Raw genomic sequence first — 72,089 nt, 5'->3', positions numbered from 1 at the left:
GGTTATGAATCAAGGAGTCCATCTCTTCTTCCATGGCTTGCTCCCACTTCTTCTTGGTTTCTATATGCATTACTTATTCATATCTTTCCGGTTCACCAGAGTCAGTCAATAATACATAATATAATGAGGGAGAGTATCATTCAAGGGGTCTACTTATCCTGGTAGATCTTCTAACACCACTTTCAGGTGCTTGAGGTGCCTGTTGCTGTTGGTTGTGGCTACTGATCATTATGATTTTCAAGCACCTTTACTTTTTCTATGATCTCATCAAGAACCACATATTCTTTGTTGTCCTTTTCTTGTTTTGTTTTCTGCATATGATCCTTATACAAGGCCTTTTCTTTGAATATGACATCTCTGCTCCTAATAATTTTGTGATTTTCATAATCATATAAACGATAACCAAAATTATTAACACCATATCCAATAAAGGTACATTTCTTTGATTTTACCTCAAGATTTGTTCTATTTTCTTTATTAATGTGGAAAAAGGCTTCACAACCAAAAGTCTTTAAAAACAAGTAGTTTACCTTTTTACCTGTCCATGCCTCCTCTGGAATACCACCATCCAAGGAACTTGAAGACTCTCTGTTTATTAGATAAATAACAATAACTACAACATCTTCCCAAAATTGAAGGGCAATCATGCATATAATCTCATGCACCTTGCATGCTCCATAATTGTCATATTCATCATTTCTGACATATCATTTTCCTGTGGCGTTCCTAGAAATGTCTTCTCTTTGCGAATTCCATGTTCTGAATAGCAGTTATCAATCTCTTTGCTGCATTATTCATCTCCATTGTCTAATATGAGACACTTCAACTTCTTTCCTTCTCATTCTCAACCAAATCTTTCCATTTCTTGAAAGTATCAAATACATTAGATTTATTCTGAATATAATAAATACAATTTTTCTAGTTGCATCATCAATAAAACTAACATAATAGTGAGAGCTACCAAGAGATGATACCTGAGTTGGTCCCCATACATCTATATGCACAAGCTCTAATTTTTCTCTCTTCTTTTCCTTCCCAACTCTGATAAATATGACTCTCTTCTGTTTTCCGTAAACACAATTCTCATAAAAATCCAAATCAACATGCTTCAAACATGGTAACAAATTTCTCGAGTGAAGAATATGCATCCCTTTCTCACTCATGTGCTCAAGCCTATGATGTCACAATGTCATAACTTCTCCTGTGGAGGTTAAAGCATTAACAAAATTAGAAATACCATTGCATAAATACAATGTACCAACATTTTCTCCCTTTTCTATTACCAGGGCTCCTTTAGTGACCTTCTAGGTTTTGCTTGTGAATGTAGCTACACAACCTTCACCACCTAACTGCCATATTGAAATTAGATTTTTCTTCAAATATGGAACATGCCTTACCTCCTTCAATAGCCATTGGTTTCCATTCATTTTCTTTATAAAAACCTTACCCATTCTAATCATTTTACAGGGTTTATCATCATCCAAATGAACTTGTCCAAAATCTCCTTGAATGTAGTCATGAAAATGTTTCCTATCAGGTGTGGCATGGAATGAAGCCCCTGAATCTACCACCTAGGCATCAATAATATTCTCTATTGAAACAGTCAAATCACCTTGCAACACATCACTTGTCACATTCGCTTCATGATTATTCTCTTGTTGGTCATCTCTTTTTTTTCCTTTCCAAGATTTGCAATCTTTCTTCAGGTGTCCTTTCTTCCCGCATTTCCAGCACACTATCCATGATCTAGATTTGGATATGTGTTTTCTTGACTTATTGCAATTTCCCGGGCTCTTTCCTCTTTCCTTTTTTCTTCCCCTAGTCTCTGTAGTCAAAGCATTACCTGATGTCTCACTTGAGCTTTTTCGTTGCATTTCCTTGCTAAGGATAACACCAATAACATATCAAACTTTAAAGTACTAGATCTAGAGACAGAGTTACTAATAGAAACAAGAAAGCCCTAAGTTCATCATCAAAATTTACCCCTACAAAACTTAATTGGCTGGCAACCGTGTTAAATTCATTTAAATGATCAACAACATATCCACCTTCTAACATATTCATATTAAATATATGATTCATAAGAAATACCTTATTTTAGGTCGAGGGTTTTTCATATAGTTTTTCCAATGCCGTCATTAAACCTTTTGTTGTCATTTCCTTTGAAATGTTGAATGCCATCAACATTGCCAAACATAACCATATTGTTCCTAGTGCCTTTCGAACAAGAATATCCCATTCTGCATCTGTCATACTTATCGGCTTCTTTGTTTTTCTACTCTATGGTAGGTACATATATTTTTTGATAAAATAAGCTTCCATCTTCATCTTCCACAATTAGTAGTTTTGGCCATTAAATTTCTCAACCCTAAACCTACCATATTCCGCCATTGCTCCTACTCGAACCAGGAACCCTTCTCTCTTGCAAGTTTATTAGCCAAGTAAACCTTCGGCTCTGATACCAGTTGTTAGAAATTAATTAATGGAGCAATGAAATACACAAAATATTGTGGAAACACAAATACAAAAACTTATAAAACAAGAGAAACATAGATACATGTGGTTCACCCAATTTGGGCTACATCCATGGAGAAACAACTAGACCTTCCTTTTATATTATCCAGCAAAATGAAGAGATACAACCTACAAAAGATAGGTTGTAATTTTTTTTTTTCTCACACAACTTCCTCTCTCTCTCAAAATAATCATATGCAACTGCAATAAAATTCCCTCATATAAACCAAGGGTTTCCTTCTAAGGAAGAAAACCTAAATTAACATAACTTCTACTATCAGATCATTCACCTAATGAACGACGTAGATAGACTACAAAATTACAAATTTAACAAGGAAAAATTTCATCTATTTTTAGCTTCAGGGCGATTGCCCCCAAACCCGGGTGGTCATAAAAGTGACCGTCACCCCCTGGACCCCACTGACGATGATTAAACATGTGACATTTCCGCTATGTTAGGAACATGGATCCAACAAGAATGAAACAAAAACCTCTGAACAATCAGGAAGACAATCAGGAACCACACCCAACAATTGGCACAAACTTTGTCCCAAGCAGGTAGTGTCTCCACATATTTAGTGCATGCACTATTTATACAAGCTCCAATTCACGAGTGACATAGTTCTTTTCATGCTTATTTAGTTTCCCCGATTCACAACAAAGTATATTTCCTTCTTACATAAGGATTTTGTCTAGTCTTTCCTTACAGGTATTTATGTAGACTAGGAAGTCCTTGTTTAGGTATGCTATCCTGAAAATAGGTTCACATCCGAGCAATTTCTTGAGTTGTTTGAAACTAGCTGCACACCCTGAGTTCCATTGAATTTTGACTTGTTTCTTCTGCAAGGTTGTGATTGCATGCCCAATCTTTGAAAAATCTAGAATGAATTGCCAGTGATATACATCAATTCCATAACCAATCTTTCCCTTGAAATTACATGCCTCAAGTATTGAACTTTTGGTTGGAAGAAATCACTCACATTTGTTGAGATTGGCATACAAGTTGTGCTCTCTCAACAATTGCAACACTACTTTTAAATTCTCTTCACGTTGTTCTCTGGTTTTCGAGTAAACTAGGATTTCATCCACAAAAACCAATACAAACATACCTTACTACAGGTTGAGGACATTGTTCATCAAACATATAAATGTGGTTGGGGCATTGTGAGCCAAAATGACATGACTACGAATTTTTATCGTCCATCCCTTGTCTTGAACGTTATCTAGTGGATGTATTCATCCTTAATTCAAACTTGATGGTAACCAGATATCAAATCCATAAAAGAAAACATTGCAACCCCTCTCAATTGATCAAATAGGTCATTGATTCTAGGTAGTGGGTACTTGTTTTTAATTTTGGCTTTATTCAGTTTCCGATAATCAATGCACAAATTCATCATGCCATCCTTCTACTTCACAAATAATGTTGGATCTCCCCAAGGCGACACACTAGATCTAATATATCGCTTATCTATCATTTATTTCATCTAAAATTTTTATTCTACCAATTCTAGCGTGCTTATTCAATACGAATATTTTGAATTTGGAAATACATTGGTAATCAACTTAATAAAGAGGTCATTCTCCCTTCTGGGTAGAAATTCCAATATTTATTATGGAAACACATCACCGAATCACCCTAAAATAGGGTGATATTTTATTTTGGGTTTGCTATTGTTTGTCACGCTAGTCACTTAGACCACATACAAGGCACATCCCCTTTGATTTCATTTTTTTACTTGTAGTGTTGAGATCTTCCTGAAAGAGAGTTGATTCCTCATACCGTAGAGTATTCTTTCTTTGCCTTCAACGTTGTGGAATTCCAAAGACCTACTATATACATCCACCTTATTTTCGTGGGATGCAAGCCAATCCATTCATATCAACATGTCATATGAACCTACAAATAACAAATGGAGGGTTGATGTTGTGGGAATGTTGCTTAGCACTAGGTGGCATGACTCCACTCAATTGGACACTTTCCTTTTAACTCTCATGGCTAGTTGGACCAACGATGAATATACATGGGGCTTGTTTTATGAGTTGCACATATATGCAACTTTTGGATTGATATAACTATAATTTGAACCTAGATTGATTAAAACTTAAGTAGGCTAGTTTTCGATCATACTTTACATTTCAATTATTGAGGCTTAATGGTTTTATTTCTTGTATGCCCCAATAAATTCGAGGCACACTCTAAGCCACATCATTCATTGTTGTTTCCTCTTGGAGATTGTACAACCTCTTGTTGTTTTTTTGTTGGTGAGGGAAATTCTTCCAAATGTGGTTCTCTAGACATGCCCAACATTGCAATGGCCTTCTCTTGGGATCTTCTCTCACTGATTTAACATTTTGGTATCTATTGGAAGTAGTGGAGTTTGGTTGGAAATCACCTTTGGTAGGAGTGGTGAACATGTCAATTTTCCATCCTTTCTTGTGTGTTTGAGTATTTTAGTGTTTTCCCTTTAAAACTAATTTTTTCCTTTTTCTTTTAGTCTAATAGGAATTCAACCCTATGCTTGGATTGATCATAACAATACTTAGCCTATTGGATGGTATCCTCCAATGTACTTGTCTCATCAAACTCAATATTGTCTTGGTAGGTCTATAATAACCCATTGAGGTATCTATATATATTCACCTTATCATCCTTGATATATGGAACATACCTCAATAACTCCAAAAATCTATTAGCATAAGCACCCAAAGTGAGCTACCCTAGCTTACGTTTATGGAACTCTTCAATTTTTTTCCATAGCACCTCTTAGAATGGTACTTCTCATAGAAATATTTTTCAAATTTTCTCCATGATAGTTCCTTTTCTCTAATTCCCTTGAAATTTCTCAATTCCCAACCATATATTAGCCTTCCCTTTCATACTAAAAGTGACTACTCTATCCTTCATGTTTTCAGAGTAGTCATGGACACTAAAATATTTCTTTAATCCCAACAACCAAGCTTCTACCTCTTTAGCCTTATTAATTTCTCCATTAAAGGTAGATGGCTTTTCCTTCTTGAACTCTTTTGGCATTGACCTCTTCCCACTTCTCCCTTGATAGTGGTGCCTTGTAGTTGCAACACTATACAACTGATCATGACTGTATGAATCTCTTTTTTGAGTGCCAAGTGGATTTTCTCCCCTCACCATGTCTTCATTTCCTTGTCTATGCCTTTTTCTTGAAATTTTGTCTTCTACTATATTAGTTTCCAATCTTTTCTTCCAGATATCTGATGGGATTTGTTTAGATTTTTGCTTGCGTAGATAGTAGGAAAAAAATCAGGTTGCTTTTGCCTTTGCATATTTGATAAGCTCCGCAAAATCATTGCATTCTCTACTGCATCCCTTTCTTATGCTTTGATAATCCTTTCATTATCTTCCTTGCAAATCCTTAATTTAGCTCTCAAGATCCTAAGGATATCCATCCAATCAGGGCAATTTTTATCTAACCTATTTTCAACAGAATCTTCTTTCAGATCATGATGGGTCCTATCCATGATGTATTGTACCATTCTATTACTCATTTAGTTATTTATTTTTTGAATGTCTCCCCTTATGTATTTTTACACACACATGACTATTAACTAAGTCAAACATAAATAAATATACTCACTCATCACCTTGGCATATTTTCACTAAGAATGTTGATCTGAATTTGGTTTCCAAATCAAATCCCATGCCAGTGTGCAAGTTAGAAAACAAAATAGCATATTAAAAGTCTATCAGGAAAACAATCACATTAGTTGTAAGTATAAAATCATTATATATAATAATTAAATTGTCATATTAAAATTTATACCTTGCGCGTGAGCCTCTTTGCTCTAATACCACTATGTAACGACCTCCCTCTTGCCCCATTAATCTTATGTTGGGATATGGGAGGTGTTACCTGTTTGTTTTGACCCAACCTCTAAGGTTTGTTATGAAGCTGGGGTCACACAACCTCATTTTCTCAATGTTTGCAAAAATTACAATTAATACCACCATGTTTTTCAGCTCGTTAAGAGCTTTTCGATAGTATAAATTATATCTCAATCCAAATCACAGGTTGCAAGTCATTCTTGTTAGAAGATTTCCAATAATAAGGGTTCACGTCATTCCATGGATCTCCACGTGGCACCCATGTGGCCCTTTCCTGGTCCATGTGGCACTGTTGTGGATGCTACTTATCCACTTGTCACCTTCACTCTTGTACATTGCGCATGGTTAAGAAACTACCTTGGCTAAAACAATTAGTAGCGTGGAATCCCCAGTTCAACAGTGGTTTCAAATTTGGGGAAGGGGTCACCCTTAGTTAATATAACCTATCGATCAAAGATGGGTGGTTTGGCACTAATCCCAACTTTGTCCCATGCTTGTTAAATTTTAACCAACAAGGGACCCCCTCAATCAATCTCTAGTCCCACTCTTAAATTAGTTCCTTTGAAGCAATGCCCCCTTAGCCAACACTCTCTGATCTCCTGCATCTGCTTCTTTTCTTCTGCATGGGGAATGATCTCGTAGACTTGACTTGATTGTGGGCCTCTTGTCATGCCACATTTATGCTGCAACTCTTCTTCCTCCACAACATATAGTGTTGTTGTGCACTCCCCTTGAAACCATGTTGGATGCATCTTACTTTCTCTTGGTGACTCATTTAAAATAAACAGATTGATCATAGTAATCAACATGGGGACTTGGTCATACCTCCAACAATCAGATGCAATTTTGATTATTATTTTCTGATTGCTTGCATCTGACTTGTTCGACCTATCTTGAGGCCATTCTCTTTTTTTAATGAAGAGAAACAAAGTATCTACTCCCCCTGCATAGTATGTCCTATTTCTTCTTCCAGACCTTGAATGGTCGAGTCTTGATAGAGCCATTAACTTCTAGATTCCATGTTTGGGCTTTCTCTTAGCTACACTTGGCTATAGAGGACTCCTCTTTTCATTCATTTCTCTTAACCAAATCCTCTTGTTTCCTTTTTGCTTTGTTGGCAAGAGAATGGTAATTGGGTTGCTTCTTTCATTCATCACTTGAGGCTTGCACTAATTGTAGATGACACCTAGAAATGATTTTACCACATGAGTATGAGAATAATCCCTTTGGAAATTTCTTCAGAGAAGAGTAAGCTACTTGATGATTTCTTATTCCAATGTTCAACATTCCACCTTTGCACAGATCGCTGAAGACATACTCATAATCCTATGCTCTTCAATTTCTTTTTGTCTTCAAATTCTGAGCTGCTACATTTGCATACATTATCTGAGAAGCGAGCTTTGTTTTGTTATATATGCAATGTGCTGGCTCTTGCATAAAGTTTACAAAATTGTAACATTTGATATGTCTCAAGAATGGAGCAAAAGGATTTCCACATTTGAATACATTCTTGTCAATATCTCTATCACTGCCAACATGCCTTCCCTTGGCCACTTTGTACATTCTTGGGTTGTTCTACCCAACACATCTTGTTCTCTTGCATGCCATCTACAGTCTATGACTTTATGTCCAAAATTACTGCAAGAAAGACAATAACCATGAAAAGGATTCTGAGGATTGAAGATATCTTTTCTTTAACAGATTTTTCCTTGAGGGGGAAAGTACCTCTGTTGGTTCTTCATGTGCCTTCCATGGCAGTTTGCATTGCTTCCTTGTAATCTTTCTTGCCATTTCTTAGCTCTTTTTTTCTACTCTCCTCATTGTTGTTGCTTCCCATTTTGCTATTGCATTTTCTTCTCTAACTGCCACTGCTTTCGTTTATGATGTTGTTTTCCAACAAATTCTTTTCCTTTATTGTTGTTGGGACCAAAACCAACCTTGATGAGAGGAGATATCTACTTAACAAGCATCTCGTCCAAGGCCTCTCTTCTATGCTCAAGCTTCTAATATTAAGATATCTCTTTGCTTACCCTTCATAGGTCGTGTCTCAGTGAGACAATTTCGACTTGTAGTCTCTTACAAAGGGCTTCTCTATCATGTTGTTGACTGGTCAACATCCCATTAAGTATACTAACCTCTTCTTGTTGAGCAATAAGATCAACTATTGTTTTGCTCAAATTCTCATTCTAAACCTCATACTCATGCAACTTCTCCTTCGGCTTAAGATTTTCTTATGATAACTCCTAGATCTCTCTTAGAGCAAATATTAGTTTTTTTGTTCTAAAATAGATCCTTCTCCTCGCTATTAGAGGTGCTAGTAGAATCACCACAAAGTCCCAAGTTCCTCTCTATATCCATGGAGTCTTCCATAGGTCTGGGGAGTATTCTATCTTCATCACTACCAAGGATATGCATATTCTCTTCATGAGATGTACTATCTTCTTCTTCAAAGGATCCCTCATTTTCTATTTCTACTAAAGTAGGTATATCTACATCACTACTATATGCACATCTATTATTTTCTTCATACAATTATTATGAGCATCTAGAAGATAAGTGACGTATTTCTGTACATTTATCACGGAGCAACATCCTACCTTCTGAGCAACAAGGCCTCTCATCTGATTATTCATCATATTGTCAAGAGTTATGAGCAAGAACTTGCTCAATGGAAGAAATGCCATCAATATTTTAAGAATATTTCTTTTGAGATGGCTTCTTCTTCTTCTTCCTTTTATTCTTATCATCAACAAATACATGTTCTAGTTCACTACTCGAGCAACAAGGTTCTTCAGCCATCTCTTGAGCCACATTGCTATCTTCTCCATACAGACATTGTAATCTATCCAACGTTTCCTTGGTTTTCTCACAATGATGGACTTTATCAGCGTTTGGCTTTGACAACCCTTTCATGATGATCCTTTTTGCTTCTTCATTAAGCTCATTATTTTCTCCATTCACTATAGAGAAACATACATAAACAGCTAAAACCATTAAATAGGCTTCCATTCTAATCCTCTAGAGTTCATAATCTTATCCATTCAAGTATGGAACTCCCTTTGGCGATAGCCAAACTTGATTAGCCATAGTTTCCCTTTGATCTACCTTCGAGAGGTTGAGTTGTTCCTGAAGGAATCTTTCTCTGATACTAATTGTTGGAAATAATGTTAATACTGAGAGGGTGGGGGGGGGGGAGGGGAATCAGTATTAAGGTTAATTGAAACTTTTGTGCAAATTTATATTTAACATTCGAACCTGGAAATCATTCATGTGAGCAATCAAAACCCAATTATAATAACAACATAAGAATAAATCAATCACATCAACACACACCATGAGCAACATAGACATGAACATCGAGGTTTAACGTGGAAACCCTTATGAGAGAGAAAACCCTAAAGATTGTTTGTTATTTGATGTAAATAAGAGAACCTAATCCATTACAACAATTTGTTTGTGAGTCGCTATTGGCATTATGATACAAGTGTTGTCCTTGATGGCAACTCACTCACAGTTCAGTTTAGCTTTGATGAAAGGCAACCCACAGTGTAATAGATCCATTTAGATGTAACAAAGCATCGGTACAGAAGAATAGGAATATGGAACTAATGTCTACTAATCAGAATGAAGAAGTTGAAGGTAAAGGATGGTGAAAAGAAATTTAAGATGTATACACAAGTCCACTTAGTCAAAACAATGTATACATGCAGGTACACAGAAAAAAAAGCACTTATACGTATACACACACTTTCATAAGAGGAAAAGCACATACAGGTTGGAAAATCAAGGAATTTCAAGACTAGAGAATACCAGGGGTCAATACCATGGTATTAGCCCACAATATTGAGTGGAGTAACGAATATTTGATCCCGCCCAAGAATACCACGGGTCCTAGGTGGTTTTGGTCCGAGGTATTGAGAAAGGCCTAAAAATATATAAGGAGGAGAAGATCAGAAGGCCAAGGTGTGCAAGTGAAAAGGATTTCTAAGGAATACTTCTATCTGAAGTATATTTTATGTTGTAGGGGCTATGTTGATGATTTGATCTGAAATATTTTGTGCACCTTGAATTCAATGTTGGATCAGGATCACGAGACCTGAAATGACTTATCATTGAATGATCTGATATTGGTTGGGCGAGATATAATTGTGTACACCTGTTTTATTCTTTGAATGTCATGATATGGGTTTGTCTGAAGTCTGGAATAGCAGCGAAGTTATGAGTTAATATTTGTAGATATGTACGCTGGTTCACTTTGGTGAAGTTGCGTATACACACTGGTTCGGCTCTTCCAAGTAGCATATGCAAAAGAAAAGTATGTTGTTCAAAGATGATTGATCTATTTGATCAGTACTGTTGTTTTACTGTTGTCTGTTAATGAAGTCTTCTTAGATATGAATGTAAAACTGAATGCATAAGGAGTTTGATATCTGATTGATTGATTGTATAAGTGAGAAGGGTGATCTATGCTACTGCCTATGTAAGGCTCTATAAATTGATAATAGATGTTCAGTATATTGCTAGTTGGTACAGACTTGATTCAGAAGTTTTATGTTTTAGTAGTTTTGAAGGTATACACAGGTTTGATTAAAGGAAGTAGTGTATACACGTAGGTTGGGTTTAGTAAAGTAGCGTATACATTCTGATGCATGATTTTTGAGGTTGTAGCTGGTTCTGAATGATGATGCAGGTTTCTGGGTTCAACATAGTGTTCTGGTGACAATGATCTGATTGTTCAAATTAACTGATTATTGGTTGATGCAGTTTGAGTTTCAAAGTTTCTGATGGGTCCAGTATGAAAATTTGATGAAACAAGGCCTTCATGTGTATTGTTGTGTACCAGGAGCATCCAGTCTGAAAATTTATGAAACGTGGTCCTTGGAGAAAGAGAGAAGGTTGTAGCCTTCTTTAGGTCGGTGCCTACATACTAGTAAACACATTGGCTAGTACAAGAGCTAGGGGGTTGTAGCTTCCTTCCAGTAGAAGCTGGAAAACAAGAGAAGGTTGTAGCCTTTTGTAGGTGGGTGCCTACGTATTGGTATGAGTCTGCACCAGTACAAGATTGTAAACAAATTTTCTTATTACTAAAAGAAGACAAAGACGACAACAATAGGTGGTTTTCACCCACATTAGGTTTCCACCTTAAATCTTGGTGTTCATGTGTGTTTCTTATGTGTGATGATTTATTCTGTTTTTACTACACTGGTTAATAAGTTACTGATGCACTGGTTATAGATCAACACATGATAAATTAAGTAAATCAAAAGTTCTCCGGGTATACGTTGGTTTCACTAATCACAATAGTGTGTACAAGCTAGTTCACTTCACAGAAGTAGTGTATATAAATCTGTTTGAGAAATGAAAAATTATTGATATGATAATACTGATTTACCCCCCCTCTCGGTATTATTTCCAACAATTGGAATCAGAGCCGGTCCTTCAGAAGAAGCTTGATTGCTTGAAGGAAGATCTTTCAAGATGAATAATCACGAAGGCATGGGATCCATTAGATAACCAATCTTCAATGGGAGAAACTTAGTATATTGGAAAATAAGAACGAAAGCCTATCTACAATTTCTTAGAGCTGATGTTTGGGAAATTGTGGAAGGAGGATATCAATTTCCAGCAGCAATTCCTATAGAATCTGCAGGTAAGAAGTTATACGAAACCAATGCCAAAGCTATCAATACGTTATTGGGAAGTCTATTAGAATCAGAATTTGTCAAAGTCATGTAGCTCAAGACAACCAAAGAGATATGGGACAAAATAATTTAGAGCTATGAAGGAGACTCTCAGGTAAAACGTGTTAAGCTTCAAACTCTTAGAATTCAGTATGAAACTCTTAAGATGCATAGTGATGAGAGTGTTGCTAGTTACTTTTTACGTATAGATGAGATTGTTAATTGTATGAAGAATCTAGGTGAAGAGATAAAGGAATCTACTTTAGTTGAGAAAATTTTGAGATCTTTGTCTTCTAAATTTGAGTCAAAAGTGTCTACCATAGAAGAAAAACAGGATCTTCAAACTATTATTGTGACTCAACTCCATGGAATCCTAACTTCCTTTGAAATGAGAAAAGGAGGTCCATCAGATATGAGAGAAGCCACTTTTAAAGCATCAGCAAAGGGAAAAGAAAAGGAAGAGCACAATGAATCAAAACACATTTCAGAAGAAGAAGATGAGGTAAATTTTGTCAAGAAGCTTCAATGGGGTTCCGGAAGATTCATAGGTAAGCTACCTTTCAAATGATTTTCTTGTGGTAGAGTCAGCCATTATGCTGCCAAATGTCCTCATAAAGATAAATATGAAAAAGGAAAGGAATATGCAAAAGGAAATAGAAAACAGGTTGTGAATAGAAGGAGTTACTATACACATGAAGATAGTGATGGATTATCCAATAATGATGAAGATGAAACAGACCAAGATTATAGATTACTCATGGCTTATGACAATGATGATTTTTTGAATGCCTTAGAAGAGGAATAATTTCTTGAAGAAATTACTAAACTCAAAATCTATTTAGAAGAAAAGAATATGATCATCGATACATTGACACACCAACTCACTGAAAGAGAAAAACACAATGAAAATCTAGAATGTGAAATTGTGGGTCTAAGAAAAGAACTTGAGAAGACAAAATCTCTTAATCTTAGATTTGCTAAAGGATCTGAAACTTTAAATGAAATCATCAAAGTTCAGCGTTCTCCTCTGATAAAGACAAGTCTTGGATATACTGAAGAATCATCTCAATCACAGAAGCCGTCAGCCTCCACTAGAAGCTATCTTGATGCAACAAAGACCAGTGAATAGTATGTTAATCGTCAGCAAAGGCCTAAAATTACTCATCAGGTAAATCATACCCAATTTAATCCAAGGATGAATATCAGTAGAATCTTCAACCAACAGGTAAACAATGCCAAAATATTCTATGATCGCAGAAACTTCTTTAATGGGCAATGTTTTTCATGTCATAACTTTGGGCATAAGGCTGCTCAATGTGTTGCTTACAAAACCATCATGACTAGAGAAGCACGAAATCAAAAGAGTTTAAGAAGAATCAAGAAGAGTTCCTATAATAACTTTTCTCCTCTTGAAAATGAAGTAGAATGTTTGATTTGTAACAAATTTGGTCATGAAGAATCTGAATGTAGGAGAAAATTTCGGCCATCACTTCAAAAGGATAAAACAACATTAAATCCCAAGATATGGAGAAAGAAGGAATCTCAATCAGAAATATGTGGCATAACTTTGTATGCAGAATGACAGGAAAATCAATGGTACATCGACAACAGATGCTCCAAACACATGACAGGTGATAAAGAGAAACTTCATTCATATAATTCTTTAGAAAAAGAAAATAATGTCTCATTTGGAAATGACACTCTAGCTGTCGTTAAAGGTAAAGGTCTCGTATTCTTGAAATAAAAGGTTAAAGCTGGGAATGTCATGTATGTAGATGGTTTAAAGCATAACCTGTTGAGTGTTAGTCAAATGTGTGATCAAGGAAATGAAGTTGTGTTTCAATCAAATGGATGTGTGGTTCGTGATATTGATACATGAAAGACCGTGATCAAAGGAATAAGAAATCCAAACAACTTATACATACTCAAAGGAGGACATGCTATCTAAGCAAAACCGATGAAAACTGCATATGGCATAGAATATTGGGACATCTAAGCTTTTCTCAAATAAGAAAAGCATGCAAGCTCAAGGCAGTTCATGATCTTCTAGATATTAGCATCCCAGAAAATACCATATGCAAACCATGTCAAGTCGGTAAGCAAACCAGAGTTCACTTCAATGAAAAAGAAGGATCAACAAGTAAGCCTCTTGAACTCATCCATACTGATTTATGTGGACCAACAAGGAAAAAGTCACCTTGTGGAGAAGAATACTTTATTTTATTTATTGATGATTTTTCTAGGATGTGTTGGATAGGTCTACTAAAGCATAAATATGAAGCATTTGAAAAGTTTAAAGCCTTCAAAGCTTTAGTTGAAAATGAATCAGATCAAAAAATAAAATGTCTCAGATCTAATCGAGGCAGAGAATTCATATCAGATGAATTCTTTGACTTTTGTGAACAACATGGAATAAAGAGGCAATTATCCGTCACAAGAACTCCTCAGCAAAATGGTGCGGTGGAAAGAATGAACAAAACAGTTCAACAAATGGCTCGAGCAATGCTTGATGAATCTGGAACTCCTGCAACCTTCTGGGGTGAAGCTGCATTTGCTGTCATGACTATTCTCAACAAAGCAAATGTTCGGATAAATAACAATCAAAATCCATGTGAACTTTGGTATGGTAAACCTCCGACTGTAAAACACTTTAGATTATTTGGAAGCAAATGTTTCATGAAAAGGACTGATGAAAAACTTGGTAATTTCGAACCCAGAGCAGACGAAGGAATTCTTCTTGGTTATTCATCCAAAAGTAAAGGATAAAAATGTTATAATAAAAGACTTCAGAAAATTGTTGAAAGCATTGATGTTGTAATTGATGAAGCATGCAAAAATTCGGAACAAATGAAATCAACAGAGGAATATGACAGTGAGGAAGTTGGGGAATGCTTTCCCGCATCAAATCAAAATGATATAGAAGAATAAACCAATGAAGCACCAGAAGAAGATACAACAAACAAGGAAAAGACTCCATCCAGGTATGTTCAGAAGAATCATCCAGAATCTCAAATTCTAGGAGAAAAGGGGGCTGGTGTACAGACAAGAAGAATTCTTATAGGGACCTCAAGCTATCTAGCATTACTATTCTTCACTGAACCTCATAATGTAAATGAAGCCGGAAAAGATGAATGTTGGGTCAAGGCCATGGATGAAGAACTTGACCAAATTGAAAAGAATGATACTTAGGAGTTAGTTCCTAGACCTCATGATAAAAATGTTATAGGAACAAAATGGATATTTAAGAATAAGATGAATGAAAATGGAGAAGTTATTAGAAACAAGGCCATACTTGTTTGTAAAGGGTATGCTCAATAAGAAGGTATAGATTTTGAAGAAAATTTTGCATGTGTTTCCAAACTTGAAGCCACAAGGATGTTTCTTGCTCTTTCTAGTTTTTGAAAATTCAAAGTATATCAAATGGATGTAAAATCAGCCTTCCTTAATGGAGATTTAGAAGAAGAAGTTTATATTGAACAACCAGAAGGATTCATTCTTGGAAATGATGCAAAACTTGTATGCAAGCTTAAAAAGGTTCTTTATGGTCTGAAACAGGCTCTAAGGGCTTGGTATTACCGCCTTGACAAATATCTACAACAACAAGGTTTCACAAAAGGTTATGTAGATAACAATTTATACACAAAGGTTGAAAATGATAAACTGCTAATTATTGTTGTTTATGTTGATGATATCATCTTTGGTAGCAATGAAGAATCCATGAGTCAGAATTTTGCTTCAGTAATGTAGCAAGAATTTGAAATGTCCTTACTTGGTGAACTTACTTATTTTCTTGGTCTATAAGTACAACAAACAAAAGATGGTATCTTTGTTTCACAAACCAAATATCTCAAGCAGATCTTGAAGAAGTATGGAATGGAAGATTCTAAACCAGTATGTACTCCAATGGTAATAGGATGCAGTCTCATTTCTAACGATGAATCACCAGCAGCAAACCAACCAACTTACAGATCTATGATTGGAAGTTTGGTTTATCTAACAGGTACTAGATCTGATATCATACATGAAATAGGAATTGTTGGAAGGTTCCAAGCAAATCCAAAGGAATCACACCTCCAGGTAGTCAAAATATTTTCAAATATCTTCAAGGAACTCAAGACTTTGGACTATGGTATCCTAAATATACAGACCTTACTCTTCATGCATATACAAATGTAGATTGGGCAGGAAATGTTGATGATCTAAAGAGCACTAGTGGAGGTGCATTCTATATGGGTTCTCGGTTAATGTCATGGTTTAGCAAGAAACAAAGTTCGATTGCCTTATCTACAGCTGAAGCAGAATATGTGGCTGCTGCATCTTGTTGCACACAACTACTTTGGGTGATGCAAACATTGCAAGACATTCTGGTCACATGCACTCCACCCATCTCCATTCTATGTGATAATACAAGTGCCATCAATATTTCACAAAATCCTGTCATGCACTCCAAGACACAGCACATACCCATTAAGTACCATTTTCTATGAGAACAAGTGCTTGAACAAAAGGTTAAATTGGAGTATGTTACCTCTAAAGAACATGTTACTGATATATTCACTAAATCACTTCCTAGAGAAACATTTGAATATCTTAGACAAAATATGGGAGTAGTTGCTACATCATCCTGCTGTTAAATCCAGTTTTCAAAGGAATGTTATTATACGCGGTTTCATGAAGTATAGTCGCGTATACACATGGGTTTCTGTGGCTAAAGGAGCGTATATTTTTTTCTGACTGAAAAATAGTGGGTTAGACTTTGATATTGGTGCTCTATATGATATTGATGATTACAGTCTGACGATATTCTTTGTTCATTGATTTTTATCTGACTGACAAATATGCCTTGATGAATGACTTGTTATAATGCACAGCTAGCACAGGTTCAGGTGGAGCATTAGTCTTCACTCACATTCAACATTGTTGGCATCATGGTTGTTGAGTTCAGCTATGGCTTTAGATACTTATATCATTTGTTGCATAAGTCATGTAAAGATCTAGGGTGTGATATGACTTCTTCTGTCATGGTATATATTTCAATGAGTCCTATTGGACATATGATGTAATTTGTATCCCCACTTTGCATGGGATTGATGATGTAATAATTGCTGTATTTCTGTCATGTATAAACAATTGGTATATCCCCACTTGGTTCAGTGGATGAGTCAAATATGGTGTATCCCCACTTGGTTGGGTGATTGATGTATGTATGAGTCATTGGTCATACTCACTTAGTTGAGTTATAGAGTCATGTTATTCTTTTGAAACATATCTCTACAGACTCGACATGTACTCAAGGGGAGCATGGACAACATAATGTATATCAAAGGGGGAGAATAACTTGGTCCACCATTTGCCCTTGATGTCAAAGGGGGAGAGTATTTTGGTGTTTCCTATTATCTCTAATAGTTTCTAAAACTTGTAGTAAATTTTGGTGTTGCCTGTTATCTCTAACAGTTTCTACAGCTTGCGCTAATCAACAACAACATGGTTTCCATCAAGTCCAAAGGGGGAGTTCGTTGGCATTATGATACAAGTGTTGTCCTTGATGGCAACTCACTCATTGGTCAGATCAATTTTGATGAAAGGAAACCCACAGTGTAACAGATCCATTCAGATGTAATAGGGCATTGGTACAGAAGAACATGAAGATGGAACTAAAGTCTACTAATCAGAATGAAGAAGCTGAAGGTAAAGGATGGTGAAAATTAGTTTAAGATGTATATGCAGGTCCACTTAGTAAAAACAACGTATATAGGCAGGTCCACAAAACAAAAAGTATGTATATGTATACACGCACTCCCGCAAGAGGAAAAGTGCGTACAGGTTGGAAAATCAAGGAATTTCAAGAGTAGAGAATACCAAGGGTCAATACCATGGTATTAGCCCACAATATTGAGTGGAGTAATGACTATTTGATCCCACCAAGAATACCACAAGTCCTAAGTGGTTTTGGTATGAGATATTGAGAAAGGCCTAAAACTATATAGGGAGGAGAAGATCATAAGGCCAAGGTGTGCAAGTGAAAATGGTTTCTAAGGAATACTTCTATATGAAGTATATTTTATGTTGTAGGGGCTATGTTGGTGATTTGATCTAAAATATTTTGTGCACCTTGAATTCAATGTTGCATTAGGATCATGAGACCTAAAATGACTTATCATTGAATGATCTGATATTGGTTGGGTCAGATCTAATTGTGTACACCTGTTTTATTCTTTGAATGTCATGATCTGGGTTTGCCTGAAGTCCGGAATAGCAGCGAATTTATGAGTTAATATTTGTAGATCTGTACGCTGGTCCACTTTGGTGAAGTTGCATATACATGTCAGTTCGACTCTTCCAAGTAGCATATGCAAAAGAAAAGTATGTTGTTCAAAGATGACTGATCTATTTGATCAATACTGTTGTTTTACTGTTGTATGTAAATGAAGTCTTCTTAGATATGAATGTAAAACTGAATGCATAAGGAGTTTGATATATGATTGATTGATTGCATAAGTGAGAAGGGTGATCTCTACTACTGCCTGTGTAAAGCTCTGTAAATTGACAGTATATGTTCAGTATATTGCTGGTTGGTACAGACTTGATTAAGAAGTTTTATGTTTCAGTAGTTTTGAAGGTATACACAAGTTTGATTAAAGGAAGTAGCATATACACGCAGGTTGGGTTTAGTAAAGTAGCATATACATTCTGATGCATGATTTTTGAGGTTGCAGCTGGTTCTGAATGATGATGCAGGTTTCTGGGTTCAGCATAGTGTTTTGGTGACAGTGATCTGATTGTTGGTTGATGCAGTTTGAGTTTCAAAGTTTCTGATGGGTCCAGTATGAAAATTTGATGAAATGAGGCCTTCATGTGTATTGTTGTGTACCAGGAGCATCCAGTCTGAAAATTTATGAAACGTGGTCCCTGAAGGAAGAGAGAAGGTGGTAGCCTTTTGTAGGCCGACGCCTACGTACTAGTAAACACATTGGCTAGTACAAGAGCTAGGGGGTTGTAGCCAAGGATAATTTTAGGGGCGAATGTTCGCCCTTTGGCGAAATTAAGGGGTTTTAAATTTTTAGTGGGCGAATATTTTGTATCATAGTACATTTTTACAAATCACCTCAAATAGCCCACCTTGTTTTAAGGGAGAGGGTAAAAAAGGTAAATTTAGCCCTTGAAATTAGGACTTACAACCTTCCATTCGCCCATTTTCAAGAATAGGTTTTATTTAAGTGAATCCATTCGCCCATTTTCAAGAATAGGTTTTACTTAAGTGAATCCTATGGGCCAAATACCATATTTATAAAAGAGGTATGGTAAATTAATAAAAATATAAATAAATGAGAGGTATGGTAAATAAATAAAACATTTTTTATATTTACTCCATAAGTCACCTTATATACATGTAAGGGTGTAAACAAATAAAAATATAAGTAAAGTGGAGGTATGGTAAATAAATAAAACATCTTTTTATACTTACTCAAAAGGTATGGTAAATAAATAAAAATATAAATAAACTAGACGTATCGTAAATAAATAAAACCTCTTTTTATATTTAGTCCATAACCCTCGTTCTATTTATGAAGGCTCAAGAAATAGGTTTTATTTAAGTGAATCCTATGGGCCAAATACCATATTTGTAAAAGAGGTATGGTAAATTAATAAAAATATAAATAAACGAGAGGTATGGTAAACAAATAAAACATTTTTTTATATTTACTCCATAAGTCACCTTATATTTATGAACACTAAAAAAGTGGGTTATATTTAGGTGAAACCTATGGCCAAAATACTATGGGACAAATACCATGGACTAGATTGTTATTAATACCATGCAAAAAACCATTATTAACCCTAATATTAGAATTAATAAAAATAAAAATGGCACATGGTATTGACCCATGGTATTCACCAAAATGGCACATGGTATTGACCCATGGTATTCACGTGGAATGTAGCCTATTTAAATGGGGGAATTAAACCAACATGTAGCCTATGCTAAGATTCACTAGGACTTTACAAAGTTTTATTATTTACTGAAAGACTCGCCAAGATCTTACAAGATTTTATAATTGAGTAAAATATTCGCCATGCCTGGTGAGAGATTCGCCAAAAAATTATATATACATATTATATTATTGATAAAATCGCCTTCCATTTTTCCTATATACCATGGAGATTCGCCCATTTATTATATTTATAAATTTAGGGGGGGTTCTTAAAATTTTCCCTGGTTGTAGCTTCCTTCCAGTAGAAGCTGGAAAACAAGAGAAGGTTGTAGCCTTTTGAAGGTGGGTGCCTGCGTAATGGTATGAGTCTGCACCAGTACAAGATTGTAAACATATTTTCTTATTAAGGAATTTAGACTTCTGTGATCCATAACTTGTTTAGATAATCTTCGGCAAAATCACATAATAAATCGTTTGTCGACGCGTTTCGAACCAACCAGTGTGGTTCATCGTCAGGACAAGTTGAAGAACCAATCTGGATTAGCTTGATTAAATAGAGGTGCAGAGACTCCAACGGTTATAATGCCAACGACTAATTTTGACCAATCACCCTAGTCAAATTCAAAAATAAAAAGAATATATATATATATATATATATATATATATATATTCCTAGAAAAGGTAAGTTTCCAGAGAGGTCGCTCTTGCGATCAAGTCGTGCAATTCCACGATTCCTCTAGCCCAGAAACTTATTGAGGGTAACCCCATCACTCCTAGGATATATGGTCTTCCTAAAATCCATAAGGATGGGGTCCCCCTGAGACCCATTGTCAATACCATCGGTGGTCCGACTTACCTCCTGGCCAAATTCCTCGCCGCTAAGTTGAGACCCTTGGTTGGGCAGACTGAGTCTTTTGTCAAAGACTCGGCGTCTTTTATTGAGGATCTTAAGAGAATTAAACTTGAGCCCGAGGACATTTTGGTAAGTTTCGTCGTGGTCTCTCTTTTTACGTGCATTCCTATCAGTGAAGCCATGATGGTAATTAATAAGCTAACTGACCCCGATACGGCTAAGTTGGTTGAGCTTTGCCTTACCTCTACCTTTTTTAGCTTCGAAGGAGAATTTTATGAGCAGACGTGTGGAGTTGCTATGGGCTCCCCCTTGTCCCCGGTTGTCGCTAATCTCTTCATGGAGGATTTTGAGTCTAAGGCTTTGGCCTCCTCTCGTCTCTTACCAAAGCTTTGGAAAAGATTCGTCGATGATACTGGCGTTGTCTGGTCTCATGGTCCTGAGGAGCTTGATCGTTTCTTCTGTCACCTTAATAACCAATCCGTCGCCATTAAATTCACGATGGAAAAAGAAGAAAATGGTTGTCTTCCATTCTTGGATGTTCTCATCTCTAAGAAGGTGGATGGTTCCTTCTCTCATCAAGTGTTTAGAAAGAAGACGCATACTGAGCAATATTTGCATGCTTCTTCGCATCATTTCCCCGCTCAGAAGTTAGGGGTTCTTAGCACTCTTGCCACCCGTGCTGTGAGAATTTCGGATGAGGAGAGCCTGGAAACTGAGAAGGCTCACCTCCTAGATGTCTTTGAGAAGAATGGTTACAATAGGCGCCTCGGTCAAAAAGCCTTCCTCAAGGCCAAGAAGGAGCCTTCAACCCGAAGGGTTCCTAAAGATCATGTCTTTGGTGTGAACCTTCCTTACGTCCAAGGGACCACGGACAGGATTGCGAGGATCCTAAGGAAGTATGATGTGCCCACAACCTTTAGACCTCTCAATACTATCCGTGGTTCCCTCAGGTCTGTTAAAGACCCGATTGACCCAAAAAGCATGAAGGGTGTCTATGTTATTCCCTGTTCCTGTGGGACCCCTTATATTGGTGAGACTGGTCGTTCTATCAAACAGCGAATTAGCGAGCATTCAGCTGACTTAAGGCATGGGAGGACCAAGTCCTCGGCCTTGGCTGAGCATGCGGGGAAGACTATGCATCATGTTTGTATAGAGGAGGCTCGAGTCATTGCCAAAATTGCGCATTTTCACCATCGCAAATTTAGAGAGGCCCTGGAAATTGAGAAAAGGCCGGAGAATCTTAATAGGGATGATGGCTGGAAGATTAGCCGTTGCTGGGTCCCAGCCTTGTCTTCCTAGGTTCCTCATTCCCCTTTGGGGTAGGTCTTAGGTTTCTGTTTTTTCCCCCGCCTCTTATTCTTCTTTTGGCTGATTTATGAAGTGTTTAAGTCCTTTTTAAGTTATGAATTAGGTAGGCATTTTACTTTTAGATTTGATCCCATTATTAATTCTATTATATCCTTAGTATTGAGTTGACCTTTTGTCTAATAAAACCTTTTTATTTTGACATAATTAACCTTAATATATTTTTATTGGAATAAATAAATTAATACGGATTATCATTGAATATAAAATTTACCATTAAGGATTAGTTAGGATATACCAATAAATACCATTTTTAATAAACATTACCTTATAAGTAATTAAATAACGTCTTAGTTAAACTTGAAATATTAAATTATTATTAATTATTTAACCATAAGGATAATTAGTTATTCTATGTACCTAATGGAACTAATTCCTAGGAATAAGTAATAATTTAACAATTTGTTTGGATTATGGATTATTAAGTAGATATAGTTTATTATTAAACATTCATTACTTATTAATTTAAAGACCATTATATTAAAATAATAGATAAGAATAATATAATTTAAAGATCTAACTTACCAATGAACCTTTAATAATTATTACGCATTACCTAAATAATAATGATTTATCACCTTTTAGTTGTATTTAAACAATATTGGGATGATTACTAATATAAATATGTACTTTATACAAGATATAATGACCTTTATAACTAAAATATGAATTTTCTTAATATTTAGTATTAGATTTATTTATTTATAAACAAGTGAAATGCCTTTACTTACCTTTTCTAGGAATATATATATATATATATATATATATATTCTTTTTATTTTTGAATTTGACTAGGGTGATTGGTCAAAATTAGTCGTTGGCATTATAACCGTTGGAGTCTCTGCACCTCTATTTAATCAAGCTAATCCAGATTGGTTCTTCAACTTGTCCTGACGATGAACCACACTGGTTGGTTCGAAACGCGTCGACAAACGATTTATTATGTGATTTTGCCGAAGATTATCTAAACATATTTTCTTATTATTAAAAGAAGACAGAGATGACAACAGCAGGTGGTTTTCACCCACATTGGGTTTCCACCTTAAATCTTGGTGTTCATGTGTGTTGCTTATATGTGATGGTTTATTATGTTTTTACTGCATTGTTTAATAAGTTATTTATGCACTGGTTATATATCAACACATGATAAATTAACTAAATCACAAGTTCTCTGGGTATACGCTGGTTTCACTAATCATAGTAGTGTGTACATGCTAGTTCACTTCATAGAAGTAGCGTATATAAATCTGTTTGGGAAATGAAAAATTATTGATCTGATAATACTGATTCACACCCCCCCCCCCCTCTCGGTATTATTTCCAACAATCACCACTCACAGGAAACACCAACTCCCCTTGATTTTTTGCTATCTCCCACTAGCATGAAGGACCAACTCCCTCCTTTTGTAGACACTTGATTAGCTTACCAAAAGCACCAACTGAAGCACCAACCCCCAAGCTCTACTAAGACATCCATTAAGATGGAAGCACCAAAACCCTGTATGTAGGCTCCAACCCACACTCAATAAGGAAATAATGTTCACTGTAAATGGAAACCTCTTTGCCTTTTTGAAACTCTTTGTTCTCTTCTGCATTTTGGCCCTCTGTTCTTCTCAACAACCTCCACTCATACTCAAGAGCATGCACTCATACTCGGCCCTTGCAACACTCTGGTCTTTCTCACTCTGCTCATTCTAATGCAACATACAATCTGATCATTATTTGCCCTCTACACCAGAATCACACTCAACCTCTCTCAGAAGCTTAGGCACACTCTTGGCCTCTCTTTGTAGCACATGCACACTCAACTTTCTTTGAACAACGGACACTCGTAGAGCTCTCCACTCAACTCCCTAAACTATGTTGATGAGCCTCATCATTGGGTAAATATATGGACCTTAATACACCTCCAAGCTTATTAAAATAAACTATTCTCATAATTCCTTATATATTTTAATCATATTTTTCTTAATGAGATGAGCAAAAGTAAGATGTTATGTCTAGGTCTAATGTGCATTGATTGCAGGTTTTTGAGAATAAATCATGGCAATTTTGGCTAACTAAGGGAAAAAAACTCGAATGAGACAAGGAGGAGAGATAATAGGAGATAGGTCCTCCTCATTTAATCCTCACTCATTCAAATATTCCTCCATCAAATCACACTAGCTCGGAGTTGCAAGCAGCTGAGCCAGTGACAGTTAAAATCCAGCTCATCTTGAGTTTGAGAGCCTAGACTCCCTATATTTAAGGAATTTGTTGGAGACTTCATTTGTATAAATAAGAAGGCCTAGAGCCTCATTAGGATTTGGATTTTTTATGTAAGAGCACTAAGCATTTTCGAGTTCAAGACTTGTGGAAGACATTGTTATGTAATTTTTCTGATATGATAATGAGAATGAGCATTTCCTTGATCCAACACTAAGTTGACTCATAGGGATGAAGCTCTTGGGTTAGGGCCCAACCCTAGCAGCAAAGGCTCCTCTTCTTGTACTTGTATGCTTAGTTGATTTCATAGATTAATGGTTGAATTGGTTTTAGCATTATTTCATTGCAAGTAGTTGTGAATTTGGATTAGTTTGCTTCCATTTGTGCCTTACTTTAGAAGTAGCTTAGAAAGATAAAGGAATACCAAAAATATTTTAGTAGGTGGATTTGGCCTCACTCCTCCCTTCAGGGACCATGGTTTGAGCAAATAACTCTTTATGCAGCCCCAAAAAGACACAACTATGATTTCTCATGGAATTTAGGGTTTTCTGCTACTTAGGCCAACATCTTTTCAGTTTTCAAGAATAGGATTCAATTTTCATCTCTGATATCTTCAGCTTTGTATTAGATCTCATAGTGTTTCACATTATTTTGCAAGTATTTCCACGCATGAGCTAGGCAACTAGATAATAACATTCTGTTTTATTTAGTTAATTTAAAAATATTTCTTATTTGACATGATTCATGGATAAATGCTAGTGATTGATGCAGTGCAGGAGTTCCAATAGTGCAGGGAGATATCATGACCAGAAACCCCATCCTAACCTCATCCATCCATGATCATCACTTTTTCCACTAAGTCCCTCAAACAATTCATCCTTCCATAAGAACAACTTTCTAGGTTTGTTGAGCAAATCCAACCATCTTACAAACTCTGTTTTGAGCTCTGAAGAAGTCTTAGTCACTCCCTTACCTTATTTCTCCCACCATTCACCTTCCCTAAGCCCTACACCACCTTCCAAATCACTCTTATTTCTCTCGGCTAGATCCTGTAGGAATATAGGGGATCCTGTAGGAGCATTAGGACATCCTGTAAGAAGCATTAGGACATCTTGTAGGACGGCCTGTAGTGGCCTTTTTTGAGGCCGAATTGTGGAAAAAGAATCCAAGAAGACAAGAGAAGACCCCTACTTGCCTCTTAAGCCATCTAACCTTTCACCACCATCTCTAACCCACCTGCCACATCACCAAGAAGATTAGCATTCATATTTTCATAAAAAAAAGGGACAAAAAGGAAAAAAGAGTTATTGTGTTCATTTACATGCATAATAGTAGAATGTTTGGTGATTGCATGCCTAGGACAGTAAGATTATGCACATGTTAAATTAGGATTCTTTTGAAGCAAAACCTCTTAGCAAATAGTTAGATGAGTGATGTGTTTAAGCATTTGATTTCAGTCTTTCCTTACTACAGTAGACAATATTTCAGTTTTCCTAAGTAGTGCAAAATTCCCTTTCCTCATTGGTAATTAAGCTTCTTCTGAATCAATAGAAGGCTAGTTTAAGAAATCATTGTGGTATATCGCCAACTCAGCAGTGACAAAGAGTGGACCCATCACATCTACTTATGTATACATCACTATCACCTCCAAGTTTGTACGAACCCCGGGTTGATAAAGTAAAGTTGGTAGCCCCACGAGTTGCATCATTCTTACTGTGATACTGGTCCTCATCACTTTTTGGTACCGTTGCCGGGGAGGTGTCTAAGTAAGATGTGATTTCTGCTCTCTTTCTTCCATTTCTTATCTTTGAAATTCTGCTATTAGCTTCATTACTGCAAAAGTAATTGTAAGTGGTTGCTTTCTTTTCTATTATGCAAGTGAGATTTCATTGAACAGTTAGCTTCCATTCAGTTTGTTATTTCAATTCTGCAATTAGTCTCAAAGCTTGAAAAAAAACCACAAAACAAAACAAAACACTTCTTTCATGCCTTGTAGGAGCAGGGATAACTTAGGAAAATTTCTACCAAATACCCCCACCACTTCAAACAACAAACCTTCCCTCTTCTTCGGTGGCTGTGAATTGGAGGACCCCTTAGGCGAACAACCAGAGATTTTTGAAGAGTCTACAGGGGGAGAAGAAGGAGAACCCATTCCAATTTACCTAATGGATGAAAATAGAAATGACAAAGGAGATAGAGAAAGAATTGAGGGTGCTTTTCCCATCAGAGAAACTAATAGGGATACCAAGATGAAAAACATAATCCCCTCTGCTCTTCCTCATTTCCATGGCCTGACCTCAGAAGATCTAAATATTTTCTTGTTTGAGTTCGCTGTCACATGCAGAACTTATGATTACAACACTGATGAGCAGAAGTTGAAATTATTCCCATCCACTCTCAAGGATGCAGCTCTGCGCTGGTTCATGGGTTTACCTAGGGATAACATCACAACCTGGGCTCAGATGCAACAAGCCTTCAACAATAAGTATCGAGACTACTGTAGGTCCAAAGACACTAAAGAGGAAATTTTTAGGATGACCTTGGGGCATGATGAATCCCTTAAGGATTATGAAGAAAGATTCCCGCTTAGCTACAAAATGGCCCAGTGCACTCTTGATCCTGAGTCACTGAAGCTAGTCCTGCTCCGATGGGTAAGGGAAGATCTTCTGCATACACTAAACCTGCTAGTAGGAGGGGACATATACCAGCTACAGTATGAAGATATCAAGGCTATCTTTACGAACCATTCTAGGGCAGCTAGGAAAAAGGGTAGGGGTAGTCAACCAATGGGCAGCTCATCCTCTTCCAACGCATCCATAAAATTTGAAATTGGAAATACGCTAGAATATTTCAAGAGTGAAATGTTGCAAACCCTTGCCATACAAATGGACACTATTCACATCAAGAGAAAGTAGGAGGAAGCAGAGAGAGAATTAGCCATCTTCTGCCCTAGATGCACAAGGAGGCACCCTAGGAATGAATGTCCATTAAACCTAATCGAAATCTACTCGGTCTGTGAAGAAAACCACTCCACATGCAAGTTAACTTTTCTACTAGGACTAAAAGCTGTGTATACCGGAACTGAAGGGGTGACTGAACACCTCTGCTACATAAATCAAAGGAGATCCCATGGGCCTCGGCCATACCAGTAAGGCATTCAAGGGTCATCACATGCATATTACAACCCTAAGTAGAACACATCCATTCCCTCTTGGGCTCCCCCTACTCATCCCTCTTGGTCTACACCTTCTCCTTGGTCTTTTGCACCTCAGTACCATTCCCAGTCGACCAACCAGTCATTTCAACCATATACTCCACCATAGCCTTAGTGGAATGCACCACCCTAGGGGTGGAGGCCCCCATACAAAAATTCTCTAGCCTTATTCCTTCACTTCCTACTCAACCACAACTTTTACACCCTACTCCACCTAAACAACCTCAGATGCCTGCCCAGCCAAATCCAAACCTGAACAATAGACAGACACAACAAGTATACAATGGAGAGACATCTTATCCTGCTTATGCTGTGGAGATTCAGGAAATCAACCTAAGGTTTGGGAGAGTACTCCCGAACAACCAAACTCCATCTCCACCTAGGGAGAGGGAGGAGGAGAGAAAGGAAAGTATGCCTAGAGTGAATCCACCACCCTTTCCTGAAAGATTAACTCATCCAGTTCAGCCTACCCCAGAAGAGAATGAACTTCTGGGTGAATTGAAAAATCTATGTGTCAAAATTCCACTTCTCCAAGCTATCAAGGATGTACCTATTTACAACAAATTGATTAAAGAGAAGTCTTTCAAACATCTAGGGAGGCGAAAAATATACACCCCTACCATTAATCTCATTGGGTAGCTGTTCGACTTAATGCTGGGGCAGGTAATTTTCCCAAAGTATTTGGACCTTGGAAGACATGTAGTAGATGTGCACATCAATGGCACCATTGTCCCACACACTTTGATTGATCCTGGGGCTGCCATTAATGTAATTACTAAGGACACCATGCTCCAGCTCAATATCCAGGGTTCATTAAGAAAGACCACAACAGTCTTGCAATTTGCAGACCGTTCCAAAGTAGCCCCTAAGGGGATCGTTGAGGATGCGATGGTCTCCATTGACTCCTAGGAGTACCCTGTAGACTTCCTAGTTCTCCAGCCTAAGGCCAAGCTTAGTGGTTATCCTATCATACTTGGGAGGCCTTGGTTAGCCATTGCCGATGCTTACATCAGTTGCAGGGTTGGAAATATGACTATCAAAAATGGGCATCTGTCCAAGAAATTGGTATTTTACCCTCTTGCTCAACCATCTTTAGAACATGACTTATCTTTATGGCTAGAAGAGGAGGAAGAAGATGAAATCTACTCAGCCCAACTCTATACCCTAAAAACTGCCATGGGAGGAGGACAACTAGATGAAGACGATTTGATTGAACACATATTCCAAAGTCCAACTCCCAGCACCTTGTCCTTAGAGAAAGTAGTAAAGGAAACCAAGAGCAACCATCATATTGATTTATGCTTAGCTGATTCAAACCCTACCTGTGTCAAAACAATAGAATTTGGCCCTGAGAGAACTTTGAAAATCAACCCCTCTCTTTTTGTACACTAAGAAGAAAAGTTGTGCAACATGCTAAGGGAACATATGGATGCCTTTGCTTGGAGTTACAAAGAAATGAAGGGAGTGCACCCCTCGATGTGTACTCACCAAATTTATATTAAAGAAGGTTGCAAACCAGTCTGACAACCCCAAAGGAGAATTAATCTAGCTCTCAAGGATATAGTCAAAGAAGAACTACAAAATATGCTAGATGCAGGATTCATTTACCCTATCTCGGATAGTGAGTGGGTTTCTCCTTTGGTTTTGGTCCCAAATAAAAATGGGAAGTGGAGGATTTGTGTCGATTACAGAGAGTTAAATAAATAAACAAAGAAGGACCATTTCCCTCTACCTTTCATTGACCAAGTGCTAGATGGGTTGGTAGGGAAAAAGTTTTTCTCTTTCCTAGATGGGTTTAGCAGGTACAATCAAATCCAGATTAGCCCAAAGGACTAGGATAAAACCACCTTCACCTGTCCTTGGGGTACTTTCACTTATAGGGTCCTTCCTTTTGGCCTATGCAATGCTCCTGCCACTTTCCAGAGGGCAATGTTGAGTATCTTTGCCAAGCTAGTCCATGATGTAGTAGAGATTTATATGGATGATTTTACACCCTATGGGTGTGATTTCTAGGAGGCTCTATCCAACTTGGGTAAGGTGCTAAACAAATGCATTGAAATGAACTTGTCCCTTAGTCCTGAAAAATGTGACTTCTTGATGACTGCAGGGACTATTCTAGGTCATTCAATATCCCAGAACAGATTGCAAGCGGACCCAAATAAGATAACCATCATACAAAGGGTCCCACCTCCACAAAAACAGAGGTATGTGAGAATTTTTCTAAGTTTAGCTGGATACTATAGGAGATTTATAAAAGACTTTAGCAAGTTATCTTCTCCTTCATTTGGGTTATTGGCCAAAGACTATGAATTTTTATGGTCAAAAAGCTGTCAAGAGGCCTTGGACACCCTAAAGGACAAGTTGACCATTGCACCTATTCTCCGAGGCCAGATGGATAACAAGTTACCTTGTGCCATTTACTTCATCAGTAAGAATCTGCCAAAAGCCGAACTGAACTACACAATGACTGAAAAGGAGCTCCTAGCTATTGTGCATTCATTGAACAAATTTAGGAATTACATTATAGGTTACCAAACATTTGTGCATACTCACCATGCTGCAATTAAATACTTGTTGAATAAACTTGATGTAAATGCCCAAATTATTAGATGGTTACTTTTATTACAACAGTTTGATCTAACTATTATTGATAAGCCCGACAAGGAGAATGTTGTTGTAGATTTTTTTATCCAGATTGAATTTGCCTACAGGGGAGGAAGGAATGGTTGATGATCAGTTATCGGATGAAAACTTATTCACCATTTCAATTCTCTCTCAATGGTTTTTTGACATAGCAAATTCCCTGGTGTCTGCACAGTTTCCACCAAATTTGTCCTCCAAAGAGAAAAACAAGATTGTGAGGAAGAGCACCCCATTCACTTGGATTGGGGGCAACCTCTTCAAACTAGGCCCGGATAAAATTATGAGAAGATGTGTCAAGGAGGAGGAAGTCTTTGAGATCCTTTTGACTTGTCATTATGGGCCTTGTGGAGATCACTTTGCAGCCAAAAGGACAACATTCAAGCTACAAGCTGGTTATTACTGGCCCACTCTTCACTAGGATGTGAGGAGGTATGCTAGTCAGTGTGATCGATGCCAAAGGATGGGGAAACCTATCCCAAGGGATGAAATGCCTTTGCAACCTTGAGTGACTTTCGAGCCATTTGACAAGTGGGGCATGGATTTCATTGGACCCATTGACCCTCCATCTAGGCAAAAGGAGTACATAATTGTGTGCACTGACTATTTGACCAAGTGGGTTGAAGCCAAGGTCATCAAGGAAACAACATAAGAGAAAGTGGCTGAGTTGTTAAGGGAAAATCTATTTTATAAGTTTGGGTACCCTAGAGAACTGGTCACTGATCAAGGAAGTCAGTTTACATCTCACATGATTGAAAATTTGTTAAGTCAACACAAGATCAAGCATAGAACACCCACTCCTTACCACCCACAAGCTAATGGGAAAGTGGAGGTAACCAATAGAGCGCTGGAAGGCATTTTGACTAAAGTGATTAGCAACAACAGAAAGGACTGGGAAGATAGATTAGTTGAGGCCACTTGGGCCTACAATACCACCTGGAAGAAAAACCACTGGATTCACTCCTTATGAGCTAGTCTATGGGAAGAAGGCCCTATTGTCCATTGAATTTGAATGCAAGCCCTCCTGCACACAGAGGTGACTCAAGTTCAAAGGAAGATTTGGCATGACAAGAAAATAAAGGACAAATAGTTTCAAGAAGTTGATTGGGCTCCGTTGTATGATTCCAGGTACAAGGATTTTAAAGGCAAGTTAAGGACTAGATGGTTAGGGCCTTATTTCATAGGAAAATGTCATGATAATGGTTTAGTACAGATAATAACCATTGATGTAGAGGTTATCCCTTTACTTGTCAATAGGTATAGATTGAATGTCTACAAGAAGCCCTTGTCAAAGCAATAGTTCATCAATGGAATCAACAAGACAGTGATGGTGGTGGAGCAAGTCTTATATTCTACCCCATTAAGTCCTTGAAAAAGAAAAAAAGAAAAAAATAAGGAGACTCAGGTGAAAACCTCCATGAGGCACCTGAGTCCCACTATTGGGTTGAAAGCCTGTTGAGGCGGCCCAATGGTGTCAAAAAAAGAAAAGAAAAAAAAGATCTCTGGGTGAAAACCTCTTTTTGAGGCACCCAAGGCAAGCAGTTAGGATGAAAACCTCTTTGAGGCACACTAGTTGTTTTCAATAGATATCTATATATATCTATATATATATATATATATATATATATATATATATATATATATATATATATAGATATAGATATAGATATATATATATATATATATATATATATATATATATATATATATATATATATATATATATATATATATATATATATATAAGAGAAATGGATTTTTTTTGAAAATGTTGCTTGTAGGTTAGCAGAAGGAGGATCCGAGAAACTTGAGGAGAGAAGAAGGACCTATACAATCCATATTTTCATTCCTCCATCCCATATTCTTCATAATCCATCAATCCCTCCATTTATGAACTCCTCCAGCTCAGTTTACACAGCCTCTGTGTTTTCTATAGGATTCCCTATAATCCTACAGAATTACCTGAAAACGTACAGGAGTTTCATGTAGGAATTACAGTGGCTTGGGAATCCTATGAAAAGTGACCCTGGAGCAAGGGGATGACCAACTTGTGTCAAAAAATAAAATGTTTACTCCACCACCTCATCACCATGCCTCTCACCACCATGTTACCCCTGCATTCATCCAATAAGTCAATTCCAAAAAGATTACAGTTTTCAAAAAAGAAAAAAACAAATAGAAGAGGGTGAGAACAGAGGACAAGGGGACAATACCTAAAGGCTATACATTTTGCCTACCAATCACTAGACCCCTTCTCTACCCATGACAACAATCCTCATGCTCCAGAACTGAAGAAAATAATGAAATTTTAGGGGAGAGGCAACTACAGGACATGCTGTAGGTTTCCTGTAGGAAATCCTATAGCAGCCTATCCCATAAAAGGAAATTTCACAGGGGTGCAATCATCTTCAGCATAGGGATCCCAATGATCAAGGAAGCTCCTCCAGAGCTCAGCATTAACAACATGATCATCAGCATCACTCTCCAGTACTTGCACATCAAAGGAAACAAGCATCAAAAGAGGCCAATACAAAAAATATGTAGAAAATACACAACACAGGGACACCATTCTTCAACAAGTAGCATCATCAAAGCATCTTACCTAGAGGTATGTCATCTTGCTTATGCTCTCTTGTTAGAGATATATGATGAAAAATGTAGGATTATGCAAGAGTTGGTTTTATAAGCAAATATGGCTAGTTAACTTGGCCACCTTCGACCAATCGACGAAGAGAAAATAGTTAGACCACTCCACACATGGTAGCAGTCAAATCAGAGGAAAAAGGAGATAAGGCCAAAAATGTTTAAATTATAGATTATCGAAGTGGGAGATGATTACAAGGTAAGGAGGAATGATGGAGTGATAGTGGTACCAACGGTCCAAAAGTGGTTGCTCGTACTTAGGCAACCATCACACCATCCTACACGATCACCCATATGAAGAAATAAAACATTGATTTCCATGCAAAGAAGGCATTCACAATCTCGAGGATTCATTGAAACAAGGTTATTCTCAGCCTCTTGAAGCATCATCTACATGAAAGACAATGAGAATTTTTTAGTGCAGAGGCACCTACAGGAAAACCTATAGGATCCTACAGGAAGACCTATAGGATACAAAGTAGTCATCTACATAATTATCAGTGGGCATTTAGGGAGGAAATATCAAAGGTTGGCCTCATTAGACAGTAACCAGGAGGTAGGAGCTATACCTTCCCATATTTTCCAGTTAAAAATAAAGAAAAAATCCTCCATTTGGTTAAGGAAGTTGCAGTCTAGGGGAATTATATTACAGAGTTATCATTTTAAATCTCTCACCCACTAGAATTATTGAAATCTACCCATACAAGCCTCCACAATTACCAAGGGAAAGATGATAGGGGGTTTTAACAAGAGGGAACCCACAAACACAGTAAGAATTCATCAGCACCCTCCTGTAGTAGAAATCTTCACAAGGCACAATTGGATGGGTTTCTTTGAAAGAATGAGGGGATACAATGATGAGGTTGTCAGAGACTTTTCTCTCTCACTCATGCCCCTCACTAGGACCCATGCCATTGCTGTGGGGAAAGGCCTATCAATAGAAATCACCCTTGAAGTGATAAGTAAAATCACCACACTTCCTTTAGGGTTGCCTTTGTTATCACTCAGGTTGTTCCCTTTGACTCCCAAGGGAATACGGCCGAGGTAACCACAAACCAATCTTTGGACTACAGGTCCTAGCCTACCAGCAGTCAGAGAGGGCTCTCTCTTTAGGATTTAGCTTTGTTGATGATGATTTTAGGCTAGTTATTGAGTACAAGGGGTTTTGTTTGAGTTTTGGTGGGAAGGATGATGCTTTCAAGTAAAGAGGCAGGGATAGCATGAAAATTTTAGAACCATTGGGCGTGGAGTCAAGGAGTAGGACTGCTGGTGCGTTTTCTTGGTCACAAGAGAGAAATATGGAGCAAGCTAGCTGCACATGAAACAATGATTCAAGCTTAAAAGGATGGAATGAGGGCTAAGGAATGAGAGGCAGTTAAGAATCTCTCGTTCAGCTTAACAGAGGGAAGGTGAATGAGCTCTATCTAGGAGCAGTGAAGAATCCCTAGATAACTGTCAGACATGGGTGAATTAGGGTAAATATGAGCCAAAGGGAAATCATATTCATTACCAATTCAGTTCAGAAGAAAACATAAAGAAACAACAGAAATTGAGCATAGAGTGCGGTTAAACAAGTTCTAAGCTAATCTTTCTTTCTGCTATTTAGATGGTGATACTTGTATGATATGAGCATAAGTCAATGAAAACAGAGGTAAGAGGCACTTATTGAGTCATGTTGCGGCACAAGAATTCCACATTTAATCCTTCAAAACATTAATACACAGCACACAGTCCATTCTCCAAGCTTTCAGCAGTCTTTGATTAAGTAAAACATATCAGATATACAGTGCGAGTCTCTCTTGGAGCTATACAACCAACCAACCCTTTAAACAGTGAATTAGGGTTGTTTTATAAGTAAAATATCTACAAAATCAGATCTCAGACAGATCTGTTGTAATAAGTGTTTTTAACCTAACATATGTCTGAAATAAATGCAAGAAAATATCTCTGAGCTGCACTGGGGGCAGCTGTATCAAAAAGAGTTAATGTGTTGTCTTTATGACTCTGTGCTGATCACTTAGCCATAACTGTGCTTTGGGCTTTGATCCATGCTCTTGAGTGGTTCTGAGGTGCATTAAATGTGATGGGAGAGCCTCGATATAGCTCCACCGTTTTCTTTGACTTTGTTGGAGGCCATTCAATGTTCACCTGCATTGGGAAATAAAGATTTCCATTAAAAACCTTTGACTGATACTCTTTGCCGCTTCCTTGATATGCTTTGGCAATGAATGTGCACATTTCTCACTTCTGATACTCTTTAAACTGTTGCATCGACCTTTCATGGTTACTGTTCGGCCCTTCGTTGCTTTAAAAACTGTCTTTGCCCCTTTCTAAATCCTGCGCGAAGAAATTCTTGTCATTTTGCGACTTTCGGGCCTGCTGGTGGCCGAGCCACGAAAGGGCTTTCCATTTTGGCCTATTTCCCTTAGCGATGTGCGATTAGCACTAGCGCTAATCACGCATCAAAAACTGCCTCAGATTTTCATTCCGGGCTCTCTTTGCTGCGATTTGCGCCCTTTGCGCTTTTTGACGATGACGTCAGCATGATGTCAGCGGTGGGTCCCAGTATGGCGATGACGTGGCAGGGTGACGGTGGCAGGAGGCCGACGCAGGATGATGACGTCATGGGGGAGACGTGGCAGTGACGTCACACAGGGGAGGGCGGTATCCAGTTTCATGTCGCACTGCTTTTGTGCAAAAGCGGTTTCGGAGGAGGGGGCTCCGCCACAGCCGAGAGGGTGACGCGTGGCAGGAGTACGACGGGAAAACCGCCCATCTCCCGGGCGCTAACCCTCGGCATGTCGGGGCACAAAAATACCCGCCCATCGTATATCTTGGGCGCACCAGACCGGACGGTCGGTGGCACAGTTAACGCGGCGGATGGTTAGGGATGGGGCCCGTGACGTTTTTTATTAATTGTTTTAATCTGGCGGGGGGGAAAACTATAGGAAAGTGGGTTTTGGGTTATATAACAGCGGGGTGAAATATATTTATATGCATGACCTTAGGATAGGGGCGGGAAATGAGTATTGTAGGGTTAGGACTTAGGGGAAATGGTCTATTAGTGTGACCAGATGTCAGACTAACTCCAGGTTAGGACACGGAAGGGTTAGTAGGAGCCCCAGATGGACTACTTTTTCCCGGACTTGATAAATATGGCTATAGTGCCAGGGGGGGGGGTTATTTAATATATTTTTTGGGGATTTCATATAATTTTAGTAGTAAATGGGGATGGGGAAATAGTTAGGGAGCTACATAGTACAATTAGAAGTTAATATGGCTTGGTGGAGTGTAAACAAAAGGGAACAATGATAAGTCTATGAAGTGATGATATACATAGGAATTGCATAGAAAGTGGAAAAATGACTTTTGCACAAGAAATGTGGCTTCTTTTCATGGAGAAAGCCAAAACTCTGACTTAATGTTTCACAAAAATGAAATGAAATCAGGACTTGTTGGGCAGATCCCAAGGTCCTTTAGGGGGATATTAGTAAGAGACTTTTAGGGGGAGTGAAAGGAAGTTAGACATGCTTCCAGAATTCTGTCATCAAAACACTGCTTTGGTACCTCTGCCACTGATGAGATGAGCTTTCTTTGCCAAGGCCAAAACTGAAGATAATCTTGCTTCTGCAACCCCAGGCTACCTACCCAGCTTAATACACCTAGCATTTTTTGTTACTTCAGGAAGGGTGCACTTAGACTTGCAAACCCTGATTGCCTTTTTCTTTTTAACTGCCCTCCTATCTAAATGTACCCTTATCTCTTCCAAGGGCCCAGATTAAGCAGTTGGGCTCCTTTGTTTCTCTACCTATCTACAAATCTACCAAGATTAAGCTGTTTGGACAGATAATGATTCTCTATATTCTAAAACAAGAAATTGAAACCTAGGGAGGCCAAGATTAAGCTGTTTGGCCTTCCCTTAACAAAAAATTCTTCAAGATGATTAACTCATCAAAATTTGGAATACAACAGTGGAATTTAGACTGGCACACTTTCATGGCCTCTTCTTTGGCTTCTTAAGGAAATATGGAGAATTGCAGCTTGCAAAGTATGACATATTTGGCATGTACAAATGTCAATCATGAAAGATGAACACTTGTTGCAACAGGAGGCTAACAGTGGCTCCACTTGGGGATGGCTTTTCCTTGTGAAAAGCCAAGAACAGCAGGTCAGACTGCCTTGATCTTCTATTGATGCTGTGGACTGAAAAATTTCTTTGTCCTGGCTACTAAAAGTGTGAAACTTTGAAATATGAGCAGCCCTCTTCTCAACTGAAATATTGTGAAATACATAGCACTGCCTGCTTTCTTCTGCGTGCTTGATATTATATACAATGTTGCTTGAGCATTTCCTTTGAAATAGATCCAAAACATGGATCAAAACTAATGTATTTCCCTTAGCCTCTGATCTAGAAACAGTTGCTGATGTGAAACAAAAAAATTGCATCCTCTTTTATTGATACTGTTTGACTGAAGACTGCAAGCTGCAAACAATTTCTTTTTACCATGAATTGTTGTGATATGACAGTGCTACTCTTGCTATTTTGCTGAGATTAATGCAGAGATAGAGCTTTTAAAAATGGAATACTGGCATTGACTGTGTCTTCACAAACTTTGCTGCTGCTCCTCTAACACTCAGACTGCTTATACAAAAAAAAAAAACAAAGTGCTGATATATACAAATATTAATGTACAAAGAGATATATATAGAGCTGCCTTGTACCCCTTAAAAGGGATCATGGTAATGTTTTAACATTCGGCCATTAACAGGGCCCTCTTCAGCAGTGCTGCCCTCTACAGATTTGAGGAAATATGTGTTATTTCCCTGAACAACAGAAATAACAAATGGCCCTTTCCATAAAAATAAAATTTTGCATGTTTGCCCTTGTCTTCTCTTCGTGAATCCCACCTTAGAACTTTGTTGCCAACACAGAAATATTCAGCCTTAACTCTCTTATCAAACATCTTTTTGAGCTTTTCTTGCAAAATTTGAGCTCTGTTATAGACCTGTTCTCTTGTTTGCTGAAGATGAATGGTCTGGTTTATTCTTCTTTGAATATCATTTGGTTCTGCTTGGATCTCTTGTAACAGTTTGATGATAGGAGTGCCCAAGGAAGATGGAAATCTGGCCTCCATGCCATATACCAGCTCATAAGGGCTCATCCCAATGGATTTCTTTGTTGAAAGTCTGTCTGCCCATAGGGCATTTGTGAGCTTTCTATGCCAGTTCTTTTTGTTTTCTTCTAAGGTCTTCTTGATAATATTAATCAGGCTCTTGTTAGATGACTCGGCCAAGCCATTACCTTGAGGGTAATAGGCTGTGGAGTGGCCCAAGGTAATGTGAAATTTATGGCAAAAATTGATCATCTTTTTGGATTTGAAAGCAGCGGCGTTGTCAGTGATGATCTTCTCAGGGCAGCCAAATCTAGAAAGGATATTGCACTCAAGGAATTGGATAATGATGGAGTCATTGGCCTGTCTACATGGGATGGCCTCAATCCACTTGGTGAAATAGTCGGTGGCTGTTAAAATCCACTTGTGCTGGCCTGAGGAAGAGGGGTGGATTTCTCCAATGAAGTCAAGACCCCATTGTTGAAAAGGCTTTTCGGTTGAGATGGGCTTAAGAGGCAAAGGTAACAACTTTCTTTTGCCCTCAAAGATTTGGCATTTATGACACGAGATAGCAAACTTCTTTACATCTGCAAACAAAGAGGGCCAATAGAAACCAGCCCTTAAAATTTTATCAGCAGTGGACTTCCAATATAGATGTCCTCCACAGTCCCCTGCATGGAATTCTTTCATGACATTGTTAGTTTCATTTATGGTTAAACAATTAAGCAATATGCCTTCATGATTTTTCCAAAATAAAGCACCATCTATGACACAAAACTTTGAAGCCTTCATTTTTAAAAATCTTTTCTTGGTTCTGGACAATCCTGGGGGAGCAAACAGGTTTGACAATACAAAACATATATCAGCATACCATGGGGATTGAAAAAAGGTTTCACTGATCTGTGGAGTCGCCAGCTCCTGTTCATTGTCCAGTTGGTTAATGTCTAAAGCTTGAAAGTTTGTTTCGGACATCAGTTTGGCTAAACCTTGTCCCTTTATGAGCTTGGTTGGTTTTATTTCTATGTCATACCCAAGGATGTTAGCAATCCATTTACCTCTTTTGCCTTCTAGCCCCTCTTGGGTTAATATGTCTTTTACAACAACATTTGGGACATAAGCAATCACATGTGAATATAAAATGTAAACTCGGAAAACTTTGATTGCTTTAACAAGGGCATAGGCCTGCTTCTCCATGATTTGGTACTTCAAAGGGGCATCTCTTAAGGCTCGGCTGAAAAAAGAAATTGGCTTTTCAGCTCCTTGATCATCCTTTTGCAAAAGGACAACAACTATGGTGTGATCAGATGCGAATGAGAATATAATAAAGTCCCTATCAAATTGTGGACTTGTGAGGACTGGGGCTTGGGTTAGGGCAGATTTGATACTCTCAAAGGCTTGTTTGGTCTCAAGAGACCATTTTACCTTGGCATCCTTTTTTAACATGTTGCTTAACAGTCTTATCAGCTCGGCTAGATTTGGGATAAACCTCCTTAGGAAATTGATCTTTCCAAGGAAAGCTTGCAACTCTTTTATGTTTCTTGGATATGGGATTTGGAGGATGGCTTGGATCCTTTCCGGATCTATTCTAATACCATCTTTTGAGATGATATGGCCAAGCAGTTTGCCTTCTTCAAGGCCAAAGAGAGACTTCTTGGGGTTCAAGGAAATGCCATATTTCCTACATGTCATGAATATTTGCCTCAAATGTTTTAGGTGTTCTTGATTAGATTTGGAGAAAGGGGTTAAGTCATCGAGGTAGACAACTAGGAAATCATGTATTTCCTTGGCAAATGCAATATCCATTGCCCTTTGAAAAGTAGCACCAGCGTTTTTAAGTCCGAAAGGCATTTTCACATACTTAAATGTTCCCCACGGTGTGGTAAAGGCTGTCTTGTCTTGGTCATCCGGGTGAACCGATATTTGATTGAAACCTGAAAAGACATCTAGCAAAGACATTCTATATGACCCCACTACTCTTTGTAGGATGTGGTCCATTTTTGGCAAGGAGTAGTGGTCTTTTAGGGAGACTTGGTTTAAATTTCTTAGGTCTACACATAGCCTAATCTCACCTGTCTTTTTTCTTGTGGGAACAAGGTTGGATACCCATTCAAAAAATCTGATGGGTGCTATGATGCCTGCTTCAAACATTCTTTTCACTTCCTTTTCAATCAAAGGAAGAAGCATAGGATTGATTCTCCTCAGTTTCTGTTTGAAGGGCTTTTGGTTTGGTTTTAAGGGAATGGTGTGTTGGATCACTGAGGTGTCATAGGACTTCAGGTCCTCATAACTCCAAGCAAATACATCTTGGAATTCTTTAAACAAATCAACATATTTGGGCTTTTGATCATGTGGCAAAGATTGAGATAGTTTGATCATTTTGGGCTTCTCTGCTGTCCCGATGTTGTGTTCTTCTATAGCAGCGTTTAAGGGTTGCATTTTTGGTTTTTTGGGCACATCATTTGCATCAAACATATCTTCTAACGGAGTGAGGCCAACAGGGAGAAAGTTATCCCTTAGATCAACGATCTCGGCCTCTGTTTCGGCTATTTCCTCCAAATGCATCTGTTTCAGCTCTTCTATGTTTGCATTGTCAAAAATAGTTGGGTTCAGCATTTGTTTGGCTGTTACAGCGGTTACAGCCTGCTGATTTTCATTGGTCTACTGTTGTTCATCTGTCATAGCATCCATGTCAATGTTAATATTTGAAAACTCATGCTCAAGAGTGAGGAAGTTGTTAATCTGGGCATCATTTTCAAATACTTGCCAATCTTTAACATTATTTGGGATAGCAGGCCTATGTTTTATCTCAGCAGTAAAATGGTGATTTGGCTCAAAGGGAAGCTTGCATGTACTAGCAAAAGTGGCTAGGCTGTGTGCATGAATGTTATGCTCTCTTGAAATCTTGGCAAGCTTAGATTCAGTGAATGTATTGAGTATATTAGTGGCAACAGTCCTGTAGGCCCTCATTCTATTGACATTGGTAACAAAGTTGCCTTTTATTTGTTGTATGATTAAATCAGAGTCACCTAGAATGGACACTTTTGCAGCTCCTAGAGCTTTGAGCAGTTTAAGGCCTAAAAGGAGAGCCTCATATTCTGCCATGTTATTGGTACATTTGAAATTCATACACCTGCCCCTGCTCCTAACTTGTTGACAGAGCCATCAAACTCTAAACACCATGTGATTTCTTGCTTGTGGTTAGTATCAGGAGTTTCAGTCATTTTTGCAGTGGGCAGATTTGAATTTTCTGTTTGGGGAGGTTCTTCTTGTATGCTGGTTGCCTTAATTGTTTCGACAGTTCTCTCAGTATGGGCAACTGATTCTTCATTGATGTGTGTGTCCAGTTCTAAAGCCAACGGCTTATCATCAGTGGGAGGACTTGTTTCATCATTAAATAAAATAAAAGAATCCATATCAGAATGGATTGAGTGAATAGGAAAATTTTGGGGCTTGTCCTCACTAGTTACCACATACTTCATCAGTGTTTCTCTATATAGTCTCTTTGGTTGCCCAAAGACAGATATAGTGGCATAGGAGAGGTCTAGTTGGAGAGATCCTTGGAGTTTTGCTCCCCAAGATCTTGATAATAGCATGCCATACTTTGGTGGAATGTCAGCAACCACCACATCCATGAGGATTGTCTTGTTTGGGTATTGGACTAAGGAGACACACAAGTCTTTGATGAGGCCTAAACACTTGACTTGACTTGAGTCAAAGGAAAATAAGTCTTTATAGGGTCTTGTAACATCAAGGTTTAGCTTCTCCATTACAGCTTTGGGCATAAGATTGTGTGAGGCACCTGAGTCAAACATAGCATTGTGCAAGACTTTGTCATGTATATGTAAACTGACATAAAAGGGTAAAACAGATCCATATGTTGATTTTCCATTAACTTCTGGACCGAACAGCAGTTCAGGGGTATCATCTAGAACATTCACATCATCCTTGACTTCTGGCATTTGAAGTGATCTTTGAATTTGTTGCCTATACACATCATGTTTGGCAAGTTCAGATAAAGGGATGGATATCTTCAGTTTACCTATTTCTGCCTCTAAATCGAATGATTTTTCAGATTGGGTTTTAGTATGGTGAGAGGCAGGCTTCCCTTTTTCCCTTGGAGTATCAGCAATTTGGTCTTGTTTATCAGCGTTATGGGAAGTGATTGCTTGCGGTTTTTCAGTTTTAGGAGGGCTTTTTGGAACGCTGTCCAAATTCTCTTTCGAGGAAGAAGGTGGCAGAGGGTGATCATTAGAGGACTGCATATCTGTGACATCCTCTATGGTGACATCCTCTGGATTAGGGACTGTTTCATCAACAGTTTCTATGAGGGCAACCTTTTCTTTGATCTTCTTCGGCTGCTTGGTATCATTTGGTTTAACCTTTTCGGGCACATCTATGGTTCTTGTCCTCAGCTTATATTGTTTGTGGACCTCATACACAACAGTATCATAGCCTTGTTTAAAGTCAAAAGACTCACCAGACTTAGTTTGAAATCGATTAAGGTCATGCTCATCTTGGTCTTGTTGAGTTAGGAAAATTTGTTGCTCAGCCTTTAAATCCACCAAGTTCATGTGAGCATCCTCTGTGGGCTCACTAGATGTAGATGCTTCCGCATAATTTTCATGAAAAGGAGGCCTTACATCATGGTCCGGGCTAGATCTACCAGCATTTGTGTTCTGAGTTTTCCAGAAATTTGGGTTCCTTATGGTATTAGGTTGTTGTCCATCCCATGATGATTTCCTCTCAACACTCTCTACTCTGTCTCCGAGCCTGTGCATGCCACTGATAATAGCATCCAGCTTTTGATCTAAGGCTGAGGGTTCCTCTTTAAAGGTGGTTCTTCTCTCAGTTCTAGCTCTGTTTCTTTTGGCAATTAGATTTGCCTCTACTCTAACAACAAAATTTTGCATGTCTGCAAGGGTTTGAGGGGCTCTTTCCCTTAACTGATAAGCCATGTCAGTATCAAAACCATCAGGGAATTTATACAAAGCAAGATCAGGTGGAGGTCTTAGGTTTTGTGGTATTGCATTATAAACGTTATTGAATCTTGCACAATAGTCCAAGACAGACTCTTGAGGGCCTCTTTTGATGGTGTCATATTCAGATAATATGTGCAAGGGGTCTTTCTTTTTCTCCCATATGTTGATAAATGACTGGTATAAGGCTTCTGGGTCTGCTATGGAATTGACTGTGAGTGCTCTAAACCAAGTCCTGACATCACCTGTCAAACTTTGGATGAAAATTTTCATTCTCACGCTATCATCATCTATCTCGTAGTTCTCAAAATAGTCTTGCATCTTCTTGGTATGCTGGAGGGCTGTGCAAGAACCAGTTCCATCAAAATATGTGATTTTAGTTTGATAATCCTGAGGCATAGCCCCTGGATTAGCAGGTAATTGCAGGGGTGCATATCTATTCGCCATATTCACAGGGATAAGTGGAACAATAGGAACAGCAGGAACAACTGTAACAACAGTGGTGGTAATGGTAGTATGTGCAGTGAATGGAGGTGTGGAAGGAGTGCTTTGAGAGGTGGACGATGAACAAGGGGAAGTGGGGGTTGACCGAAATAAAACTTTGACAGGGGTTGGAACACAGCTTGGCTGAACTGTTTCAGGACTAAAATCTTCTCTTCGCTCTAGCTTCCTGAGGTTCCTTGGGATTAAATTCGGATTTTCAAAAGCAATTGGGGGATTTGGGTCTGGATTTGACCTTGTATAACATGAGTTCCTTTTGGGAGCCAGATTCTGAATTTGTTTTGGTATTTTCTATGAATGTTTTTAGAATTAGCAAGGAACTAGTCAAATTTCGGAATAGCTATCTATAGCTTAAAACTAACATGAAGATTGACTGAAGCAGCTTTTGTTTAGTCCTGTAAATGCAAAGCAAGAACAATTTCAAAGGCTCCCTGGCTGACATTCAGGCTTCATCTGTAGTTTTAAGGAATGTACAGCAATTGAAAATTCATTGCTCCCCAGCGGAGCTTTACAACTTGATTTGTGAAACTAACTGAGGATGGTCCCCAGTGGAGTCGCCATTATGTTATCACTCAGGTTGTTCCCTTTGACTCCCAAGGGAATACGGCCGAGGTAACCACAAACCAATCTTTGGACTACAGGTCCTAGCCTACCAGCAGTCAGAGAGGGCTCTCTCTTTAGGATTTAGCTTTGTTGATGATGATTTTAGGCTAGTTATTGAGTACAAGGGGTTTTGTTTGAGTTTTGGTGGGAAGGATGATGCTTTCAAGTAAAGAGGCAGGGATAGCATGAAAATTTCAGAACCATTGGGCGTGGAGTCAAGGAGTAGGACTGCTGGTGTGTTTTCTTGGTCACAAGAGAGAAATATGGAGCAAGCTAGCTGCACATGAAACAATGATTCAAGCTTAAAAGGATGGAATGAGGGCTAAGGAATGAGAGGCAGTTAAGAATCTCTCGTTCAGCTTAACAGAGGGAAGGTGAATGAGCTCTATCTAGGAGTAGTGAAGAATCCCTAGATAACTGTCAAACATGGGTGAATTAGGGTAAATATGAGCCAAAGGGAAATCATATTCATTACCAATTCAGTTCAGAAGAAAACATAAAGAAACAACAGAAATTGAGCATAGAGTGCGGTTAAACAAGTTCTAAGCTAATCTTTCTTTCTGCTATTTAGATGGTGATACTTGTATGATATGCGCATAAGTCAATGAAAAAAGAGGTAAGAGGCACTTATTGAGTCATGTTGCGGCACAAGAATTCCACATTTAATCCTTCAAAACATTAACACACAGCACACAGTCCATTCTCCAAGCTTTCAGCAGCCTTTGATTAAGTAAAACATATCAGATATACAGTGCGAGTCTCTCTTGGAGCTATACAACCAACCAACCCTTTAAACAGTGAATTAGGGTTGTTTTATAAGTAAAATATCTACAAAATCAGATCTCAGACAGATCTGTTGTAATAAGTGTTTTTAACCTAACATATGTCTGAAATAAATGCAAGAAAATATCTCTGAGCTGCGCTGGGGGCAGCTGTATCAAAAAGAGTTAATGTGTTGTCTTTATGGCTCTGTGCTGATCACTTAGCCATAACTGTGCTTTGGGCTTTGATCCATGCTCTTGAGTGGTTCTGAGGTGCATTAACTGTGATGGGAGAGCCTCGATATAGCTCCACCGTTTTCTTTGACTTTGTTGGAGGCCATTCAATGTTCACCTGCATTGGGAAATAAAGATTTCCATTAAAAACCTTTGACTAATACTCTTTGCCGCTTCCTTGATATGCTCTGGAAATGAATGTGTGCATTTCTCACTTCTGATACTCTTTAAACTATTGCATCGACCTTTCATGGCTGCTGTTCGGCCCTCCGTTGCTTTAAAAACTGTCTTTGCCCCTTTCTAAATCCTGCGCGAAGAAATTCTTGTCATTTTGCGACTTTCGGGCCTGCTGGTGGCCGAGCCACGAAAGGGCTTTCCATTTTGGCCTATTTCCCTTAGCGATGCATGATTAGCGCTAAGCGCTAATCGCACATCAAAAAATGCCTCAGATTTTTAGCGCTAATCGCGCATCAAAAACTGCCTCAGATTTTCATTCCGGGCTCTCTTTGCTATGATTTGCGCCCTTTGCGCTTTTTGACGATGACGTCAGCGGTGGGTCCCAGTACGGCGATGACGTGGTAGGGTGACGATGGCAGGAGGCCGACGCAGGATGATGACGTCATGAGAGAGACGTGGCAGTGACGTCACATAGGGGAGGGCGGTATTCGGTTTCATGTTGCACCGCTTTTGTGCAAAAGCGGTTTCGGAGGAGGGGGCTCTGCCATAGCCGAGAGGGTGATGCGTGGCAGGAGTACGACGGGAAAACTGCCCATCTCCCGGGCGCTAACCATCGGCATGTCAGGGCACAAAAAGACCCGCCCACCGTAGATCTTGGGTGCGCCAGATCGGACGGTCGGTGGCACAGTTAACGTGGCGGATGGTTGGGGATGGGGCCCGCAACGTTTTTTATTAATTGTTTTAATCTGGCAGGGGGGAAAACTATAGGAAAGTGGGTTTTGGGTTATATAACAGCGAGGTGAAATATATTTATATGCATGACCTTAGGATAGGGGCGGGAAATGAGTATTGTAGGGTTAGGACTTAGGGGAAATGATCTATTAGTGTGACCAGATGTCAGACTAACTCCGGGTTAGGACACAGAAGGGTTAGTAGGAGCCCCATATGGACTACTTTTTCCCGGACTTGATAAATATGGCTATAGTGCCAAGGGGGGGGTTATTTAATATTTTTTTGGGGGATTTCATATAATTTTAGTAGTAAATGGGGATGCGGAAATAGTCAGGGAGCTACATAGTACAATTAGAAGTTAATATGGCTTGGTGGAGTGTAAACAAAAGGGAACAATGATAAGTCTATGAAGTGATGATATACATAGGAATTGCATAGAAAGTGGAAAAATGACCTTTGCACAAGAAATGTGGCTTCTTTTCATGGAGAAAGCCAAAACTCTGACTTAATGTTTCACAAAAATGAAATGAAATCAGGACTTGTTGGGCAGATCCCAAGGTCCTTTAGGGGGAACATGCTTCCAAAATTCTGTCATCAAAACACTGCTTTGGTACCTCTACCACTGATTAGATGAGCTTTCTTTGCCAAGGCCAAAACTAAAGATAATCTTGCTTCTGCAACCCCAGGCTACCTACCCAGCTTAATACACCTAGCATTTTTTGTTACTTCAGGAAGGGTGCACTTAGACTTGCAAACCCTGATTGCCTTTTTCTTTTTAACTGCCCTCCTATCTAAATGTACCCTTATCTCTTCCAAGGGCCCAGATTAAGCAGTTGGGCTCCTTTATTTCTCTACCTATCTACAAATCTGCCAAGATTAAGCTGTTTGGACAGATAATGATTCTCTATATTCTAAAACAAGAAATTGAAACCTAGGGAGGCCAAGATTAAGCTGTTTGGCCTTCCCTTAACAAAAAATTCTTCAAGATGATTAACTCATCAAAATTTGGAATACAACAGTGGCATTTAGACTGGCACACTTTCATGGCCTCTTCTTTGGCCTCTTAAGGAAATATGGAACATTGCAGCCTGCAAAGTATGACATATTTGGCATGTACAAATGTCAATCATGAAAGGTGAACACTTGTTGCAACAGGAGGCTAATAGCCTTAAAGAAAAGAAGATAAGGGTAACAACACCCTTGCAAAGAAGAAATTCTTTTTGGAAGGGGAGGAGGCAATGGAGGAAAAAAGTGGGGTCAGAAGAGGAAGCCTTCCATACCCTTGGAATGAAGTTAGCTACCACCTCATTAAATATATATCATGTGAAGGGATATATAGTTTGGTGTATGGATACCATTTTAGGCTTCTCAAAGAACTGACATTTGGAGAAGAAACACCTCCTAAAAATAGACTAAGTATACCCTACTTTCTTCTCCAATCAATGATAGATATGAGCATCAAAGGGTAGGAAGGAAAACATCAACAACTAGCCCATCATGGGTTAATCAAACTTATCCTAGAAGAAGCTCTCCAAAACCTAAGACTCCCTATTACATGGACAACTTTCAGAGACATGCAGGCAAAGGGAGAAATAAAATCTCTTGAATATGACAAAATCCCCACTGCTAGTGAGAGGGATGAAGAGGAAACAGAGGAGGAAAATGAAGAAGAGACAAAAGAAGAAACAAAAGAAACATATGAACAGAGTGAGGAACTGGAGGAAGAAGAGGAAGAGAAAGACAAGGATGAGGAGGAGAATGGAAAAGAGGAAACATAATAGAAAGAAGAACAAAGGTCTACAGTTCAAGGCAAAGAGGGGGAAGAATCACAAAGGGAATCCCCAAAACCCACTGAGAAAGAGGCAACAACTACTCTTACTACCCTAAGTACACCTATCAAGCCAAAAGGGAAGAGACAAAGACAAACCCCATTGTACTTTAGGACAAGAAAAAGAACAAGAATCAGGCAAGGAAGACCTCAAACACCCACCAAAATTCCTATTGTCATTGAAGACTCACCAAAGCAGCAAGAGAAGATAGCTCCTCTTGAGAAAAATCAAGGAGAAGGATCATTAGGACAAGCCTCTCCCAAATCTCCCATCACCTATGTTAGGAGGTCTGTCACAAGGTCTGCCTCATTAAAGGGAAAAGGTCTCCTACAAGAGACACAGAAGGACCTACAGGAAGCGGAGGCCATCCTACAAGAAACTTTAAGAAACCTATATGAAACTCATAAAATGGAACAAGAAGGTATCACTTAGAAAGAAACAAAGAAGAAAGACCCAGAATTGAGAGAACCTAGTCCTCAACCCAACATCGACTCTTACTACAGGTTCGTTGAAGGGGGTAGGGTCATCCCACATAAATTTTCCATCCCCTTATTCTTTGAGCTTGAAAAATAAAGGGTAAGAACAAACAGGTGGATGAAAATTTCCAAATCCAAAGGAGTGGAGGATGCGGGTCACATGGAGGAGAAAGTAAAGGAGATGGGCAGAGAACTGAGCAACATAAGGGACAAAGAGGAAATGATGAAATCTCAGTTGGAAGCAGAGAATGAATGGCTAAGGGGAAAGTTACAAGAAAGGGAAAGCCAATTGGCAACTATGGCCAATTTATCCTTGAAGGCAATCCAGTGCAGGATGCCAACAAAGTCTTATGCCTTGTATATTAAGGAATAGTGGCTACAATTCCAATTTAAGACTTTGGTGCAGAGAGGCACTATGCCTTTCTAAGACTACATACATTTCATTGATCTCTGTGATCAAAGCACCCTAGAAGATTGAGCAAAAATGCCTAAGTTTTACCTACACAACTTGGCCTTGATAGATTTAAATGTCTGGGATCCAAATTTAAAACTAGGGGACTTGCAATTGATGGCCTTAGCATCGTGGATGAATCATGAGGAGGAAAGAGATGCAAAGATGAAGAAGGTAATGGAAAGAGAAGAGATAGAATCCCTTATGATAAGAGCTGAGCAATCTAACCCAATGGCTTTCATAAACACCCACAACCTGATTGCAAATGATCCTAAGCTTGCACCTAGGTACCTTTCTGCCCAAGAGAAAGAAGTCACACACTTTGAGGATATGTTTAGGCTGTTAGGATATGACAACATGGAAGCTTTCCAAAGGAGATGGAACAACTTTCCTTACAGCCTAAAAATCAGAGAATACCATTCTCCTTAGAGAATGAGAGAGGCACTAAATAGAACACCCATGTACAAGCAAGCTCTACAAAGACTCAAAGTCAATTGGATTGGCTTGAGACTCAGTCCACCACTGCTCTTAGGAATGTTGGAAGGAAGGAAAGAAGAGGAAGAAAGAAAATAGTGGGAAGAGATAGAGAGGAAGGTAGGATTTTATTCACAGGAAGAAGAAACTACAACAGAAGCATGGGATGTCAGGGAGGCCACCAGAGCAATGAAGGACATGGATATAGATTGAGTTGCTCAGAGGATGAGCAACACTTTCAGTAGGGGGTGATGATGAGCCTCATCATTGGGTAACTATATGGACCTTAATACACCTCCAAGCTTATTAAAATAAACTGTTCTCATAATTCCTTACATATTTTAATAATATTTTGCTTAATGAGATGAGTAAAAGTAAGATGTTATGTCTAGTGGTGTAATGTGTATTGATTGCAAGTTTTTGAGAACAAATCATGGCATTTTTTGCTAAGTCAGAAACTCAAATGAGACAAGGAGGATAGGTTGTAGGAGATAGATCATTCTCATTTAATCCTCACTCATTCGAATATTCCTCCATCAAATCACACTAGCTCGGAGTTGCAAGCAGTCGAGTCATGAAGATCAAAAGGCAGCCGAGCCAGTGACAGTTAAGAGCCAGTTCATCTTGAGTTTGGGAGCCAAGCCTCCCTAGATTTAAGGAAGTCATTGGAGACTTCAGTTGTATAAATAAGAAGGCCTAGAGCCTCATTAGGATTCAGATTTTTTTATGTAAGAGCACTAAGCATTTTCGAGTTCAAGACTTGTGGAAGACATTGTTATGTAATTTTTCTGATATGATAATGAGAATGAGAATTTCCTTGATCCAACACTGAGTTGACTCAGAGGGCTGAAGCTCTTGGGTTAGGGCCCAACCCTAGCAGCAAAGGCTCCTCTTCTTGTACTTGTATGCTTAGTTGATTTCATAGATTAATGGTTGAATTGGTTTTAGCATTATTTCATTGCAAGTAGTTGTGAATTTGGATTAGTTTGCTTCCATTTGTGCCTTACTTTAGCAGTAGCTTAGAAAGATAAAGGAATACCAAAAAGATGTTAACAGGTGGATTTGGCCTCACTCCTCCCTTTAGGGACCATGGTTTGAGGAAAGAACTCCTATGCAGCTCCAAAAAGGCAAAATTCTGATTTCTCATGGAATTTAGGGTTTTATGCTACTTAGGCCAACATCTTTTCAGTTTTCAAGAATAGGATTCAATTTTCATCTCTGATATCTTCAACCTTGTATTAGATCTCATAGTGTTTCACATTATTCTGCAAGTATTTCCATGCATGAGCTAGGCAACTAGATAATAAAATTCTATTTTCTTTAGTTGATTGAAAATCTTTCTTATTTGACATGATTCATGGATAAATGCCAGTGATTGATGCAGTGCAGGAGTTCCAACAGTGCAGGGAGATCTCATGACCAGCAACCCCATCCTAACCTCATCCATCCATGATCATCACTTTTTCCACTAAGTCCCTCAAACTATTCATCCTTCCATAAGAACAACTTTCCAGGTTTATTGAGCAAATCCAACCATCTTACAAACTTTGTTTTGAGCTCTGAAGAAGTCTTAGTCACTCCCTTGCCTTATTTCTCCCACCATTCACCTTCCCTAAGCCCTACACCACCTTCCAAATCACTCCTATTGCTCACAGTCGGATCCTATAGGAATATAGGGGATCCTATAGGAGCATTATGACATATTGTAGGAAGCATATGGACATCTTGTAGGATGACCTGTAGTGGCCTGTTTTAAGGCCAAATTGTGGAAAAAACATCTAGGAAGACAGGAGAAGAGCCCTACTTACCTCCCAAGCCATTTGACATTTCACCACCATCTCTAACCCACCTGCCACATCACCAAGATGATTTAGCATTCATATTTTCACACAAAAAAGGGACAAAAAGGTAAAAAGATTTATTGTGTTCCTTTACATGCACAACCGTAGAATGTTTGGCTATTTCATATTGCATGCCTAGGACAGGAGGATTACACACATGTTAACTTAGGATTATTTTGAAGCAAAACCTCTTAGCAACTAGTTAGATGAGTGGTGTGTTTAATAATTTGATTTCTATCTTTCCCTACTACAGTAGACAATATTTCAGTTTTCCCAAGTAGTGCAAAATTTCCTTTTCCTCATTGGTAATCAAGATTCTTCTGAATCAATAGAAGGATGGTTTGAGAAACCATAGTGGTCTATCGCCAGCTCAGTAGTGACAAAGAGTAGAGCCATCACATCTGCTTGTGTATACAACTTGTCACCTCCAAGTTTGTATGAACCCCAGGTTGATAAAGTAAAGTTGGTAGCCCCAAGAGTTGCAACATTCTTGCTACAATACTGGTGCTCATCAATATGTTGCATTCTCCCAATTGCCCAATTGCAATCTGGGTTTTTTTCCTCTACTGCATATTGGTTGATATTGTCTCTGTTGTCCTCCATAATGTCTAGAAGTGTACTTGAATGCATGGTTGTTCATGTTGTCTTCGCATCAAATTGCTTGGCCTTTGCAACCACATTAATTCTAAGAATGGGTTCCTAAGAACTTCTCCACGTTGACCCTCAATTCTCACTTCATCTGTGTATGAGAGAAGGGATCTTCATGCTTCTTAATTTCCCATAAATATTAGAGTGTACTGCAATCATGTTTTTATGAGCTACAATCAATTCCCTAAGCTATTTTCTTCTAGACTTGAGATCTACTCAGGTATGTTGATATTGCACCCAACCATCTTTTCAATTTAATTCTTTGTAGTGTGCAAGAAAGATCAAGAGTGGCTAATTTTGTCTCAAGACAGGCTCCATTAATTTTCTCCTACATGTCATGGTCCTTCACTGTATTGAATCAGAGATCTTGGCAAATTTCATTACCATCGACCCCATCAGCTCAACCTGTGCACTAAAACCATGAACACACAATAAAACTCAACCCATCCATCCAAATCCCAAAGGATTTCCATTAACAACGCTGCCAAATATAAATCTACGACCATTTTTTATTATAGCCCCTTTCATGTGGGCACTCAACCTCTTCTCCACCATAGGGCTTGGAGTTGTGACTTTTGCTAAAACCTTTGGGAGCTAAACTCTTTTTAAGAATGTAAGGTATGATTTTGTTTGTTAACTATCTGCACCCTTGTTCTCGTTTTCTACACGTAACCTCGTGCCAACACTTAGCCCATAGCTCTCCATCCTAATGCTATCAAATTTCCTCCACAAAAATCTTCTGGGCTAGGCCTTGCGAGCTTAGTTTTCCTGTAGGGTCCTCTCGACACCTTTCTCATTGGCTGTCGCTCTGCCATAATTCCTTGTCATCCTGATGCAAATTTCCTGAAACTCCCTCTCTATGCATCATTAAAAACTTTCGGACTTCCCTTTACAAGTTGAGATGTCACGTGGAGTTTTCCATTATAACCAAGAGCCAATCAAATTTCCATCGGGATGAACTATCAATCCAAATATGTTTGACACCTAGTCAGCCTAGAGACTCTGCCTGTGAACCATTCTAATCCTTTCTGGGCAGCCTTTCTTGAATGGTGTCATGATTACATCATAAAACCCATGTGTAGCCTCCTGAGTTGTGACATGTCATCTAGATTTGGCCTATTTAGCCACCCAAAAATGTTGAATCTGCCTACTACGTGTCCTCTATACAATTGCATCATGCTACTGTCATCTAGTCGATCCTCCTTTGCGTGCTTAATGAGACCTCTGGGGTAAACTCCGTCGGGCTCCCACAACCAGGCCAAGTTGTAATGTGGGCTCCACCACAAACCAATCGGGGTGCTCTCCACTGCTATTTTTTTCTCTAAGTCAACTCAATTGTTTCATCTTGGCGCTTTAACTTTGTGCACCCTTTGTAATCTTCCGGGGTAAACTCCATCAAGATGACTGTTGTATGAGCTTCATCTGGGCCAATTAAAAGCACTCCCGTTACAATGTTGTTGGCCACATTTTCCTGGCTCAATCACTTAGCTGCTCCGCTAATTTTTTTTCCATGTTTGGTAATACCACCAAACTAAAAATGCTCCAAAGGGTTCTCCAACCACTTTTAGCTCTGCCACTTTGACTTTGGGGAACCTCAACTTTGAATAGCAATAACTCCTAATCCATGAAGCTATTTTCAAACTTCAGCATACCATTATAAAGCACTTTTTGAGAACTATCTAACTATGATGCTTCCAAGAGTATCCGAGCTAATGTCTTGAGGCAGAAATACCTTCAAAGCATTGGAATCCCAACCATCATAGTCATCATATTATGGCTTCTCCAACAGGCCTGATACTATGATGATTCTCTATAAGATATTGCAACAACCATGGTACTCCCCTTGAGATTGACACTCCATGCACATCAATGATGGCCTAGTTTTCATCATAGCTACCCTAGTGAACATGAATGCACACCTAGTTGACATCAATTGCAACACACTTACTTCCACTGGCCATCTAGACAATGGAAACTGTCCAACACATAAGTCTTGGTAGTTTTACCTAAGCTGGAACTGCATTACTAATGTCGTCATCTGAATCAAAATCTAATGACCATGGGCTTAGATACATTCCCATGGCCCCAAAGAAATAAAATATGTTCCTAAATATTACATCCTTGTCTTCTTTATACTCAAAGAGAAACGAAAATAAGTCATTTTCGCATGCGAAAAGACTGATGTTTCCATTCATATTTTGTTTCCAGGATTTTTCCATCCATTGTTCCATTGATTTGGGAGATGCCTGTTAGAAAATTATATATTACAGAGTAATGGAACACATGAAATATTGCAGAAACAAAAACACAGAAAAAACATAAAATAAGAGACACACATATGTATGTGGTTCACCCAATTTGGGCTAAGTCCACAAAGAAACAACCAGTCTTTCATTTATATTATCAAGCAAAATGACGAGATACAACCTACAACAGATCTGTTGTAATTTCCTCTTCGCTCTCACATAGTCTCCTCTCTCTTTCTCACTTAGAATAATAATACATAGTCACAATACAATTCCCTCCTATAAACTGAGGGTGGGGAAAAAACTCTAAATTACTATAACTCATACTGTTAGATCATTCACCTAATGAATGGCTCAGATTGACTACAAAATTACAATATTTTGCAAGGCAATTTTTCATCGCTTCGAGGGACTCCCTTGATGGTGATTAAATGGGTGGAATTTCTACCCTGTTAGGAACTGGGTCCAACACAACTATACCTTTGAATAAAGAAGATAATTAGGCTCCACACCTAATAATCTCCCACTAGGAGACTGATTATTGCAACTCCACCACTGCTTCATTTGCTGCAAAATGCTTCCACTTTGGACCTGGCTATTTCTCATCTTCATCATCATACTTGAAGACCAAATGAAATTGAGTAGAGTCTCAATTTCTCCTTGATTACAACTTTTATTAACATATCTACAGGATTTTGGCTAGTTTGTATCTTTTCTAGCTTCAACTATCCATCTTCCACCACTAGTCGTATGAAATTGTACTTGAGATGTATATGTTTAGTCTTGGAATGAAACACTGAGTTCTTTGCAAGATGAATGACACTCTGGATGTCACTGTATAACTTGATCATCTCCTGCTTCTTACCCAATTCATCCATAAATAGTTGCAACCAAATCATTTCTTTACTAGCCTCTGTAGCAACAACACACTCTGTTTTTGTCGTTGAAAGTGAAACGATGCTTTGCATTTTTGAAACCCAACTGATAATTGTTCCACCTATAATAAACATATACCTTGTGGTGCTCCTCCTATTATCTCTATCACCTACCATATCTGCATCAACATATCCTTGTAGAGAAAAGTTTGAACCACCAAAGCATAATGCTTTATTTTTGGTACCTCTCAAATACCTGAAAATCCATTTCACTACCATCTAATGTTCTTTTCCTGGATTGTTCATGTACCTACTTACAACTCCCATTGCATGTGCAATATCAGGCCTTGTGCAGACCATTGCATACATTAAGTTTCCAATTGTTGATGCATATGGAACTTTAGACATTTATTCCATCTCTTCCTGAGTCTTGGGACACATCTCCTTAGTTTGAAATAGCTAGCCAAAGGTGTAGTAACTGGTTTTGAATTCTGCATATTAAATATTTCCAACACATTTTGTATGTACTCACTTTGAGATAATTTTAATTTGCGATTTTTCCTGTCTCTAGTTATTCTCATACCAAGGAATTGTTTTGGAGCACCCAAATCCTTCATTGCAAATAAATTTGCCAATTTTCCTTTGAGCACATTTATTTCCTACATGTTATACCCCGCAACAAGCATGTCATCTACATACAATAACAAATATAATATAGCTACCATCATTTTTCCTTTTGAGATAAACACAATGATCAGAGTGACATCTAGTATAACCTTGTTTAGACATAAGCCTATCAAATTTTAGATACCACTCCCTTGGAGCTTATTTTAAGCCATACAAGCTCTTCTTCAACCTACACACTAGTTTCTTCTTTCCTTTGACCTCATACCCTTGTGGCTGCTGCATATAGATCTCTTCCTCGAATTCCCGATGGAGAAAAATTGTTTTTACATCTAACTGATCAAGATGCAAATCTTCTGCTGCTACTAGACTTAAAATAGTTCTGATTGAAGTCGTTTTAACAATAGGATAAAATATTTCATCAAAGTCTACACTTTTCTTCTATGCAAACCCCTTCACCACAAGTCTAGCTTTATACATTTTTCTACCTCCATCTTCTTCCTTCAACCTGTAAACCCATTTATTCTACAATGTTGTTTTACCTGCAGGAAACTTGAATAAGTCCCAAGTCTGGTTATGCACCAAGGAGTCCATCTCTTATTTCATGGTTAGCTCCCACTTCTTCTTGGTTTCTACCTGCATTGCTTCTTCATAACATTTTGGTTCACTAGAATTAGTCAACAATACATAATATAATGAAGGAGAGTATTGTTTAGGGAGTCTACTTATCCTAGTAGATATTTTGACACCACTTTCAGGTGTTTGAGGTGCATGTTGTTGTTGTGGCTATTAATCATTATGATTTTAAAGCACCTTTACTTTTTCTATGATCTCATCAATCACTGTGTATTCTCTGTTTTCTTTTTCCTGTTGTTTTCCTTCATCTCTCCTTATACAAGATCTTTTCATTGAATATGACATCTCTGCTCCTAATTATTTTGTGATTTTCATAATCATATAAGCGATAACCAAAATCATTAACGCAATATTCAATGAAGGTACATTTGTTTTATTTTTCCTCAAGATTTGTTATATTTTATTTATTAATGTGGACAAATGCTTCACAACCAAAAGTATTAAAAATGAGTTGTTTACCTTTTTACCTATCCATGCCTCATCTGGAATACCACCATCCAAAGAACTTGAAGGCCCTATGTTTATTAGATAAACAAAAATATCTATAGAATTTTCCCAAAATTGTAAAGGCAATCCTACATGCAATCTCATGCACCTTGCATGCTCCATGATTGTCCTGTTCATCCTTTCTGACAAACCATTTTCCTGTGGTGTTCCTGAATCTGTCTTCTCTATGGAAATTCCATGCTATGAACAATACTATCAAACTCTACGTGGAAATATTATCCTCCATTGTCTCATTTGAGACACTTCAACTTCTTTCCTGTCTCATTATCAATCAAAGCTTTCCATTTCTTAAAAGCATCAAGTACATCAAATTTATTCCGAATACAATAAATCTAGGTTTTCCTAGTTGCATCATCAATAAAAGTAACAAAATAATGAGAGCTACAGAGAGATGATACTTGATAAGGTCCCCATACATTTGTATGCACAAGCTCTATTTTTAAAATTTTCTTTTCTTTCCCAACTTTGAGAAATTTGACTCTCTTATGTTTTCCATAAACATAATTCTCACAGAAATCCAAATCGACATGCTTCAAACTTGGCAACAAATTTCTTGAGTGAAGAATCTGCATCTCCTTCTCACTCATGTGCCCGAGCCTATGATGCCACAATTTTGCATATGCTCCTATGGAGGTTAAAGCATTAACTAAATTAGAAATAGCATTGCATGAATACAACATACCAACGTTTTCTCCTATTGATATTTCCAAGGGTTCATTAGTGACATTCTAGGTTTTATTTGTAAAAGTAATCACACGACCTTCACCACTTAACTTCCCTATTGAAATTAGAGTTTTCTTTAGATTTGGAGCATGTATTACCTCCTTTAATATCCATTGGTTTCCATTTTGGCGTTTTATAAAAACCTTACCCATTCCAACGATTTTACAGGGTTTATCATCACCCAAAGGAACTTGTCCACAATCTCCTTGAACATAATCATGAAAATGTTTCCAATCAGGTGTGGCATGTAATGAGGTCCTTGAATCTACCACACATGCATCATTAATATTTTCTAATGAAAGAATCAAAGCATCTTGGAATACATCACTTGTCACATTCGCTTCATGTTCATTTTTTTGTTGTGTGTCTCTTTCTTTTCCCTTCCGAGACTTACAATGTTTCTTTAGGTTTCCTTTCTTCCTGCATTTCTAGCACACTATCCCTGATATGGACTTGGATCTTCCTTTCCTTGACTTATTGCGATATCCTGAGCTCTGTCCTCTTTCCTTTTTTATTCCCCTAGTATTTGCAGTCAAATAATTTCCTAATGTCTCACTGGAGCTTTTCCATCGCATTTCCTTGCTAAGGATGGCACCGAAAACATCATCAAACTTTAAAGTACTAGATCCAAAGAAAGAGTTACTAATGGCCATAACTAAACCATTCCAAATTTCTGGCAATGAGCACAGAAATAACAGAGCCCTAACTTCATCATCAAAATTTACCCCTACAGAACTTAATTGGTTGGTAACTGTATTAAATTCATTTAAATGATTAACAACATATCCACCTTCTGACATATTCATATTAAATAAAAACTTCATAAGAAATGCCTTGTTTGAGGTTGAGGGTTTTGCATATGATTTGGTCAATGCCGTCATTGAGTCCTTTGTTGTCATTTCCTTTGAAATATTAAAGGCTACCGACATTGCCAGGCACAACCGTATTGTTCCAAGTGCCTTTCTATCGATATTCTCCCATTCCATGTCAGTCATACTCGTCAGATTCTTTGTTTTTAGGCTCAATGGTAAGTACAAATATTTCTGATATAAATAATCTTCCATTTGCATCTTCCACGATTGGTAGTTTTGGCTGTTAAATTTCTCGACCCTAAACCTACCATCTTCCGCCATTGCTCTTGTTCGAACTAGGAGCCCTTCTCTCCTGCGATTTTATCAACCAAATAGACCTTTGACCCTGATACGAGTTGTTAGAAAATTATATATTATAGGGCAATGGAACACATGAAATATTGCTGAAACACAAACATAGAAAACACATAAAAGAAGAGAGACACAGATATATGTGTTTCACCCAATTTGGGCTATATCCATAGAGAAACAACCAGTCCTTCCTTTATATTATCCAACAAAATGAAGAGATACAACCTACAACAAATCCGCTGTAATTTCCTCTTCGCTTTCACACAAAATCCTCTCTCTTTCTCGCTCAAAATAATAATACAAAACCGCAATGAAATTCCATCATATAAATTGATGATTTCCTTCTAGGAAAAAAACCCTAAATTAACATAATTATACCGTCAGATCATTCGCCTAATGAATGACTCAGATTGACTATGAAATTATAATATTTTACAAGGAAAATTTTCATCTATTTTTAGCTGCGAGGGACCCCTAATGATGATTAAACGGGCGGTATTGCTGCACCATTAGGAACTGGGGTCCAACACGACGATACCTATGAATAAAGAAGATAATCAGGCTCCACACCCAACAATGCCCACATTCGCATGAACTTTCCCACTAAATATCTATCTGTGAAGGTCAAAGATGTCAGACAAAACCCTACTTGGAGGGAAATAGAGGGGGCATTGTTAGCATTCTTTACAAATTTAGATTGTTCCTCCTTCATTCTCAACTTTTTACTGAGAGAGGCCACAAGAGCCTAGAAGTCCATGCCATCATTGTATGGATGGGGAGAAGCCCCCTCCGAGCTAGCCACCATAAGGGCTCAATAAAAATCTCATTGAAAGGTGCAGGACCAAGGTTTTTGTGGAGCGAAACATGGTAATTTTGGCCTAGAATTTTGTTGCCCTATCCAACCCCATTTTTTTCTCAACAATTTGAGCCATCATTTGCTAGGTTGTGGCATCAAAAGAAAGGGTCAAACCAACCATCAATCTACTCCAATATAGTCATTTACAATAGTGTAAGGGGGCATTTCAACATTGTCATCATCTCATATTTTCCCAATAAATCGTGCCATTAGCCATGGATATTTACGGGCTTCCATAAATCTATTTTTTTAACTCAAAAGATTGCTTCGGTATATAATTTCAGATCATATTAATAAAACATATCAGATATCTTGGTTGAGTTTTTTTGCTATGGTATTATTGTTAAGTTATTTGTTTATCAAGAAGGGATTTTATAGTGATATTAATAAACATATCTATTATATTAGTTGAATTTATTTGTTGTGATATTTTGTTTTGGGTATATTGGTTGAGTTGCTTGTCTAGAAAGATGGGATTTTACAACAAGTATACCAAACACATCCTAAAACAATCATTAATAAAGTAAGCATATATCTTTATGTTTTGTAGAAGGAACAAACATGGGTCCACACAAATTAGAATGAATTGGTGCAATTTTTCTACGTGCTTTGGAAATAGAAACATGAAATGGTAGTTTTCTATGTTTTCCTAGGATACGAGCATCAAATCACCTCATTTTGCTAGCCATAGTTGGTGGAAAACTAGAAACACCATTATTTTTTCAACAAATGAAGACTGCCATAATTAAGATGTCCAAAACTTGCATGCCATAGAAGTCTTGATGGAAACGTGGCTTCATTGTACTGAGAAATATATACACATTTCCATGTACGAGAAAATGTTCATTGAAACTTCAACAACCTTTCCTCCTATTTTCTATCCATGATAATTGTGTTGTTATATGCTTTCCTTACCTCTAATTTTCCATCAAACATGTGAATGGAGTGGCCTTGTTAGTGAATGTGAACAAGGGACAACAAATTTCTTCATAATTTTTCAAGTTAGAGTACATCATGCAGAAGAAAATTAGGAAGTATAGGAAATTTAAGCTTGATGGTACCAAGTCCTGAGGGCATGAGATTTGAATTGTTTGCAAAATACATTGCTCCATCTACATTGTCACTAAGGTCTTCAGAGAAGCATTTCTCAAAGTTCATATGGCAGGTTGCATTGGTGTTAAGCAGATATGCATTTCTCCGAGAAGCAAATGAAGTATGAAATAAACCTTCAGTTACTCCTATATTGCAATGAACAACAATGTAATGAACAGATTCAAGTACTTTACCTTTTTTCGGATTTAGTGCTTTACCTCTATCTCTTTTGCAATCTTGTTTGATCCTCTCATAGAGGATTTTGCATGTTGTCACATCATGTCCATATTTGTTATAACAAATGATATTTGTCCCCTCCCCCCACCCTCGAAATTATTTTTTCCACATCATCTTTTGCTGCTACTTCCTTTAGGAAAATCATGCGAACGATTCTTCCCTTTCCGAGAAAGGAACCCTTTTTCTTCGAGGGGAGGAGTTGTTGTCTTCCTTTTCCCAAATGCTTCCTCTCTTCCTGCAAACTTTTCCACTAAGGTGTCAAACTAATGGATATAAGTTGTTCACTAGCTTGCAAGGATTCAAGGTAATTAGAGTCTGTAGGATAGAGGGCATTAAAAAAAGTTGTGAGAGGAATGTCCATCTTAACTCTAATGGCATCCACATCATGCATGGCGGCTCCAATTTCATAGGCTAGAGCCAAGGGGTCATTGTCTTTCAACTCAAGGTTGAAGAGTTTGACCATAAACTAAACAACTTCTAATTCTAATTGTGTCATATATATGTTTCAATTTCTTCAATGAAACAAAAGAACTTGTAATTGAGACTATATGATGAATCACCTCTTCACTTATAGAAGTAGTAATTAGGGCATAGTATTTGTTATCCTTGCTCTCCCAAATGGATAGCTCTTTATCTGATGTGGGCTTGGTAGGTTCATTTCTATCCTCTCCTTCACAAATTCCCTTTCATAATTCATTAAAAACGAGTGCATTCTTAATATTTATTAAACATTATTTATAGTTTTGTTTTCTAGTCAACACTATGCTAACTATAGAAACGAGTGAATGCATTTTCAACAAATCTATCTATTGAAAATATTTCAAAGGTTGTAGTACCCTTGAAAGTAAGGGATTGAAAATGTTAAAAATAAATATTTAACATAAGGGTTTCATAGGCCAAAGGATAATCTCTAGTGCTATCACCAAATGACTTACTTGATCATGGAGGTTAGAGTCACTTATTTTCATAAGAGAGTCTGCCTTTCACTTATGTGCAAAGAAAAGAAGGTATGATGATGCTACAACTGAGCTTTCTTTGTGTAGGTTTTCAACAATATCCAATTGTGGCTTTGACATTCTAATTGAATAAACTATTGGTAGTGATAATACGTGCACAAAAACTTTAGGCCAGATTGGGGATGTGAATGGGATTTCCAAGGAATGTTCTACCACATAGCAGGCATGGGACTGAATGGCCATGAGGGGAAAGCCACAAACCAATGGATAAGGTAATGTATTAAATTATGTTGGGAGACAATATTCCTTTGGTAATAATGGTATACAATTGCGGTAGGGGAAGAGTGAACCCTAGCACGGGAGGAGAATGAATAGGAATATTGTCAACTAAGCATGAATGCCAATTTATGAAAGGAATATTATGTAGGCAATGAAGCAAACATGACTTTCAACTTTTCCGGGAATCTACGATCACGAAAAATATTCCTAAGATAGGAAGAGAACACTGGAAAACAATAGAGAATGAAGTTCAGTATTCTCTAATACCATTGTCAGAGGTAACTTTGAACTGAGAATTTTATTGGTGTGAATAGACTTATATAACATTACAAAGTGACCCTTTATCTTCCAAGGATGGTTCCTATTTTAACTTTTCATATTTACCCTATTTACATATTTACAAATATAAACAAAATCCCCAAGAATTAGGTGTCTAACATAAATCTTGGTTAGGTATTCAAAGTTTCTTTTGATTATCAAGGTCCTCATCTAGCCAAGGGGAATTAAGATCCGAATCATTACTTAGAAGAATAGATTGATTAGATGCAGTTCTAGCATTAGAGTCTCTTATCAAGAGGATATTACCTTCATTCCTTAGACTATGAATATCCCTCTCTAAGGTATTATAAGGGAAATTATTATCAATATTTTTATTCTTATAAAAATAAGAGTTGATAGGTGGAAAATAACAGATTGCCATATAAACCCTCTGCGTTAATGCTATAGATTTCGATCTGAATGTAACGATTGAGGGGGTTTATCTTATGAAGTCGATTGTGAGGGGAGACAATGCTTTTTATATAATAGGCTATTCCATCGGTTCCTTTGCAAAATAATTTCTGCTCTGAGGAAGGCTTAAGGAGATTTTCCATAGATTGTTTGTTTTTGGTTAGACCCTCTCTCTCGGGATAAAGGAATTGTTTGTCTCCGCACTAAGAATTTAGCTGCACCACAAATTGGCGACTCCGCTGGGGAGCCAATCCTTCTGTTTGATTGATTTTCATTTTATGTTTTTGTATGAACTTTTATAGTATCACCATTCCCCTTTAGTGTTCTCTGCTTTGCCTGGTTTACTGCTCTAAGCCTGAAATTTATAGTGGCAAGTTTGGTCTTAGCCTTTGAAATTTTTTATTTTTTTCCTTGAATCCTCGGTCAACGTGTTTATTTTTTTGACAGTCATGCCGATTAGTGCAAGTTTCTCAAAAATAGTCGCACCGATCGCCTTCTAGTGCTTGTTTTCAGTTAGGCAGTCACGCCGATTCCTGTAGATGAAGATCAAGGTTTACCCTAGATCATAGCCAGTGTGTCTTGCGCTTTTGATTTCTGTATCCCAGCTTGTTTTGACTGTGTTCTCCCTGGCTGGAAATATCTTTTAGCTTGGTTTGTATGCTTGTTTTATTTGCATTTTCTTCACTTGGTTTCTTGAGTTCTTTGATGGCTTGTAACCCTAGGGAATCTAGGTCATCATCCATTCACTTGTTTGTGTGCTCAGCAAGTCAAGTCGATAGTCAAAGTTGCTCTTTGCATTTTGTTGATTAGTCCTTTTGTTGCTTTGATTTCCATTTAACAAGTTTGAAAAGTTTCGTTTGTTATTTGATAGTCTCTTTTCGAGCATAGATCACATTGCTCATCTTGTTTTTGGTTCAATCTTTGCTCCACTGGTTTGAAAGGAATTCTCTTTTTTGCTTGTGATTGATTGTATTGGAAATGTTTCATTGAAGTGAGAAGTGTTTGTGAAAGATTCATTCTGTCATTTCATTGAAAAATACATAATTCTAGTTTGCTAAATCAATATGTTACATTAGTTAGCATCATTGAAGACTAGAGTTGCATCGTCATTTGCATTGGAAAAGAAATGAATTCTCTTTACTAGTGAAAGGACTACTTGAAGTGCATTTGATAGGAAAGTTAGGAATTGGAAAGAGTTTTTCATCATTTTGTTTTCAAAAGTGAAATAGTGAAAAGGTCATTTTGCTTCCGATTGCTTGTTTTGTTTCATTTGAATGTGTTTTATACTCTCATTAGTGTAGACAATGTGTTTTCTACTCTCATTAGTGTAGACAATTCATCGAATTGAAAGGGTCTTGTCTCATTTAGCTGCATATAGGTGTTTTTCGAGTCACATTGATAAGGCCTGAAAACCAAGACATAATTTCAAGATAAAATATAAATGTACTCAATTAACCTAAGGCGCATTTGAAACTTCATGATCACATTTTAGAAGGTCTAGGCTAGAGACGTGTTCCGATGTCTTTAAACCTAGCAGTTATCGTTCGCTTCAGCACTAGAGAACGCTAGTACAAACTTGTGCTCCCTGTACCATTGAGTATATAAAGGGAGACCCCACTTGGTTGCAATCCTTTATCCATAGGAAGCTGAGTCTACCGCCTTGTAAAAGTGATACACCGAACACAACATTTGGGTAGATTGCCTACCCGTACTTCTCAGTTTGCTGGGAGGTATTCTGCAGTTCATAATTACTTGGTAATCCTTTTTGCCTAGATCATCCCAAGTAGCCATTTTGATATTTTTGAATGCCTAAATATAAAAGATCACCCAAGCACTTGTCCTTTCGAGCTTGTTTCAAATTGAAAGTGATAGAGTCAGCTTTAATACTTTCTCGACTCTTAAAACATGAAAGAGCACCAATTTTTTTTTGCATCTTAAAAAATTGTTGCCCATGATCTTATAACATCCCTGTTAGTCTTTTTCTAGAACACATCGTGAGTATACATTTAAATACATTTTAAAGCCTTGAAATCAATCTCTCTTCGGGTTATTTGAGACAAAATCATTGTGGCTGAACCAACTGGTTAGCCTAGTTCATCTTCCTCTCCTCTATCTGAAAGATTGTTTGAGGAGCCTTTTCTTGAATTGCCACAGTCACTTGAGGACCAAGGTGTTGAGCTTGGAATTGTTCTGAGTATTCAAAATTTGTCATCTCGTCCTCCTCCCTTCAAATATTGGGTCACTTTCTAACATTGGCCTGGAATCTCTGGATAACCTTATCCAGACTCCTGAGAGTCCGCCAACTTCTGAAGGTCAGCTTGGACTGGTTGTTTATCCTCCAAATCCTTTGTTCGATCCTATTGTGATATCACCTCAGTGTCTATATAGTTTGTACGATCAGCCGAGTATTCCTTTGGAATTATTCCCTTGAACATCTTTGGTCATCCATCGTCGCCTGTTTTCACCCATGGCATCAGAAGGAGAAATCCCAAACTCCTCTCCGGGTCACTGGGAGGTTTCCACTCCACGCACAATCTAGGAGAAAGAATATCCTTTCCCTCCTGAAGGTTTCCCTTACACGGGAAGCATTCCAACCAGTTTTCACCCTGAGTTATTGTGTAATTACATGAATTTAGCTCAGTTGGTTTTAGGCATGCCTACTACCTCATCACTATATCACAACCCTATTTGGGCATCTAGCACTATGCCTACCACAGGTCCGTTCATTCAGAACCCGACCTCCCAACAGACGGTGATTTCTACAGTTACTTCAGTCCTAGTGCAACCCACCATTCCAAATCCTCTTGTTTCGTCGGTCCAAGTAACCTGTCTGGTTCAACCGATGATCTCGAGTCATGTCTCTGTTAGTTCTTCGATCCCTCCAGTGAGTGGACAGGCTGTGCCACCACCTGGGGGGAAAAGTCCGAATGTGTCTATGATGTCTGGTACAACCAATGTGAGTGGTTCACAAGCTCACATGGTTGGAATGAACCAACCCTCTTCGGGTGCCATTCTAAACCCTGTTGGTCCTGCTGGATCGAGCAATGTCCAGTACCAACAAACGAGCCCTATTGGTCCATCTGGGTCAAGTAATATTCAGTGCCAACAACCTAATATGTCTCAGGTTCAGTACCAACCTCCTTATGTTCCATATGGTTCAAAAGCGATGGTTAATTTGCCATACATCCCTAAGCCTGGACCTTATGTCCAACCTGGTCCATCTGCCATGCCTGGTTGGTATGGCTAGATACAGTTTGGGAACTTTCAAGGTGTCATTCTGGGAACTGTCCAAGTACCTTTGTAGCAGCAACGACAACTCCTACAGTAGTAAGGGAAACATTCGTTACAGTAAGGGCCATCCATGCAGTAACACGGGCAACCTTCATTGCAGCAAGGACCATCCATGCAATAGTAAGGTCAGATGATGCTGCAACAGGGACAACTGCAACAACCGCAAGGGAAACCCTCGCAATAGTTGCAACAAACCATGCAGCCGCAAATGCAATATGCGCCACAATCCTCCTAGCCTATGCCTTCATAAGGTAAACCTCAAATGTATGGATAACCTTTATAGCCCCAAGGTTAGCCCTTGCAGCAACAAGGTCAACCCGAGCAACAACAACCCTTATACTCATATCAAAAGGTTCAGCCCTTGCAAGTGCAAGGCCAGGGTCAAGTCCTGCAGCAGCAGGTGAAAAATCCTTATGTCCAAGGGCAACAAGTGCAAAATCCTTACATCCAAGGGCAACAAGTCTAAAACCATTTTTCAAGGGGCAGCAGATCCAAAACCCTTATGCTCAGGGACATGAGGTGCAAAATCCATATATCCAAGGCCAATAGGCTCAACAGCCTTTTAACCTGTATGTTGCTTATCAATAACCTCTGGCCAGATAGTTTCAAGGCTTTCAAGGTCAGAATCCTTCCTACGGGCAAAATCAAATGCCATATGGAAAAAATCATCCACTATGGGGACAAAATCCTTACTAGCAGGGATGGGCCCCGCCAGTTAAGCCCCCTTATCGACCTCAAATGCCTTTCAATACCCAATTGCCATTCTTGGCTACACTAGAATTTCCAGATGTGTCTAGACTCACAAATGACCCGATTCTTCATTCACCATACTGGCCTCTAGTTCTATCCAATATTCCAAGAAATTATCCAAAGTTTGAAGGAAAAGTGAAAGAGGATCCTCAAGCCCATGCGATGACATATCACTACTGGTGCTCCTCGAATTCCTACGTTGATGATTCCATTCGTATTCAACTTTTCCAACGAACTCTTACAAGTGCTACAACCAAATGGTATATCGAGCTACCTCGAAATACCTATCATGACTTTAACACTCTCTCCATGGCCTTTCTCACACATTTCCAACTACCGGTTCGCTATGAAATTAACACCCATTTGCTAACGTTGCTCAAGCAAGACACTACAACCCACATCTACGATCACATCCATGAATGGAAACGTAGGCGCTGCATGATTACGTTTGAGATCACTGTTCAGTTGTTGAATGAGTGGTTCACCAAATCATTTGTCAACAAAATTGCTTAAGACATTTCTATGGGTGGATGCGTCACTAAGGAAAAAGCCATCACACGTGCCTAGTATCTAGACCTCGTCTATTCACAATATGGCACGTTGTATAATGTGTTACCCGATGCGCCCAAACCATCATATAATCTAATGACATCTAAGTCTCCAACTACACCTCCTGTTGATGGAGTGATTGGTTTAGTGACTCAGACCCCTGCAAAATCTTCTTCCAAACAGAAGTCAGTCTCCAACACTGCTCCCAATGATTCCTCTCACAATTCATCTGGCCTTGCTAAAACCTTAGAGGTTCATGCTGTCCAGTCTATCGCAATGGTAAATCCTATAAAGGTAAGAAGAAAGGCAAAGGCAAGGGTTAAGTTGATGCCTCGAAATAGGGTCCTCCTAAGTTGTATGATGGTGAAGCTTTCCAATGGAAACCCAAGTATCCATGCATCATCTGTGAGGAGGATCATTATACTAAGGATTGTCCCAGACGGTCCGAAGTTAATCGTTTTCTCAAAGGGACCCCAACTGTCCCGAAAGAGCCCTTTCCATCTCAATAGATCCAAATGGTAGACCAACCTCAGTCATCCGCTTCCTCAGGTTCACAAGTGTTCATGATGAGCACCCTGATTAATGTGGCTACCAGGTCAAAAGATTATCAAACTCCTTTCCCAACAGTAGAGAAAGAAAAGGAAGGTACTCCTTCTTCTTTTGCCCCGTCTAGTTATGTTCCTCTCCATATAGAGTGACCTAATCCTGATTCTGCCATTCGACCACCTTCTCGGGGCGTGCTTCGAAATTCCTCATACAATACCAATGCTCGAGCTGCTCAATATTATAACATTGTTGAAGATTTGGCTCAAGCGCCATCATCTATGTCTACTCTCGAGGTCCTTCAAAGCTATCTTTCTTAGTGGAAATCGTTACTGTCGGCTATTGGGGGTATTGATCCAGCTGACTCTAATATCATTTGTTTTGACCTGGAAAACCATGTTCCGCATTTACCTCATCAAATTTCCTTTCTCATTCAAGTGATCATAAATGAGAAAACCATTCATAGGACCGTCATCAATGAAGGTGCTTCTACCTGCATCATGTCTGTCGCTTGTTGGAAGGAAATTGGTTCTCCTACTCTGAACCAGTCCCCTAACACTCTGGAAGCTTTTGACGGACGCGATTCGTGACCATTCAGTGTCCTTCCCAACCTTGCCATTACTTTGGAGGGCAAGACAGTACACGTCGAAGTAGAGATCGCTGGCACTAATATTAACTATAATATTCTACTTAGACGGAGCTAGACCCATGCCATGCATGCTGTAGCCTCCTCCCTTTTTCGTGTGTTTCGTTTTCCCCATCAAGGGAAGATAGTCAAAATCGACCAACTGTCCTTCTTTGCCTCTTCCTCCTCGGATGGAAATGCTTTGTATGTCAAGAACACCAGTGCTCCTTATGAGAGTGTGGGGGCAAGATTCTTTAAATATCCTGCCTTGATGGGCATCTTTCTACTCCCACCTCCTCATGTTGCCTCTGTCAACATGATTTCAGTCAAGTCTGATCCTTGGGTCATTCCTTCACCGGATCTTGTTGATACGTGGGGCGACGTTATGATGTTAAGTCCCGCAGAAATTAATTATGTGGAAATTGTTTTGGCTTCACCTTCGGTATCCTCTGATCATCTTGTTTCGAGTCTAACATATCTCGATGAGTATTCATAATCCCCGTGGCTTGGTTCTTCGAAATCCCCTGATCCCTTAGCCGAGACTTTCCTTTTTGACGAGAGTATCATGGAAGTAATGTCTCGGGAGGAATTACCTTGGAACGACACTCATCATCATTCCTCATTCTTGCCTGGCCCGACGGTCATGTCTACTTGTCTCGAGGAGTTCTCAAAAGGGAACATGGGTAACATTACCCAAAGGATTCCAATTGATATTTCTGTCAAGCCTGGTGTCATTGAAAATGTCCATATTGGAGTAACTTGTTCTCCATAAGAGATTAAGCTCTATACTCATCAGTTCCAAGAGTTTCGGGATGTCTTTGCGTGGTCATATGAAGAAATGCCTGGCATTGACCTAAGTATAGTCGTGCATGAGATTCCAAATTATCCTCATGCGAAGCCCATTCGCCGACGACTTCATCTAGTGCACCCTAGAAAAGCAGCTGCCATTAAGGGTGAAGTTGAAAAAATTCTGAAAGATGGATTTATTTATCCAATCCCTCTTACAGATTGGGTGTCAAATATCATACCAGTGACAAAGAAACAAGGCACTATTCGCATTTGCATCGATTGCCGTGATCTCAATCGTGCCTGTCCTAAGGATAACTACCCAACTCCCTTCATTGAATAGATCATTGATGAATGTGCTGGGAGTGAATTCTTTTCCTTTATGGACGGTTTTTCTGGTCACAACTAGATAAAAATTGCACCGATTGATCAAGATAAGACAACCTTTATTTGTCCATGGGGGACCTTCACGTATAACAAGCTCCCTTTTCGCCTTAAGAATGTTGGGGCCACATTTTAGAGAGCGATGTCTTATGTGTTCCATGACATTTGAAACATCATTCAACCTTACTTGGATGATCTCCCCACTCATTCTAGTAAGTGCCATGATCACCCTGATCATCTCCAGAAAATTTTTCTTCGCTATAAACACTACAACATTCGACTGAATCTGCATAAATGTGTCTTATGTGTCGAATCCGGATGACTCCTTAGCTTTATCATTTCGAAAGAAGACATTTTCCTTGATCCTCTTAAAGTTGAGGCCATAGTTAATTTACCCCCTCCATATTCATTGCATCAACTTCAGAGTCTGTAGGGAAAAGCAAATTTCCTCTGTCGTTTCGTATCGAACTATGCTGAGCTAGCTTTAGGGTTCATCCATTTGATCAAGCAAGGAACCTCGTTTGTTTGGGATGAGGTTGTCCAAAAGTCTTTTGATGAGCTAAAGACTGTCCTCATCAATGCTCCTTTGCTGTATCCCCTGAACTATCATCGCGATTACTTCCTTTATCTAGCTACAACCTATAGTACCATCGCTATGGTGCTAGTACAGGATGATGACGAAGGCAATGCACATGTTATTTATTACCTCAGTCGCAACCTTCTCGATGCCGAAACACGTTATGCTCATGTCGAGAACTTGGCTTTGGCTACTGTACAGGCTATTCAGCGCTTTTGGCATTACATTCTACTCTGCACTACCACTGTGATTTCAGAATGCAACCCCATGACCTACATCCTAACTTGTCAGTTGCTGGGGGGAAAGTATTCAAAGTGGATTGTCATCCTACAAGAATTCAATTTGGTGTTCACTACTGCCAAATCCAAGAAATCACTGGTCTTTGCTGAGTTGATTTTTTCCCTTCCCTCCACTTCTCTTCTTGCTGGTGCCAATGAGCAGCTCTCAGATGAGACTCTTTTCTTAATCAGCACTCTCGACCCCTGGTACGGTGATATCATCGTATATCTTTGGACATCCACTTCCTGGTCTTCATTGACCAAGGATGATCATCGATGCATTCGATATCAATCTCAACCTTACCGTATCATTGGGGATACTTTATACCGCATTGGTGTCAATTAAATTCTTCGCTACTATCTCGCTCTGGAGGAGGCTGAGAGAGTCTTGAATGATTTCCATTCTGGTGCATGTGGCGGTCACCTATTTGGATATGCTACTGCTTAAAAAATCCTTCGCGCTGGTTATTTTTGGCCCTCTATCATCAAAGACTATATCCTTGTTGTTCGAAAGTGTCATGAGTGCCAAATTTATTAGCGTAAGATGCGCGCCCCACCCACTCACCTACACCCCATTATTACCGTTGGTCCTTTTGCCAAATGGGGCAGCAACTATATGACTTGTAACCTGATGGGCCTCTAAATTAGACATAAATTAAGGCCCATGCCTCTAAATTAAAACATAAATTAAGGCCTATGACCATCCTTCAGCACATTAAACCTCTATTTCTACATTAGATAATGTATTTTTAACTTTAATATATTCATTAGGAAGGTTTATGAATAATTGCATATTTTTGCCTAATATTGTTTATTTTTGTGGAATATTATGAGAATATTGGGAAGATTATGAAGATTTGGAGGAGGAGATAATTTAGGGACTTGTTCCCTACTACAGGAGGATCAATAATAAATAATAAATAATAAATCAACAAGATATTATGGAATTATGGCACAGATTGTGGAACTTCAATGATTGAGAAAATCTAGGAATGTGTTCCCTGCCATTTAATGCAGATTCCTAGTATTGGGGACCAGATCCACTAATCAAGGGATTTTGGTGGGGAAAGCTTCCTCCATTCACGAGGAATGATTCCTAATCATTTTTTATAAGTACCAAGTCGAATTTTCCTCTAGGGGGAGATTTTCATTAGTGTTATTGTGGAGAGAGCTTGTATTTTTGCAACTCCATTGTATTTTCTTGCAGGGATGTAATTCTATTGATGAAAATAATGAAGATTGGTGTCATGTTCAACTTCTAAATCTTGTTCTCCTCCATAGGTCTCTGGTTTTCCATGGTCTTGGCCATCCTAGGAGCCTTAGATCCCTTTTGTATCATTTTCTTTCCTTCTTTTCGCTGCTTATTCACATGCATCTCTAGTTTTTATTTCTTTCTACTTTTGCATTTACAATTAATGATTTTTTGTTGTAGGATCGAGTTAAATGGTTGATGTAAGTTATTTTGTAGGATCACAAGAATTATTTCATTCTTGGAAAAGCTTTGGAAATTCACATCAATCATTTAGCTGCTTGGATTAGTCTTCTTATTCCGAAATCTAGATTTCTGGAACTCCTTTGTGGCAAAGAACAATAAATTTCTGATATTTTTTAGAGAATGCTAAAAAGCTTCAATCGAGTTGGTTCCAATGCATTAGATCA

The sequence above is a fragment of the Pinus tabuliformis genome, chromosome 7 (genome assembly GCF_031772625.1).
Source record: "Pinus tabuliformis cultivar Carrire ecotype Pingquan chromosome 7, CPIR1, whole genome shotgun sequence".
NCBI lineage: Eukaryota > Viridiplantae > Streptophyta > Pinopsida > Pinales > Pinaceae > Pinus > Pinus tabuliformis.
The sequence above is the reverse complement of the archived record's forward strand: the minus strand, read 5'-3'. Positions refer to the sequence as shown.